This window comes from Magnolia sinica, chromosome 18, assembly GCF_029962835.1.
Source record: "Magnolia sinica isolate HGM2019 chromosome 18, MsV1, whole genome shotgun sequence".
NCBI lineage: Eukaryota > Viridiplantae > Streptophyta > Magnoliopsida > Magnoliales > Magnoliaceae > Magnolia > Magnolia sinica.
Genome location: NC_080590.1, coordinates 25,181,984 through 25,254,072, shown reverse-complemented (window position 1 = coordinate 25,254,072; position 72,089 = coordinate 25,181,984). Strand labels below are relative to the sequence as shown.

At 41.0% G+C, this 72,089-nt stretch overlaps 4 non-coding genes across 4 annotated transcripts; 2 read left to right on the top strand and 2 right to left on the bottom strand.

Moving 5' to 3' along the window:
• Positions 1-20,692: 20,692 nt before the first annotated feature.
• LOC131234162 (small nucleolar RNA R71) lies at positions 20,693-20,799 on the bottom strand. Its single transcript, XR_009165570.1, has one exon. It is a non-coding gene; the product is annotated as a small nucleolar RNA R71 (small nucleolar RNA).
• A 12,573-nt stretch (positions 20,800-33,372) lies between these two features.
• LOC131234120 (small nucleolar RNA R71) lies at positions 33,373-33,479 on the top strand. The gene has a single exon (XR_009165530.1). It is a non-coding gene; the product is annotated as a small nucleolar RNA R71 (small nucleolar RNA).
• A 1,474-nt stretch (positions 33,480-34,953) lies between these two features.
• On the top strand, positions 34,954-35,060 carry LOC131234096 (small nucleolar RNA R71). Its single transcript, XR_009165509.1, has one exon. It is a non-coding gene; the product is annotated as a small nucleolar RNA R71 (small nucleolar RNA).
• Positions 35,061-47,957: 12,897 nt separating this feature from the next.
• LOC131234131 (small nucleolar RNA R71) lies at positions 47,958-48,064 on the bottom strand. Its single transcript, XR_009165541.1, has one exon. It is a non-coding gene; the product is annotated as a small nucleolar RNA R71 (small nucleolar RNA).
• Positions 48,065-72,089: the final 24,025 nt, after the last annotated feature.

Sequence of the window (72,089 nt, the reverse complement as noted above, 5' to 3'; positions counted from 1 at the left end):
CTAGATTAAGGAAAAAAACTAAAATCAGCTTGATCTAAAACCTTTATGGGCCCCATAAAGCTTTTAATGGTTGACGTTCATTCAACATTGTTTCCTGTAATGTAGTCCACTTTAGATTGGGATATATCTCATTTTTGGGATCATATCTAAAAATGATCTATAAAAATAGCTGAACGACATGGATAAAACACATACATCATGGTGGCGCCCTCGGAGCATCCACCTAGCCAATCCGTTTCTCTCCTCATAGGAATCGGATTGCAGAGTTCAGAACACGTAACCAACGTACCGTGTATACTTGTCAAAACTCTATGGACACCACCAGGAGGTATGTGTTTTATCCACATCGTCCATACATTTTTTAAAGATCATTTTAAGAGAATGAGACATAAATTGAGGCAGATCCAAACCTCAATTCAACCCCAAACAGAAAAACATGAGGATTGAATGCCTACTATTGAAAATTTATTTATATTTAGTCCACAGAAGTTTTGGATAAGGCCGTATTTGTGTTTTCCCTTTATCCATGTCTGTGTGACCTTATGAACAGCCTCGATGGCAAATAAACATCATGGTGTGCCCTAGCAAGGTTTCAACGGTGGGCATCATTTCCCACTCTTTCCTGTGGTGTGGTCCACTTGAGCTTTGGATGTGCTTAAGTTTTTGGCATAGACCAATGGATTGCATGGATAAAACACACACATCATGGTGGGGCCCACAGAGTTTTGCCTCGTATACAAAGTTCCTACGTTGTCGCTGTGTTATGCGCTACGCAATCCGAGTTCCGTTCACATATCGACACGAAGAGAGTTTGTTTCCCGTCTGTTTCTACTCACATCACTCACATGTGGAGAGATTTACGGATGAACGGAACCGTCAATCCATCTTGAGCTTCTTTTTTCAATGAACTCTGCACCAACGATCAGAATATTATACAAGGTACAAGTTTCATCAGAACCCTCCATGCAATAGCTATTAGGACATGAATAGTCCTGATCATCCTACCATCTGGACAGGTTATTCCCCATATTATTATTGGGGTTGGAAAGACTGACAGAGCTGGCTGCTTGGTTGTGGTGGGTTGGAGAGAGATGGGAATGAAGGAAATACCAAGCGCCCGTGAGCATCCTGCTAGTTCAGCTGTTCATCACTGGAATGCTCTTATTATCTAAGATAGTCTTAAATAAAGGAGCTTTTGTCTTCTCTTTACTAACCTACAGTCTCGTAGTCGCCGCTGTTTCTCTTGCTCCTTTCGCCTACTTCTTTGAGAGGTTCTCTCTTTCATCATATCTAACTTGTATTATTCATTTATTTACTTATTATTATTATTATTATTATTATTATTATTGTAGAAACAAAGAAGGGGAGTTGGGCTGGAAACCTTTGTTTTGGATTTTCCTCAGTGGGCTACTCGGGTAAGATGCAAATGCACGTGTATCTTGAATACATGGATATGTGGAACAGCCTATCATTGATACGCACTGTTCCATCGTTCCAACCCCATGATTTGCAGTCAATGTTAAGTAAATAACATTGATTGGATGATATAACCATCCCACAAATAAGATGAAAACGGAAGGTAAAGATCAAGAAAAGATGAAAATAAAGAGAAGATCCAACCATCTAAGTTCGTCTTTTTAGATAGTGTGTGTTGGTGGTGGTAGGGGTGAACTGTTCAGTAGCCCCATTAGGGTTAAGCCACGGAGAAAAAAAAATAAATCAAGTAAATTAGAACCATCTGCTCGGACGAAATAAAAAAACTTCCAATTATCATCTTCAGCAAATCCCGCCGCTCGCTCGATGATGCTAGCCACCCTCTCTTGACTCAGGTTAACTGAGTAGTGTGGAACACAACATCGAGTTTGATACTGTGTAAAGTGGCAAAGTTTTGTGGGCCTCACCATGATATCTATCCATTCCGCCGGATCATTTTAGGGCATGTGCCAAAAAAAGGGAGGCAGATCCAAAGTTCAAGTGGACCACACCGTAGAAAACAATTAGAATTGAACCCCTGTCATTGCAAACTTCTAGGGGACTATAGAAGTTTTGGATCAAACTGATATTTGTGTTTCCTTTCATCCAGGTTAATTTGTGTGGCCTCATGAACATGCTTCTTTTTTTTTTTTTTTCAAAATTGTGTTTTCATTTATATTGGAAGGAGTTTTACAATTCTCAAAGATGGGCCTGTTAACAAAAAGGAATAGGTAGGCCCACCTGCCAAGAAAGGGAATACACAAGCAGTACAAGTCTCTCAAGTATCCTAATCCTACTTTGTCAAGAAAGAGTAAGCCTCTAATGAGAGGAGGAAGCTTGGTCATGGACCGGAAAGAAGAATGGGTTTGACCACCACTGCCCAAACGGGCAAGCCCGTCATCCACATCATTGGCTTCCCTTGGGAAATAGGAGATGGAAATTTCCATTTTTTCCATGAGGGATTTTATCCTAATCCACCAATACCATATGGCCCATGACAGGGCGGATTCCTTGGAGAGTGCATCCACCATAGATCTGGAGTTGCCGATGAGTTCCAACTTGTTGAGGCCCATAGCCATGCAATGGGATAAGGCCTCCCAGTTTACCTTGGTTTCAGCCCGGCCATTGGAGCCAGTCCTGTATCTAGAGTAAAAGGTGAAGATGAGCTCCCTTGAATGGTCCCTAGGTACTCCGCCACCCCCGGATGGGCTTGGGTTGCCCAAAGAAGAGCCATCTGCATTCATTTTAATCTAGCCCGGGTGGGGGCGAACCCAATAGACCATCCGGGTCTTTGAAAGGAGCATTTTGGACCCATCTAGCCCTAGACCGTTGAGGGCTATAGCAGTGGAGTGAGATGCAGATTTTGGGAGGGGAAGAAAGGTGTCAAGAAATCTAATCCAGTGACAGACTTTGGTGATTACTCTATCTTCACTAATCAGGGAGCCTTCCATGCGAGCCACGTTTCTAGCAGACCAGATTTCCAAGAAAATCAGCAATAGCTTGAGGTCCCTAAGGGAGCGGAAATGGTCAGCTGAAGGTGCTGACTCCCACCAGAGAGAAGCCCTGCCAAATGTTAAATAGTGGGAAGCGGAGGGAGGGTGTGGAACATCGAGCCGAGTCTTGCCCAAACCTTGGAAGCCAGGTCTCCCGATGAGAAGAAGTGCTCTAACGACTCGATTCCTGATTGAAGCGGGGAGGGGCAGCAGTCGCATTTAGACGCCATGGCAATGCCTTTTTCCTGGATTCTCTCGTCGACCGAGAGGGTGTGAAGTAAGAGCTTCTAGGTAAGGAGAGAGATCTTTGGTGGGAGGAGTGGATACCAAACCCATTTGGACCAAGGCTGTTGTGAGCCTGTAGATCTGGAGCACCCCTAAGTGGAAGCGATGCTGAATTCCCCCAGATGGGCTGTGGGTCTAAACTTGGGTATCTTCATCAAGGGAGGTGCAGAATCACTCAGCTAAGATATGGTCGATCACTACTTGGGGGAGAAGAGGTTGCACGCTAGGGAGGTGACACCATCCAAGGGGCCTAAACCAGTCACAAACACATTGGGGATGTTGAGTTTGTCGGGTTGGGGGCTGAAGCGCCCAGTTTTGCAATGGGCCTAGCCCACACCAGTCCATCTTCTAGAAGTTGCAGTCATCTCATCCAATAAGCCAGCGAGTGTGGGCTGTGATGGAAGGCAAGAGCTTGAAGATATTTTTCCACAGAGGGGAGGTCGAGACACTGACTGTGCCTATTATGCTCAAGTCTATAGAATATTTGTCCTTCATGATGGAGGCCCAGTAGCTTTCGTTTCCTCTGCACCTGATGGTTGAGGCCATTTTAAGTCTGAGAGCTTTCATGATACTGCTCAAGCTCTTAACCCCTAAACCACCTTTAGATTTAGGCCTACAAATGACCTTCCAATTGGTCCAATGGCAGCATTTGTGGTTGCCGTCCCAGCCCCAAAAGAAGTCGGAAAAAGATTTTTGTAGCACACCTAATAGGCCCGCAGGGATATTCATTGCCGCCATGGCTTGGATAGGGAGACTGGATAGCACATGGTTGATCAGAGTGAGGTGGCCCACTTGAGATAAAATTCTACTCTTCCATCTAGAGATACGATGGGTTATGTTATCTAGGATGGGTTGGAAGTAGGCCTTGCGCAGCCTCCCTTGAAGATTGAAATGCCAAGATATGTGAAAGGGGCAACTCCTTTGTTGAAGCCCAAGATGTGTTGGATAGCTCTAGATCTTGTTTTCGATTGGTTAGTTGAGAGAATGAAGAAGTTCTTGTGGACGTTGATGTTCATACCGGAAGAAGATTGGTACAGGTTGAGGAAAGACTTGATTTTTCGAAGGGGAGTCGCAGCTATCATTAGCCAGAAGGATTGTGTCATCTGTGAATAGGAGGTAGGAGATGGGGTAGCAGTTCCTGCACGTATAAAAGGGGCGGCAGAAGCCCCTAACAATTAGCTGCCTAAAGCCTCTGCTAAGAGCCTCATCCGCTATGATGAAAAGAGCCGGGGAGATGGGGTCGCCTTGGCGGAGGCCTTTAGAGGACTTGTAAAAGCCACCGGGTTCATCGTTAATGAGAATAGAGAACCATGAGTTTGACTAGCATCTCTCGACCAATGCAATCCAAGGCACGCTAAACCCAAATCTCTGCAGAACGACCTTGAGAAACCCCCGGTCAAGTCTAGCGTAGGCTTTTTCTATATCAAGCTTGATGGGTATGTTACTGCCTCTAACTTTTCGATCAATGTCTCGGAAGATTTCTTAAGCTATACTGCGCAGTTTTTCGATAGAGATCTCCCTTAGATAAAAGCTCCCTGTTCTGCAAAAATAATTTTGGGAAGAATCCTACCAAGTTTGTCGGCGAGTAATTTAGCAAAAATTTTATATACATAATTACAAAGACTGATAGGGTGGTAGTTGGAGAATTTATCTGGAGATGGCGTTTTGGGAATAAGGCAGATAAGGATTGAAGAGAATGCCTAAGGGATAGCTCCACCACTGAACAGGGAGTGTGTAATGTCTAGGAGGTCAGGGCCCACGATATCCCAACATGAGTGAAAGAATGCCCCTACAAGGCCATCCAGGCCCGGGGCACCATCAGCAGGGATTCTCTGACCGCCGCATGTAGCTCATCAAGGGATGGATCTACCAGCAAGGAGATATTGTCTTCAACTATAAGCATGGAGGGGATGACGTCCAGGAGCTACGCAGGACTGGACGTGGCTTTGGCAAGCATGAGGTTGGAGTTAAAGTCGATCACTGCTTCTTTGATCGCAGCATGGTCAGATGCAACTATCCCATCCTCTAATATGATATTAGAGATAACTGATCTCTTAGCGTGCTCCGGAGCGACACTGTGGAAGAACTTCGTGTTGCGGTTGCCTTCCTTGAGCCAAGTTTTTCTGTATTTCTGTTTTTAGAAAACCTCTTCGCAAGGTTGAAAATGAGCCAGCTTGTATTTGGCTGCATTGAGATGGTGATGGATGTCAAGGTCATCGGATTGCTGGGCCGGAGTTTCCAAGTTGTTTAAATCGTCTTTCGACTTTTTCAGATTAAGAAAAACATTCCCGAACGTGACTTTGTTTCAGGTTTTAAGGGGAGCCTTGACATTCTTGATTTTATTTTGGAGAACAAGCATCAAATCCTCCACAATATCGGAAGTCTGGGCCCTACGGACTAAATCTTGGAAATCTTCATGAAGACACCAAATACGTTGAAACCTGAATTGTTTTGGGAATGTCCTCATTTGATTTTCGAAGGAGAGGAGAAGAAGAGCATGATATGAGTGTAGTCTGGGCAAATGCTTGTCCTGGAAATAGGGGAAACAATTTGTCCAGGAGGTGTTGCAACAAATTCTATCGAGTCTAGCCCATACTCTGGCTTGGCCCCTCTAATTGTTACACCAGGTAAAACTATTACCTAAGAAGCCCGCATCCATGAGGCCTACGGTGTTTAGAGCATCAACAAATTTCATTGAAGCTTGCGCATCGAAAGAGCCTGAACCCCTCCTTTTTGATAAAGAAAGAACTGCATGGAAATCACCCGCGATCAGCCAAGGAATGGAATAGTTGCTTGCTAGTTGGTCCAGTTAAAGGATTCTAAAATAATTTCTGGTCTTCCCTGGAAACCAACCACGAAAGAAATCATCTAATTGGAGGCTGCGATTTGGTCAATAGAGATAGACGAACAGTGGAAGATCCATACTTTGCCTCCCTCAGTCGCATTGGAATGGGAGCAGTGGAATCCGAGTTTAAGGCCAGTGCACACTCATTTAAAATCAGTGAACATAGGTTCTAGGATCGCGATAATAGCCGACTTGAATTGATAGATAAGATGTTTCAGGGATCTGATGGCGGAAGCATTTCCCACCCCCCAAGTGTTCCAAATTATCCAACTATCCATGAGGAACGCTCTCAGTTATGGCGCCGCAGCTCTTCAGTTTTCTTAGTCTACCATTCCAGCTACCATCTAGGGCTAAGATGCGGGGATTCTTGTACTGAATACCCCGCCTCTACCTGGCCGTTTAACTATTTGTTTACGCTTGGTGGGCTAGTCTAGGTTTGGGCCCCCTGTATTTGCACTGGTTTCTCTGGGAGAGGCTTGGCCAAGGAGTATGGAAGGCCTGTTAGTCGATGTAGATTCTATCTTTGGGGGGCACTGTCATGGGCCCCAGCCAAATTGTTGAGCAAGGGGGAGGAGTTAGTCTCTCTGTTTGCCAGAGATGAGCGAGGGCTGAGGCTTGTTGGGTGTTGAATGTTCTTGAAGAAATGGGAGAGATCTACTAAGAGTTTCATGCCATTGATAGTCTCACTTCTGAAGGGAGTTGAAAGAGGTAATGTAACGGCTTGACCAACACTGTACGATATTGTCCGCTCTGGGTCACATTAGACCCGCACGGTTTTGTTCTTGGGGTTGCTCCCAAAAGGCCTCGTACAAGGAAGGTCCGAACCACACATGTAACCACCATTACTTCGGACAACTCTTCCGATGTGGGACAACTTACGCTACAGTCAACTGCAACAGTAGCTCGCCCAGCGCGGTAGCTCGCCCAGGCATATATCCAGGCCCGCCCACATCACACCTGCCCACAATGAAGCAGTGACCGGGGCGTCACATTATCCCCCACCGAGGGTAGGGCCGTCCTTGGCTTTGATACCATTTGTAACGGCCCGACCAACACTGTACGATATTGTCCGCTCTGGGTCCCATTGGACACGCACGGTTTTGTTCTCGGGGTTGCTCCCAAAAGGCCTCGTACAAGGAAGGTCCGAACCACACATGTAACCACCATTACTTCGGACAACTCTTCTAATGTGGGACAACTTACGCTACAGTCAACTGCAACAGTAGCTCGCCCAAGCATCTAGCCCCGCCCACATCACGCCCGCCCACATTGAAGCAGTGACTGGGGCGTCACAGGTAAGGAGTGCCACGACGCAAAATGAGGGGCACTTGCTGGTTCATCGTGAGGGTTGCTCTGACTAAGGGGGTTATTGCCTGCTGAGAGGGATCTACGGATTCTCATAGAGCCTGAATCCCTCTGAATGGAGGGAGGAGGCTGGGCTGTTCCATACAGGGGATGGAGGTGGAAATGATAGCCTCGGATATAGCCAGAGCAGGTGGTTGGGTGGAATGGTGGGTTAAGTGGGGGACCTTGATTGGGGATAAGAGGTGGTGTGAGGGGATGATGGATGGTAATTCGTTGGGCATTTCTAGCTGTTGGGTCTCAGGTAGGGCTGTAGATGAGTCGAGCTAGATCCAAAAGCTCGCTCTACTTGGCTCAAGTTAGCTCGGATTGACTCGGCTTGAATGGCCAATTCGGGTCGAGTCAAGCTAATTTTATGAAGCTCAAGTTGAGTTCGAGTCGAGTTCGAGCATGGTGCGTTTCAACTCGACTCGACTCAACTCGAAGCTCGAACTTGAGCTCGACTCAACTGGATTAATAAATTTAAAAATTTTAAAATTACACACACACATACACTTAAGTTAATTAAAGTTTTTATTTTTATTTTTTAAAAAAAAAACAAAAGAAACCCTAAAACCTACCTGCATGACCGGCTTCCCTTTCCCTTTCTTCTCTATCTCTCTACTACCCCACCCAGCCGACGCCCGCCCGGCCAGCACTCCACCACTTCCAGGCTTAGCATGCGGCTCGCACGCCCACACAACTAGCACTCCACCGGACCACCAGTGTCTATCTCTCTTTCTCTCATTCTCTCGATCTCTCTTCGAGCGAACCCGTGCCCAATCTCGACTCGGCCTGATCACTCTCTCCCAATCTCTTTGACGTAGGTGTTTAATTTATTTTTTATTTACTTAACTTGTAGATTTTTTGTAGATTTATATCAATGTAGATTTATTGTAGATTGGGGGTTGGGTTGGGTTAGCTGGGTTGGGTCGGGTTGGGGTTTGGGACGAGTTGGGGGGGCTGGGTCGGGTTGGGTTGGGAGGGGGGTGGGTGGGCGGGCGGGCTGGGTTGGGACAGGTTAGGGTTTGGGACGTACGAACAATCTTGAGCTTGACTCGAACTCGACTCGACAACTTTGGCAAACAATCCAAGCGTCAATGTTGAGCTTGAACTCGAGTATAACATGGATGATTCGAGCCGAGCTTGGCCCACCTCGACTCGACTTGGCTTGATGTATAGCCCTTGTCTCAGGGAAAAATCACAAACAGTTGGAGAGTGTGAGTTGGGAGAACAATCTGGGATAAGATGGCATGGAATTGTGGGCGAAATTGAGTGAGTGTTATCAATGGGATTGCCACAGGCAATATGGGTGGGCGGGGATGGGTCAAGGACTATAGTAGGGGGCTGCTTTGGAGCCAATGCTGGAGGGATTGCAGGGGTTTCAGACCGCGGAATCACAATTTGGAGGCTGTTTGGATGCTCCTTAAATCACAATTTGGTAAAATTTCGTTTGGTCCTAATGGTATTTGCGTTGAACATAAGATTAATGAGGACTCATCCAAACTCACTTATGAACAACTTTGTGAGGTGAATTAGTGAAGCGTTGGGACTAGGCTTAAATGATGATGATGATGAATTGAAGCATGCACCTGTGAGATCATCACCGTTCATTAGGCAGGCAAAGCATGAGCATCAAATGCACACAAATCAGGCCAATCCGGTCACCAGGTGGGACATTGTCTTAGAGAATTAGTAATGCCTTACATTCAATCTACAGGTGTGGGCATCGTGATACTGGACGAGCCTGTCTTGTGCATTTTCACTGTTAGGAGAAGCGTGGACATGCACTGTGATTCACCTTTTTAATGGGTGGCGCACACTACGATGTTTGTGAGAAATCCCCCATGTCCATGGGTTTTGCAAGATCCTTTCAGGACATGCAATAAAAAATGAGGTGATCCGAAACTCAAGTGGGCCACATAAGAGGAAACAGTGGAGATTCTGTGAGCATCATTGAAACATTCTTATGGCCATAAAAGAGATGGCATATAAACATCAATGTGGAGCCTAGGAAGGTTTCAACCGTAGGCATTTCTTTTCCCAATTATCCCTCTCGTGTGACCCACTTAAGTTTTAAATCCACTTCATTTTTTGTCACATGTACTAAAATGAGCTCGAAGAAAGGATGGACGGAGTGGATTTCTCAAAAACATTACGGTGGGCCCCACCCAGCATCCTTGTGCAAGAACTTTATGCTAAAGGCATTTCTCCGGAAGGACTGATATGATGATCAAAGGGAGGATTTGCACCGTGGTACTGTGGCCGTGTGATCGATGATTTGACACTGTCCATGCAGTTAAGTGTAGGGTGGATGAAAAGTGGTTCAAAATACACATGGATGAGATAATCCTAGTCATGGAATCAGTTGCCTTAAAACTGATGTTAGAAAATACATAAGTGCCTAATCCATTCACAGATTGACTTTTGACTGATCATTGGTCTGCATCCCAACATGGATGGACTATGCTTCTATATTTTGCTCGATTGGACGATCTTAAGAGAAATGCACGAACGGCCGATGTTCAAATGAAAAAAGGTCATATGAAATGTTCGGATCTTAAAGCTTTTGGGGCATCCTCCATCCACGATGGAATGCAATTGAACAATCGTACGGATTTCCAAACGATGGACCCCACTTATCAGAAATTGAAGTTCGTATATACCTTGCAAAATACGGACCACCTTAGTCACAAGCTTCATTTGTTAGATACGGAAGGCCGGATTGACTACAAGGCCGTGTAGGTTAAGCCTAACCAAGAATGGGGTCTGTGGGGCCCACTACTATGACGTTTAAGTGACATGCAATCCGTCCATCCTATTCTCATATAAATCCAAAAATCAGACTGATTCAAAACTCAGGTGGGCCACACCACAGGGAACATTTAGGATAGGGCCTTGCACCATTTCCAGATGTTGGGTGCGCGCGGCTTACATTATTATTATTTTTTTATTTATTTTATACATTCCATCCATACCATTCAAAAGATCACCCCTCCATGATGAATGGACACGACAAACATTGGGCCATTACAATACACATATGGGACCTTCCACGTGCTTTCAGAGGTTCAGGCATAATTTCAAATGGCTTTAATCACCTGAGTCTCATATCTGCGTGATGTCTGTGTGTCAAGGAAAACATGAGGCGACACACAGGATGGACGGACTGCATGTTACCGAAACATCATACTGGACCCCGCACACTTTGGATTATAGGTGATGCTTAACCTAAAAGGTTTTGCATGGATCAGGTAATCCCTGCCTATTGAAATCGGATTGCGTACTGAGTAACTCAGTATGCTATTATGCTACTGAGTAAATTCTATTGGGCCCTGTGAATGTATGTGGTTTATCCATGCTGTTCATCCATTTTTTCAGCTCATTTTAGGAGTTGAACCTAAAATTGAAGCATATCCAAAGCTGAATTGAACCATACCACATGAAATAGTGAGAATAATGATTTACACCATTGGAATCTTCCTAGGGCCCATAATAATGTTTATTCGTCATCCAACCTGTTCATAAGAACACAGACATGGATGAAGGAAAAACATAAATATTAGCTTGATCCAAAACTTTTATGGCCCCAAGACCATAGATGTTCAATTCACTTTGTTTCCGATCTGGTGTGCTCCACTTTAGCTTTCGATGTACTTTACTTTTCTAGGCGCAACCCCTAAAATTATCTAGTAAAATGAATAGGTCAAAGTGGACAACATAAATCACGGTGGACCCCATAGTGTTTCTGTAGGATTATGTAGGATTATATTAGATATCATTAGTTGTATATTTGCCATGTATAGCATTAATTAGCTTTATTCGCCATATCTATAATTAGGCATGTGTAGAAATACTTTAATTAAGATTGGTTCTAATTAGATTTCATTGTAAGATTTCCTGATATATATATATATATATATATAAAAGTTCTTTATTTAAACCTGATTTAGAGTGAAGAATAATATTGAAAAAGCAATTGGAATTTTTCCGATTCCAAACATTATCAATTTCTCCGATTTCATACATTATCATGGTCTTAAGGTGTAGTGCTCCAAATTTAAGGAGCTGAGTAGGAACTCGGCTCCCGAATTCTCGGGTGTCATGTGTGCACTAATGCGCTTCAGATTTCAATTACATTTAGAATATCTCAAAAGCCATAGGGTGTTTAGTGAACTATGAAGCATAAGTCATAAAACAGTAATAAGTACCGCTAAAGAAGTAGAATATCCAAAATATAATCCCAAGAAAATCTAGAATAGGAAACTAGTCCCACCTAGATAAGTATCCCAAAATGACTAGGGCCCTGGAGCATGTACCACGACAGTCCAAACATAAACTAGAAGAAGCTGCCGAAGGTTTGATAGTACGCTTGCTTCTCCTTATCGTCCATGCCGGCATCCTTTAGCGCATCCAGCTCCATCGACCCTGCATCTATGGCATGTTATGGTTGGTATTTTAAAACATCATCCCAGAGTGTGAGTGAGTAGCTAACTCAATAGTACCATTAACAATAAGTTACAGAGATTATCATACGCAGAAGCAAATTTAGTGAAAGGCATATATCCATAGAATCCTAAATACTCTAGTTAATGCAATTGCATGATTCAATGATATAATGCATGCCCTTACTACCAACACTCCCTCGAGCAACAACATCTAACGATTGCGAATGACCAACACTCCCTTATTGCGACCACTACTGCCAAATCGCCAAAGTATCCAATGCAATATAATGTAAATGTTAACCAAGTTGATTTATTATGTCCATTCATTAAGCAGGTTGGGAAAACCAACATACCCAGTCAGATCATTGCCCTAATCCGATCGCCCGGCTCTAACGGCCGTGTCCATAAGGCTCTCGCAGTCCTTAGCTCATTTGGGTTCGTCATTCCCTATAATTTGAATCATACAAAAACTTTTAAGACATTTAAAGTCTTACTAGCGGTCACTACAGGGAAGCTCGTCCCCAGCGTAGTCCGACAGCTCGGGCATAGTGTCCCATTCCACCATAAGCCGGCTCACGAGTTAGTTGCTCACTGGTCACTACTAGGAGGCTCGTCACCCCAACATAAGCCGACAACTCAGGCATATTGTCTCATTCCACCATCCCCGATTCATGAGTCTTATGGGCCGAACTTCTGGTTATCAGTGGGCGCAAATGGTATAAGGTACCTTAGGTTCCAGTAGACATATACAAACATAGTCAACGTACAAGGATGACCATCTAGTAGGCTACTTTGTCCCCATAAGACAAACCACGGTTGTATGACCTGAGAGCAACATCTCGCGTATTCCAACTACAGCCGATAACTCGCAGTTTGGCTAGTCAGGCCAAACTTGCCCATGAGCTAACCCAACAAAAGGGTTGCCTACGGGGTTTCGATTTGGTTGGTCGATCCCAAAAGGGTGCAGTATATAAATACAATAACAACAAGTAGAGGTTGTTCTACTTGTAATTGTGAGGGAGATCAAGTAAGTATAATTACAATCTGTATTCAATTCGGGGCACAAGCCAGCATTGCACATAATCCAGGGAATTCCTAATTGCACTAGTATATAGGGCTGAGTTTCCAGGGATCAATGGATAAGGATATAAGTTCCACCACCAACTATAGGGAGAATCAATTTATGTGATGGGGTGTGGGTAGCAAATGTACCCATTCCCAAGCTACAGGGAAGAGATGTGCATAAGTCCATGGCACTAACTCAGCAAATCAAAGACATTCCTAATTAAGGGTTTCACAAATTTCAGCAATTCATCAATATAATCAATTATGTATAAAATCTATGCATATCAATTACATGCAATAGAATTTAACTTAAGAAATTAGCAAGATTTTGGGATAATACACATACAACTTCACAAAATGACAAACAATACAATCAACACATGCATCAAGCATCGTATATTTGAAATTTCTTTCCCCGACTAAGGAAATCTCATGCATACATTCAATTTCAACATGCCATTGCAAAATCAGCAACATGCAAAACAAATTCCCATACATAATCACTAGCATTTACTCTAGGTATGATAATAGGCCACCTAGATGTAATGGTCCGCACTTATGGACGACCGGAAGTCCTTGCGATCATTCTAGCGGTGCCGAGTTCGCAAGTTCGGTGTGCCTAGGCCCTATGTCAAGGAATTGCATGTTAAGACGCATGCGTTCGACCCTAGCTAAGAAAAATGGAAGAGAGGTTGTATTTGTTACCTTAGATTAGCCATACCTTGTCTCTATGGCAATAAGGCTGAGGTTTTCGGCCTGTGTCTATGGTAGGAGTGCGGGAATTTTAATTCCTTAGCTCCCAGGCACTCTCTCTCTCTCTCTCTCTCTCTCTCTCTCTCTCTCTCTCAGCTGCTGAAATTTGTTATGGGAGTGAGGGAGAGAGGGCTTAATGGGTTTTATACCTTGAATTTTAATTCAGTTGGCCCCAAGTGTCATTTATTTCCCCAAATGACCCTTTAGGGTCCACTTATAGCTTTAGGGGCTGCCCTGATGGCCCCCTAACCCATCTAAATTATGGGATGGGTGTCCCATGGTCTAATGAAAGGTTGTCCAAGGTTTGACGGCAAACGGATGTGGGGATTTATCATAAGGGTCTAATTTACGATTAACGGTCACCGTTCCTCGATCAATGGTCTGATTTGGCGGGCGAGTGCAGAAAAATATCTTCAACCTATGGTACAAATTTGGGTGAAATCCGATGGTTGAAATGTCATAATTTATTGTCCTAAGTAGCGGAACTAATTGTTTTAAAAATTCAGATTTAAGATTGTTACTTGGGAGAGTTGCATTTTATAAGCGCTGGCTTGATGACATAGATCATCCGTTTGCAGGTGTCGTTTAAGTCCATTGCCCGTAATGGACCACAAACCTAGTGAGATGGACATTACTCTATAAGTTCGGAACTAGTGGCCCACTAACGAGCGGTCTAGAGCTTGTTCGGGTAATCGGGGCATTTCTAGAGTAAATTGGGTAGAAAAATTTCTTGGGCAAAGTTGTTGAGATATGGATTAACTAAGTTCACAGTATGGCCTATTCAAAATTAGCAAAAATGGTGATTTGGTCATGATCACTCTAGACCGTCGATTTTAGGCTAAAAGAGTAACTGGGTTGATTTGGTTTATTAATTAAGGTCCGGCCCATAGCTGACTTTTAAAAAAAAAAAAAAACAGCGATTTGTATATATGTTAATCAAAGAGATTACAACTTTACAAAATAGCTTCGGATTGCCCAGAACAAAAAGAAACTGGGGCAAATTATCATGTGGAAAAGAAACTGCATAACAAGATTAGTGTTTTCTCATTGACCTTAGCCCCACCTTATCCAAAAAGATGAGACATTTGATGTGAAGGGAAGATCCGCCAAGGTGCAAGAGAGAAAGGAGGACTGGGACCCGTTCCCTTGCCTGGCCATGGCGTCTACAGGAGCGTTACCTTCCCTGAGGGAGTTAGAGAAGATCACTTGGGCAGATGATGCCAATTCTCAAATTCTGACGATCCAGGAGTACCATTTCTAGCCTGGGGAAGTAGAGCCGGAAAGTAAGCTTATGACTAATTTAGAATCCGATTCCAGAATGATTCAACAATACCCTTTCAAGAGGCCCAAACGCAGACCATCATGGATGGCTCTGAGCTCCGTGTGGGTGTTGGAGGCCACCACATATCCTTCCGCAAAAGCAAAAATAAAACCACCGGAGCTGTCCCTGCAAAGTCCTCCACCACCAGCAGGTCCCGGGTTTCCAATTGAAGACCCATTGATGTTGATTTTTACTCACTCGGCATGGGGCTGATGCCAAGTTACAACTGAATTTGAAAATCAGGAATGAACAACGGAGGAAGGATGAGAAGGCCCTCGAATCAGTGTGCCACGCTGAAAGGGAGATGACAGATTACTAGAGTCGATCTTCTCCCTGAGAAACTTGATCCACCAGCTCATGCGAGCCAGTAGTGAGAGGGATTGAGGCTTGGTATCGGTGAAGACCGCTGTGTTCCGCGCCTTCCAAACTTTCCAGAGCAGGACACAGGGAGCCAATTTATGGGCAGCAGATTTGTGCCCGTCAGAAGCAAGCGCTAACCACCATTGGAGAAGCCATTGTTCAACAAACATTACACATAGAATGGTGATGCTGAAAGTTGAAGCTATGAAATCCCAACCCATTCTAGCCAGGCCACCTTCCAAGAATAGATGTGAGATGGACTTGCTATCTCTATGTGTCTCGTCAGAAGTGATTGGTGATTGGCTACTGAAATAGCAGACGCATCTGGTCGCCATTTAGATGCCTTTTGCTCGAATACTAGCTTCAACCGGAATTGCCTTTATCAAGATTTTCCACACCAAGGTAGAAATTTTTAGGGGGAGAGATGTATGCTAGATCCATTTGGCCCAATTGCTTCCGTGGCTAGCCCGATCTATAGAGATCCCAAGCTGAAGAGATGAAGAAATCCCCCGAGGGCACGAAAGGCCATATGGGAATATCAGGGCCAGAAGTAGTGCAGAAACCTGCTTGGAAGATGAGATCTGAAACCTCTTGAGGAAGTGTTCTCAGCACCGATGATGGAGGAAGAGGGCCCGATTTGCCTAAAAGTTTATTTATTTTGAGGTTGTGCAGTGAAGGAGGAATGTGGATACCGTCAATATGCTGTAGGGGGCCTAGCCCGGACCAATTTGTGGTCCAGAGATTGCTTTCTCCGGACCCTATCTGCAACTGCGAGGAAGTCTCCAACGTTGAGATTAATCGAAGGATCTGTTTCTAGATTGGTGAGGCGAACGCAGGAGTGAGTTGTTGCCTGTTCGAGTTATGGCCCTATCTGTATTTGGCTGTCATGAAATTCCTCCAGAGGCCATGGCCTGTATTGAAATGGATAGACGAGGCCATCTTGAGCCTGAAAGCTTGCATGATGTCTGCAAGCCTCCTTATACCCAGACCCCCTTCCACTTTAGGGAGAGAAACCATCTTCCAACTGCGCCAATGAAGTTTGCGTTTGCCATCGAACCAGCCCCACAGAAAATTAGCCATCCTCATTTCCAGGGCTTGTAACACCTGCTTAGGAAGGTGGGAAGCTGCAAGGGAATGTATAGGGATGCTGCTGAGGACGTTCTGAATCAAAGTCGATCTACCGGCTTCGGAAAGAAATTGGGCCTGCCAACCGAAAATTCTAGCCTCAATTTTGTGGATGAGAGGTTGAAACGCTACAACCTTGATCTTGCCAATGACTAGTGGGACCCCAAGATAGCTGAAAGTCGTTGCTAAATTGGGGATACTGTAAACACGCTCGATAGTTCTGATTCTCACTGTCGTAAGAGAGTTGCCGCAGACGAAAGAGCTCTTGTGGAAATTAATGGTTTAACCGGAGACCGCTTGGTAATCGTCAAGGAATTTCTTCATGGCCCTGATTGAGGAGAGACTGCCGCTTAGGAATAAGAGCGTGTCGTTGGCGTAGAGCAGGTGGGAAATGGTGTGGGAGCCTCTCCACAGCTTGAAAGGCAGGATAGAACCATGAGCGATTTGGGCTTTTATCCCACGGCTGAGGACCTCCGTGGATATAATGAATAGAGCCGGGGAGGGAGGATCTCCCTGCTGTAGTCCCCTAGACAATTTAAAAAAAACCAGCAGCCTCACCAATATTTATCAAGACTGAGAACCAGACATTACCCCAGTAATTTTTCACCAAGGAAATCCACCTATTGTTGAAGCCAAATCGAGCAAGGACTTTCTTGAGGAAGCCCTAGTCCACCTTGTCGTATGCTTTCTCCGTATCCACTTTCATCACAATGTTACCACCCCTGTGCTTTCTGTTGATATCTCTAAAGAGCTCCTGAGTAAGCGCAATCTGCTCGGCAATTGTTGAGGGTCAAATATTGCATATCAGACCCCAGTTATTGCCTGAATTTACGAGCATGATACCATTTAACGCCCTGCCTTAATCGTGTTTTTGATGCAAGGTGTATTTAGGAGCTTGGACTGGAAAATGGTATTAAAAGAATGGAATTAGCACTTCAGAATCACCAAGGCAAGGGACAGACCCCAAGGGACCAAGATCAATGGATTTACATGTCAGAGATCCAAGAAAATCGAGAAACTGAAGCTCAAGTGGCCCGAAATTGGTCCAGAATACAAGATCACAGGGTTCCCACAATCCGTTTGGCTCAAAACTTCACATATGGCCTGAAGACCTTAAATAAGCCATACACATCAAATTTCAGTAGTTAGATACCTGTGGAAGTGGTCCAACGGTTAGATCAGCCTATGAATTATTGATCTGAGGCCCATCTGGTATTCATATATGCTTCAAACTCGGGATTTATCCATTAGATGATATGAGAAAAGACATGGACGGAACGGATTTCTCACGACCATTATGATGGTGACCCATGAGCATCGTGTGTATAGAGAGGATACGTGCACTCAATGTGCACCGGATGGAGAAACCCGGTTAAAGTCGGTATTAATCGACTCCTTGCGCAAAACGGCAACTGCCGTTACAGCGAAGACCCGCACCAACGTCGGTTGATGTTGTGGGCCCCGTCCATTGTCCATATGGACAATCCAAACCATTCACCAGATTCGTACAGTCTTGCTCACCAAGTCAAAGGTGACGATTTTTAAGGAAACAAGGAGGATGGGATCGTAAACATCCAAAAGGAAGACGGAGGGTGGAATGAAATCATCCATGGGCCACCAAGAAGCTAATCCAAAATAGGTCATGTCCGATCGATTTTTTGAGTGGAAGCTAATGAACGGACTAGATCTCCCCACCGACGCTGTTCATGGGCCCCACTGACGCCGGAAGGATCCGTTTTGGATTCCTTATGCGTTACGCACGTCCGGAGAAACCCGGACAATCCGGGCTGTTACAGGATCTTGGAAGGGATCAGTCCATCCATCTGGACTGTCCAAATTATTCCCAAGGTGGGACCGACCATGCTCAAGGATAATGAATGGACCAGATTCTGAAAATAGGTCAGCTATTGGTGCCAAACGCGAGTCGAATGCAGGTTTGCTGCGCATGATGAGAATTGCATTATCCACCGCCTCCAGACTGTTATAAAGAGGAAAGAGAGAGAGACGGGGATCGAGACGGCTGGGGTCGGAGGTGCATAAAAGAGAAGACAGTGAAGACGGTTTCGATTCTACTTCTCCTTTTATTTCTTTCTTATTTTGCCTATAAAATTGTTTAGAGGTCTAAGGCTCATCATGTCTATTCTAGGCTAAACCTCTTAGCTAGGGCTAAGAGGTGAAGCTTGTAAAGTGATGGGAGATTGTTTGCGTGTGCCTTTTGTTTAGATTGAAGGGATTTTTTATTTAATTTTATTATGGGAATATTTATAGTTTTTAATGACCTGTTGTGACTGAAATTACAATGGGTTTGCAATAGCTTTGAGTATTTCTTTTTCCTTATTTTAATTATGACGTCAAGAAGCCCTGTTGTTCGCCATCGTCTCCTGGGCATGGTTGGATGGCGGTACCCTTCCTAACCTTCATAATCATCTGATTGGTTGGTAATTAGTTTAATTCTGTTGTTGACTTTGCCTCCTGGGCATGGTTTGGTGATGGAATCCATTCTAATTCATATACCTTTTATCTCTTTAAAATTATATCAGAGGAAGTTCAGTTTAAGTTCCATGATTTTTGAAGCAGGCATAAAGATCTCCCTGATCTCTACAAGTGGATCCTCTGAATCCCTAGTTTCTTATCTCTGATTTCTCTCAAGTTTTAGATTAATATTTCACCATTATTCCCTCAAATTCATTCGATTTAGATTTCATCTCATTCTAGTTCTAGTTCTATTTAGTTTCAGATTACGTACAGGTATCAGTCCCTTGGGATTCGACCTCGGTCTCACCGAGTTTATTACTATATCACAACCCTATACTTGGGGAGTGAACAAGTTTTTGGCGTCGTTGCCGGGGACTGACGGTTGCAATTCTCTGAAATTAATTAGGTTTAGAATTAGTTTAAAATTAGAATTTGACTAACTTTAGTCTTAGATTTTTATTTGATTTCTAGAACTAACTTGTTTTCTTGTTTTGTAGGATCCTGACATAAGTTTCTAAATTAGTAATTCCTTCCTAATTTCTCTACTTTTTCTACTTTTAAAATTAGGGTTTGAATTTTAGAAATTTTCTAATTCTAGTATTTTCCTATTTGTAGGAAATAGTGTATTTTTAGAAACTTTCCTCTTTTGTTTTTAGAAACTAGGTTAGTTATTTCCCTTTTTAGAAATTAACTTTCTATTTTTGTTTTCTAGTAACTTTCTAATTCTAACTCTTTTAGAATCTAATTTTGTTTCCTAATTTTCTACTTGTAGAATTTCTGTTTAGAAACTAACTTTCCTATTGTGTAGGCTTTTAAGATAGAAATTTCTAATTCGGTAAGCTTTCTCTCTACTTTCTATTTTTCAGTTCTCTTTTAGTAATTTACTTTCTAGTTTAGGACTTCCTAATTTATTTTAGAAATTTTCACTTTCCTTTAGGAATTTCTTCTTTTAGAAACTAGTTTACTTCTATCTTTCTTTTTAAAGATTTTTTTAATTTTAGACATTCTCTTTAGAAACTGACTTGTTTATTTTCTTTTGCAGGTTTTTAACTTAGGGACTCCAATTTGGTAACTTCTTTCCAACCATCTCTTTCTTTCTAGAGTTTCTTTTCCTTTCTTAGGATTAGGTTTCAAATTTGATTAAGGGCTGTGAGTATTTCATGCCCAAGTGGGCCCGTGACAACACTCGACGTCTCCTGACTGGAGGATTGGTTGAGGGGTTAACTATCCATTACAGGACTAAACACCACTCCAAATCCCCTGAGTTAATTGAAGTGATGGCTGAAAACCAACCTCTTCTAACCCAACCTAGGGTAGAGGACATTCAGGATGAGAATGAGGTGTATCAAGCACCCCCGCCTCGTACTTTACGTGATTGTTTACAACCAGCGGGGGTGAGTACGCCCCCATGCATGATCTTTCCTGAAAATACAGGACATATGGACATCAAGCCAGGGGTTATCCAACTCCTTCTTAAGTTCCATGGGCTTGAAATTGAAGAACCATATCTACATTTGAAAGAGTTCGATGAGATTAGAGTCACTTTATATTTCCAAAATGTGTCTGAGTCAGGCTGAGACTCTTTCCTTTTTCCTTAAAAGAGAAGGATAAAACGTGGTTACATTCACTGCGTCCTAGATCCATTGGCACATGGAATGATATGCAAAGGAAATTTATAAATAAATTTTTTCCACATCATAAAACGATTACCCTTAGAAAAGCAATCATGAACTTCACCCAAAAGGATGATGAAACATTTTACCAATGCTGGAAAAGGTTCAAGAATTTAGTCAGTTCATGCCCACAACACGGCTTTGAAACGTGGTGCATTACAAATTTTTTCTATGATGGACTGACATCTTCCATGCACCAAATGGTCGAGACAATGTGTAATGGAGAATTCATTAATAAAAATGTCGACGAGGTATGGGATTACCTCGATAGTCTTGCTAAAAAAACACAATCATGGGATTATTACCCAAAATCGAACACCACGTCTAGGCCGACTCAATCTAAGGAGAAAGGTGGATTGTATCTCTTGAAAGAAGAGGATGATCTCAAGTATAAAGTGACTACGCTCATAAGAAAAGTTGAGGCCATGGAAGGAAAGAAGGATAAGATTAATGAAAGTGTTTGCGGCATATATGATTACAACATTCATACAACTGAAAATTGTCCCACGATACTTGCCTTTCGAGAAATGTTGAATGAACAATTCAATACCGTAAATAATTATCAAAGACCTTTCAATGGACCAACCTCTAATACGTATAATCCTGGTTGGAAAAATCATCCAAACTTTAGTTGGAGAAATGGACAAACTGCTACCCCTCAAGGTTTCATCAATCAAAATCCAAATCAGGAGAAATCTCAAGAAGAATCGGTTCAAAATTTCATGCAAGAGCTGACCCATGCAATGCGAGACTTTATACAAAAGATGGATTCACGTATGACGGTTATAGAAAAGAGGATGCTTCCTGCACAACCACTCCCCAATCCTAAACCTCAATACGAGATAAGTGATCCCAGCTCTTTAAATCAAATGGGGTACGCTAAATCCATCACCACTCTTAGGAGTGGGAAGATCATTGATAAAACCCTTCCGGTTAGGCCCAAAAAGCCTCAAGAACCGGAAGAGGACAACAATGATAGATCTAGTGATGCCCCACAAAAATTAGAACCGGAACTTATAGAAAAGTCAGTTGCTCCATTACCCCAACGATTGGTCGTTCCAAAACCTCTCTCTAACTCTTAGGATATCCTAGAGGTGTTGAAACAAGTGAAAGTCAACATTCTTCTACTTGATGTCGTAAAACAGATACCTTTATATGCTAAATTTCTGAAAGACTTATGCACGACCAAACGACGGCAGAGTATTCAAAAGAAGATCTTCCTGACCGAGAAAGTGAGTGCCATCCTAAAGCAAGACGTGCCACAAAAATTCAAGGATCCCGGTAGCCCAACCATATCATGTGTAATCGGAGACCATCGAATTGATCATGCACTTCTTGACTTAGGAGTGAGCGTCAATTTGATTCCCTACTCGGTATACAAACAGTTAGGTTTGAGTGAATTAAAACCCACCCTGACCACACTACAACTTGCTGATCGCTCTGTTCGTGTACCAAGAGGGATAATTGAGGATGTGTTGGTCTAAGTTGATAGATTTTACTACCCTATATATTTTATCATCCTGGACACTGAACCCATCAATAACATGAGCACTCAGATCCCCGTCATTCTTGGTCGCCCATTCCTTGCCACTTCAAACGTAATTATCAATTGCAGGAATGGTGTCATGACTATGTCTTTTGGGAATATGACATTGGAGTCAAACATCTTTTTCAATAACGGCAGAAACTTAGAGGATGATAATGATTTCCACGATATTAACATGATTGACTCTTTAGTGGAAGATACGACACCTCTGACCTTATCCTCTGACCCTCTAGAGACGTGCCTGGCCCACTCCCATGATTTTGATGATGACATGATTAGGGAGATGTGTGCCTTGCTTGATACTGCACCGGTACTTGAAGTTAACCGGTGGAGGCCACAATTTAAAGAGTTGCCCCAAACTGATGTAATGCCTCTACCGTCTAACCTCAAGTCACCAAAGCTTGACCTAAAACCTTTGCCCTCTGATTTGAAATATGTCTATTTAGGTCAAGATGAGATATACTTGGTGATGATCTCTGCCTACCTGGAGAAAGAACAGGAGAGTATGCTCATATCTACTCTCATTGAGCATAAGGGAGCCCTTGGATGGACGATAGTGGACCTCAAGGGAATCAACCCCTCGATTTGTACTCACCGCATTTATCTTGAGGATAATGTTAAAACCACTCGGCAATCACAACGTAGACTAAATCCAAACATGAGGGAAGTGGTTAAGGCCGAGGTTCTTAAACTATTAGATGTGGGTATCATATACCCCATATCCAATAGTCAATGGGTGAGTCCAACTCAGGTAGTTCCTAAGAAGTCCGGGATCACCATCGTAGCTAATGCCAATAATGAACTCGTGCCAACTAGAGTTACTACTGGTTGGAGAATGTGCATTGACTATAGGAAGCTAAATACCGTCACGAGGAAAGACCACTTTCCTTTGCCCTTCATTGATCAAATCTTGGAAAGGCTAGCTGGTCATTCCTATTACTGTTTCCTTGACGGGTATTCGGGCTACAATCAGATTGAAATCGCCCCTGAGGATCAGGAAAAGACCACATTTACATGTCCTTACGGCACCTTTACCTACAGAAGGATGCCATTTGGATTATGTAATGCCCCTGCCACCTTTCAGCGTTGTATGATGAGTATCTTTTCTGATATGGTGGGGAAATATCTGGAGGTCTTCATGGACGATTTCTTTGTTTTCGGTTCATCTTTCAAGAAGTGTTTAGAAAGTCTTAAATGTGTGTTGAAAAGATATGAAGAGAAGAACTTGGTACTTAATTGGGAGAAGTGTCATTTCATGGTTCATAAGGAAATTGTCCTTGGACATATTATCTCGTCTAAAGGAATTAAGGTAGATAAGGCAAAAATCGATCTTATCTTTAACCTACCTCCACCCAAGAACATCAGAGATGTGCGATCCTTCTTAGGACACGCAGGGTTTTACAGACGATTCATAAAGGACTTTAGTCTCCTCTCTCGTCCCTTATATAATCTTCTGCAAAAGGATGCACCATACGAGTGGACTGAGCAATGCCAGGAAGCTTTCACCAAGCTTAAGAGCATGTTAACCACTGCACCTATCATGCAGCCACCCGATTGGAGCCTTCCTTTTAAGCTTATGTGCGACGCTTCTGATTATGCTCTTGGAGCGGTTCTAGGCCAGAGAAACGATAAGAGGCCCTCTGTCAATCCTTACGCAAGTAGAACTTTAAATTCTGCCCAAGTAAACTACTCGACTACGGAAAAGGAACTCCTAGCCATAGTGTTCGCTTTGGATAAATTTAGGTCCTACTTGATCAAATCCAAGATCATTATCTACACAGATCATGCGGGCACCAAGAGTTTGATTTGGAGATTAAAGATAAAAAGGGAGTAGAGAACGTAGTGGCCGACCACCTTTCTCACCTTAATACCTCTGATTCCTTTGAGGTGACATATAAATGACATGTTCCCTGATGAACAACTGTTTAGAGTCTCTCATTCACCTTGGTTCGCTGATATTGCTAATTATCTTGTCACAAGTTCCATACCGACACAGTGGACTGCACAAGATAAGAAGAAATTCTTTACCGAGGTGCGTAACTTTTTCTGGGACAATCCATATTTGTTTAAATATTGCCCATACCAGATCCTAAGGAGATGTGTGCTAGACGATGAGCATCAGAGTGTCATCTCCTTCTGTCACTCACAGGCCTATGGTGGTCACTTTTCTGCTAAAAAGACCACGGCCAAGATTTTATAGTATGGCTTTTACTGGCCCACTATGTTCAAGGACACTCATGAGTTTTGCAAGGCTTGTGATTTCATCAAAAGCATCACTGCGGGGCCCACCGAACATGTCAGCACAATGACGTGCGAATGGCGTGCGTCTGTGAAAACTGAAATTTTAGAGGAGTTGCATGGCCCAAATCACAATATTTTCGACGATCTGAATCGTCCATCATGTAGAGGACCCAAGAAAGTCCTAAGGGACTGCGTTTCTTTGGAATTTGAGCGAGGAAAGTGGCAATTTTTGAAGCCCCGAACTTAGGTCCGAAAAGGCTTTCGCTGCGTGTGCAATAGCTTTCCAAATCCGATTTTCACCACTCCAGCCACTCCAGCAGCTATAAAAAGAGTTCCAAAACGTGGAGGAGGGCATTCAATCTGGAGGGCAGCCAAGCTTTTTGGACGTGGAAGAGAGAGAGAGTAGAAGATTTGTTTCCTTTTCCTTTTCTTTTCCTTTTCGTTCTTCTTTTTGTTTAATAGAGATTTAGCCTAACCATGTTTAGATCAGGCTAAACCTCTTAGCTAGGGCTAAGAGTTGAAGCTTGTAGTCTGATGGGGGAATCTTTCGCTTGTGCTTTTTGTTTATACTGAACTGATGTGGATTTTAGTTTATTAATGAGAATGTTTTTAGTTTTTAATGGTCTGTTGTGACTAAAATTACAATGGGTCTACGATAGCTTTGAGCATATTCCTATCCTTTTTTATGTTTATGACGTCAGGAAGCCCTGTTGTTCACCATCGTCTCCTAGGCATGGTCGGATGACGGTACCCTTCCTAACCTTCATGCATTGTTGATTGGTTGGTAGTTAGTTTAATTCTGTTGTTTGCTTTGTCTCCTGGGCATGGTTTGGTGACGAAATCCATTCTAATTCATATACCTTTCATCTCTTAAAAATTATATCAAATAAGTTCTGTTTAATTTCCATGATTCTTAAAGCAGGCATAAGATCTCCCTGATCTCTACAAGTGAATCCTCTGAATCCCTAGTTTCTTTTTCCTGAATCTCTTAAGTTTTAGATAATTATTTCACAATTATCCCTAAATTCCATTCGATTTAGTTTACATCTTAGTCTAGTTTTAGTTAGTTTCAAATTACGTACAGGTATCAATCCCTTGGGATTTGACCTCGGTCTTATCGAGTTTATTACTACATCACAACCATGCACTTGGGGTGTGAACAAGTTTTTACTTTTTTAGAAAAATCAGTCCCCGGCAACAGCGCCATGGCCAAGGGACCACAAATTAACCATACACGTCAAACTTCAGCCCTTGGATCAGTGTGTAAGTGACTCGATGGATAAGATCAGACAATAACCATTAAGAAAGCATCTTAGACATCCTTGGGAGATCAGGACCCAAACTGAACCGATGGAAAGAGCATGAAAAATGGTGGATACCCGTCAAATTTCACTTCTTTTGGATGATACAGTAGGGAGAAACGAACGATAGACGTTTCTAAAAGGGAGAGTGGCAAATTTGTAAATATAATGAACTCCATATCATGCACGTAACTGAGAATTGGCTTGCTTCAACGATGGGTAGTGACTCATCACATGTGGATGGTGTGGCCCACCTAGTATTCAGATCTACTTCATACTTTGACTCATGGGCTAACACGTTACTAAGAAGAGGATGAATGGAGCAGATCTCCGAGAATACCATCAGAAGTGGGCCCCACCTATTTTTTGTACAAAACATCCAAATAGTGCCAAAAACGTCCAGTGACGGACGTGCTTACGATTGGGTTTTGCCAGTGGGCCCCATCCATCATCCTTTTTCATGATCCGAACCATCCAATGCACTTAGAAGATAAATTCGACTGCAACCTGAGCGATTCCAAGCTTCCATGCACACATTCAAGACTGTAGTAGTAAGAAAAACGCTACTGCGTCTATTGATGGTGTGGCCCATATGAATAACAGATTCACTCCAAATTTGAGCCCGTGATCAGGCATGAATACAGAAGCTCTAATACTGGATTTGATGCACCATAAAGTCAGTATAAGTGGACCCCACCGACCTCATCCATGGAAATGGAAGTTTCCGTTTTCCTTTCGCGGAGCTGCTGTGCGCACGGAGTGCGTCCGCAAGTTCCAGACGATCCGGGAAGTAGTGGACCACCACCGTTGTTTAGATGGCCGATCCGGACCATCCAAATGAAGGTTAGCAAGAAACGACCCTAGTCATGGAGCTAGGCTACAACGTGAAGCCGTGCACTGACCTAAAATCAGGCCAAACGCAACTGTCCATGCGTTTTCGCTGCATACGCAGTTCGATTCCGCTGTAAACTGCGGAAATAGTGTTGGTTCTACCGACTCTTGCTGTGTAACCGATTCCACTGCCCTTAACACCTATAAAACAAAGAGAGAGTGTGAGAATCATCTTTTTTTGGGCTGGACATGAAGCACAGGAGAGAAAGGGATCTCTTGGACTGTGGAGAGTGGGCAGCCGTGGAGGTAAAGTGGTCGGCCAAGATCTTCTTCTTTTAATGCTTTTATGAGACTTTAGTCTGATCATGATTATGATAGGCTTAACCTCTTAGCTAGGGCTAAGAGGTGAAGCTTGTAGTGTGATTGGGTTGTTAACTTTGCTTTGATTCATGGTTATTGAACTCTTGTGGATTTTAGTTTGATTATTAAGGAATACTTTTAATTTTTTAGAATTTCTTGTGAATTTCAAGATACGTAATGTTGGTAATTTATGACTCTTGGATTCAGTATCTTTTAGATTTTACAATTAAGTTTGAATTGTTAATCCGGAATTAAAAGTTGTAAACATTGATTGAGTCATGATTTCACAAAAACCATCTCGCTTGCACATTAAGGGTTCAGTTCGATATTGAAGGATTAATTTGGTAATCACTAACCATGAAAGGAACCAACTTGGAAAATTGAATGGATTGGGCGAACAGTCTTTACCATAGGTTTGCTCCCTATAGGTGAGGATTCGATTCCCCATGGATGATATTTGAAAAAAAGTGGGTGTGAAGTCAGTATAAGTGGGCCACACCATCCACATGTGATGAGTTACTACCCATCGTTGAAGTAAGCTAATTCACAGTTACGTGCATGATATGGAGTTCATTATATTTACAAATTTGCCATTCTCCCTTTTAGAAACGTCTATCGTTCGTTTCTCCCTACTGTATCATCCAAAAGAAGTGAAATTTGATGGGTATCCACCATTTTTCATGCTCTTTCCATCGGTTCAGTTTGGGTCCTGATCTCCCAAGGATGTCCAAGATGCTTTCTTAATGGTTATTGTCTGATCTTATCCATCGAGTCACTTACACACTGATCCAAGGGCTGAATTTTGACGTGTACGGTTAATTTATAGTCTCTTGGCCATGTATGAAGTTTCGAGCCGAACGGATGGTGGGAACCCTGTGATCTTGCATTCTGGACCAATTTCGGGCCACTTGAGCTTCAGTTTCTCGATTTTCTCAGATCTTTGACGTGTAAATCCATTGATCTTGGTCCCCTGGGGTCCGTCCCTTGCCTTGGTGATTCTGAAGTGCTAATTCCATTCTTTTAATACCATTTTCCAGTCCAAGCTCCTAAATACACCTTGCATCAAAAACACGATTAAGGCAGGGGCATTAAACGGTATCATGCTCGTAAATTCAGGCAATAACTGGGGTCTGATATGCAATATTTGACCCTCAACACAACCCCCAACCAGCATTTTGCTAGTCCCAAGCAAAGTATGCGAAAAATAAGTTGAGAATTACGAGACAATTCTTGTGAAACCGAGTGATATTTTGAAAAACGATTCAGATATGAAAAATATAAGATCCATGAATTGTTGGGCATAATTCTCCCCTAGACTCAAGCATACGATAAACTTCATAATTAAATTCAAAGTATTAGTCCATCAATTAGAACAATTCTAAACATTGAATTCCATGGATGTATAGTCTAATCTCGACTTATCAACAGTAAAATTCACTTCTCTATTTAAGGATATCATTGGTAACCAATAAGAGAATTCATGATAACCAAAACTTGCCTCACACATCATCTTTTCATTCTTTTCATTTTTCATTTTTTTCATTAAAAGTAACGCCAAGAAGGTGGGCCCCGCAGTGATGCTTTTGATGAAATCCACCCCGTTCATCAGATTCCTCTCGAAATTTTGGTCAGAATGGACTGGTTTTTTGTCAAGTTTTGATGCAATCCACTGCTGTTTTTCTTCCGCCGTTCATCCTGCGTTATCTGACAATTCACATGCGTACACGTGCATGGGACTAAAAGGCGAGCTTGGTGAGGGTTGTGGCTACCCCCTTGATGCAATGGACGGTTCAGATCATCAAACCAGATTATGAGTAGAACTCACTAGCCAAAAATGGACGGACAACATCCATCCGTTGTCCTTGCGTAAGAAGAAGACGGGTCAGCCCGTCTCTGACCGGGCTGACCGTCTGGTGCACAGCTGGTGTGTGTACACTATGTACACGCACTGTATATGTAGGGTCCACTGTGATGTTCGTGAGACATCCGCTCCGTCCATTTGATGTGTCACTCTATTTAAGGCGTTGAGAACAAAATTGAAGCATTTTTAGATACCAGGCAGGCCCCAAATCACTGATTTATGGGCTGATCTGTCCATTGGGCCGCTTCCAGAGGGATTCAATGGATGAAATTTGACGTGTACGGTTAGTTTTTGGTCCTCGAGACATGTATGAAGTTTTGATCCGAACAGATGATGAAAACCCAGTGATCTTGCATTCTGGCTGACTTTCAGGTCGCTTGAGCTTCAGTTTCTCGATTTTTGTGGATCCCTGGCGTGTAATTCTGTCGATCTTGGTCCCCTGGAGTCCGTCCCTTGCTTTTAGTGTCATCAGAGCATTAAATCCATGCTTTAAGCTTCCTTTTTAGTCCATGCTCGTAAATACACTCTGCATCACAAACATGATTAAAGCGGGCCATTAAACGGTATCATGTTCATAAATCCAAGCAATAACTGGGGTCTAATATCTAATATTTAACCCTCAACACAACCCCCAACCAGCATTTTGCTAGTCCCGAGCAAAATATGCGAAAATTAAGTTGAAAATAATAGGAGAATTTCTCGAGTGATTTTTAAAAAACTATCCAAAATCTAGAATTCTAAGGCTCGTGAATGTTAGGCATAACTTTCTCCTAGATTCAAGCACACGGTAAACGTCATAATCAAGTTCAAAGTATTAATCCATCAATTAGAATAATTATAAACATTTAGTTTCATGGGTGTATAGTATAATCTCGGCTTATCAACATGAAACTCACTTCTCTATTTCAGGATATCATTGGTAGCCAACAAGAGAATTCATGACAACCAAAATTTGCCTCACAGATCGTCCTTTCATTCCTTCAGCTTTTAATTTTTTCAGTAAAAGTAATGCCAAGAAGGGGAATCAAATCCTCACCTACAGGGAGCAAACCTATGGTGAAGATTGTACACCCAACCCTTTTCGCATATCATCTATAGGGAATTAAATCCGCACCTATAGGGAGCAAACCTATGGTGAAGATTATTCGCCCAACCCTTTCCAAAGGTATCTGTTTTTTTTTTTAAAAAAAAAAACTGGGTATTTTCTTTTTCTACAATTAATCATGATGAGCAAATTTTCCAAGCTGGTTCCTTACATGCTTAGTGATTACCAAGTTAACCCTTCAATATCAAACTGAAACCTTAATGTGAAAGCGAGATGTGACATGTGAAATCATGACTCAATCAATGTTTACAACTTCTAATTCTGGATTAACAATTCAAACTTAACTATGAAATCTAATAGATACTGAATCCAAGAGTCATAAATTACCAACATCACATATCTTGAAAATTTTAATACGAGATTATCATCAAAATCACTTCAAATTCACAAGAAATTCCAGAAAAATTTATAAATTTTCACAATTTTTGCTCAAGACCAAGAAAATACTGATTAGGTAACCTAGTCTCCCACCCCCAACATAAAATTTACATTGTCCTCAATGTAAAAGAATAAGCATGCAATACACATGGGACAATGAAAGTAAATGAGAAGTGATGGGAAGATAATACCTGAACGAAAGAATTAAGAGGTTTTCCATAGATATCTACGTAAGAGCAGGTTAGCACAAGAGAGAAATAAAAAAAAAAAAAAAATCTTACCTATACCACTTTCGCAGGTGCTCTCGATTGCATTTAGCATATGCAACAAGCCTTTAAACCCCTACATTGCCCCTAGTGGACGAGTTATAGTCTCGTGAGGGTTTGAAACAATGTTACCCACAAACATTGAACTAAGAAAATAAAATGGAATAAAAAGCTAGGTTGCCTGCCAGGAGTGCTAAGTTTACCATCTATCCTAAAGCAGTATAAAACAAACTATCCTAGTCTTATGAAAGCAAGGAAAAATTACTCGATCATGCCGCAAGATTCCTCTTCCGGCCAATATCTTGATAAGTTTCTCAGTAAGTTCCTCAATAGAATCATCTAAAAGCCCTTTTGCAATAGGCTTGGGCGCCCTGGAGCATGACTTTCCAGAGAGACTTATGTACCTCATAAGAAATTTTTCATTGAATTACTTGAGGTATCCAGAGTATATACGATTCACCTATAATATAAGAAATTTCAATGTTAGTACACCATGATGAATCAGAGACTACAAGTAGGTGAAATTTAGAAAAATTTGTAATAGGTGGTGTAGTCTCAACACACACCAAAGTTTCACTCTTTAGTTCAATTTTCAATTCCTCCTCCTTTAATGGTAAACATTCAGGATCTGGGGGAGGAGGTACTTCAGAATAAAGGTTCTCTCGGTCCGTGACAACTACCGAGGTATTGTCTTGCGAGGCATCAACTATTTCGTATATTATGGGATCGTTTGAATCTACAAAGTGTGTCAAACAATCATCCAAAGAGTTGAAACATTCAGTTGAAAGGAGTTCATTCATCCTATCGAGATCTGTGATGATATGTCCAATAACTCTTTTATCTTCTTCAAAAGTAGAAATGAGCATACCCTCTTGTTTGTTCTCAAGGTGGGATGAAATCAACACTGGGTATGTCTCTTCTTGACCTAAATAGGCATATTGTAAATTAGAGGGTAAAGGTTTTAGGTCAAGCTTCGGTGCTTTGAAGTTAGACGGTAGAGCCACTACATCGGTTTGGGGCAACTCTTCAAATTGTGGCCTACACCGGTTAACTTCAAATACCGGTACATTATCAAGCATGACACCCATCTCCCTAATCATGTCATTATTAAAATCATGGGAGTGGGCTAGGCACATCTCTACAGGGTTAGAGGATAAGGTCAAAAGTGTCCTATCTTCTACGAAAGAGTCGATCATGTTAATGTCGTGAAAATCGTCATCATCTTCTAACCGTCTGCCATTATTGAAAAAGATGTTTGACTCCAATGTCATATTCCCAAAAGACATAGTCATAACACCATTCCTACAATTGATAATTGCGTTTGAAGTGGTAAGGAATGGGCGACCAAGAATGACGGAAATTTGAGTGCTCATGTTATTGATGTGTTCAGTATCCAGGATGATAAAATCTATAGGGTAGTAAAATCTATCGACCTGGACCAACACATTCTCGATTATCCCTCTCGGTACACGAACAGAGTGATCAGCAAGTTGTAGTGTGGTTAGAGTGGGTTTTAATTCACCTAAACCTAACTGTTTGTATACCGAGTAGGGAATCAGATTGACGCTCGCTCCTAAGTCAAGAAGTGCGTGATCAATTCGATAGTCTCCGATTACACATGATATGGTTGGGCTACCGAGATCTTTGAATTTCTGCGGCACGTCTTGCTTCAGGATGGTACTCACTTTCTCAGTCAAGAAGATTTTCTTTTGAATACTCTGCCGTCTTTTAATCGTGCATAGGTTTTTCAGGAATTTGGCATATAAAGGTATTTGTTTTATGGCATCAAGTAGAGGAATGTTGACTTTCACTTGTTTTAACACCTCTAAAATATCTTGAGACTTAGAGAGAGGTTTTGGTGCAATCAACCGTTGGGGGAATGGAACAATCGGTTTCCCTTGAGGTTTCGGTTCTAATTCATGTGGAGCAATACTAAGTCCACCATCTTTGTCCTCTTCTGGATCATTAGGCTTTTCAGCCTTAACCGGAATGGTTTTGTCAATGATCTTCCCACTCCTAAGAGTGGTGATGGATTTAGTTTGTTCCATCTGATTTGAAGAGCTAGGGTCACTTATTTCATATTGTGGTTTAGGATTGGGGAGAGGTTGAGCAGGAAGCATCCCCTTTCCCACAATTGCTAATTGTGACTCCATTCTTTGGACATACGACACAAGCGTTCCAATTGCTGATCTGATTTCCTGGATTGCTTGTGTCATATTCTGATTAAGTAGCTCTTGGTCTTGAATGTGTTTTAGAATTGGATCCTCTTGAGGGTTCACTTGATTTGGGATTTGATTAAAGAAACCTTGAGGAGTAGTAGTTTGTTCATTCCTCTAACTGAAGTTTATATGATTTCTCCAGCTAGGATTGTATGTGTTAGAGGTGGGTCCATTGAAAGATCTTTGGTAATTATTTACAGCATTGGATTGCTCAATCAGTACTTCTTGAAAGGCAGATATGGTTAGACAATTTTCAGTTGTGTGACTGTTATAACCACAAATACTGCAAACAACTTCCTTACCCTTGTCCTTCTTTGATTCTATGGCCTCGAATTTCTTTATGAGATTAGCTACTTTAGAATTGAGATCATCATCCTCTTTTAGAAGATATACTTCGCCCATTTCCTTTGATTGAGTGGGCTTAGAAGTGGTATTTGATTTTGGGTATGTGTCCCATACTTGTGTGTTTTCAGCAAGCCTATCTAAGTAATCCCACACATCATCGACATTTTTATTCATAAATTCTCCATTGCATATTGTCTCGACCAATTGGCGCATGAAAGATGTCAATCCATCATAGAAAAAGTGTGTAATGTGCCACATTTCAAATCCATGTTGTGGGCATGAGCTGACAAGATCCTTGAACCACTCCCAACATTGGAAGAATGTTTCATCCTCTTTTTGGGCGAAGTTTATGATTGATTTTCTAAAGGTGTTCGTTTTATGATATGGAAAAAATTTCTTTATAAACTCCCTTTGCATGTCATTCCATATGCCAATAGATCTAGGACGTAGTGAATGTAACCACGTCTTAGCTTTCTCTTTCAAAGAAAAGAGAAAGAGTTTCAACCTGACTGTGTCCTCAGACACGTTTGGAAAATATAAAATGGTTATAATCTCATCAAACTCTTTCAAGTGCAGATACGGTTCTTCAGATTCAAGCCCATGAAATTTAGGGAGGAGTTGGATCACCCCTGGCTTGATATTCATGTTTCCTGTATTTTCTGAAAAAACCATGCATGAGGGTGTGCTCACCCCCGCCGATTGTAAATAATCTCATAAAGTACGAGGCGGGGGTGCTTGATGCACCTCATTCTCATCGTGGACTTCCTCAATCCCAGGTGGAGGTAGTGTTTGAGGTTGATTTGCAGCCATAACCTTAATTCAGATTCTAAACTTAGACCCGAAAGAGAGAAATGAAAAAAATCTAGAAAAAAAGAGAGGATTTGGAAAGAAGTTACCAGATCGGAGTCCCTAAGTTAAAAAACTTGCAAAACAAAGCAAAACAAGTTAGTTTCTAAAAATAGAAAATCTGAAAATAGAAAATCTGAAAAACCAGCCGAACGGATGATGCGGAATTTTTTTTTTCTTTTTTTATCTTTTTTTCCTTCTTTTTTTATCTTTTATCTTTTTTTTTTCTTTTTTTTATTTTCATTTTCTTTTTTATAACTTTTTTATCTTTTTTTTTTTTTTTCACTTTCTATTTTAGAAACTAATCTTTTTTTTTTTTTCTTTTATAGGATCTTAACATAGGAACTTCTCATTTGGTACATTCTTTCTAATTTCTCCTCCTCTTAATTTTCATATTGTTGTAGGATCTTTTCTTTTGTTTTTCTTAGTATTAGATTCAGAGTTCGGGTTTCACCATGTATATATGCATGAGTGGGAATGTCAGTATGCTGAGAAGAATAACATATATTGGGATGATGATTATGATAGAAAATGACCTATGCATCAAAACTTTTTTGAAACTATCATCGAGAACCAATCAGAATATAAAGATCCACCAATTAAGAAGTCCTTACGTGATCATATGCAAGAGAACAATTACACCCCATGGATTAACAAAACAGTACGTGAGTGTTGGGGTTATCATAACTATGGGAGTGAGAATTATTATCACCCATCCGATAAAAAGAAAATAATATGTGATTATATTATGAGTGATAATATGTATTACCAACCATCAGATTCTTCCACCTGTGATCTGTATGACTATAATCAGTGGAAACATCAAAATTGGGAAAATAAACCAACAACATGTTATAATGATTATTCTCTTGGATCCCCTACCTTTGAGATCCAACCATCCCTACCTCTGAATTCTCCATTACACATTGTCTCGACCATTTGGTGCATGGAAGATGTCAGTCCATCGTAGAAAAAATTTGTAATGCACCACGTTTCAAAGCCGTGTTGTGGGCATGAACTGATCAAATCCTTGAACCTTTCCCAGCATTGGTAAAATGTTTCATCCTCCTTTTGGGTGAAGTTCACGATTGCTTTTCTAAGGGTAATCGTTTTATGATATGGAAAAATTTTCTTTATAAATTCCCTTTGCATATCATTCCATGTGCCAATGGATCTAGGACGCAGTGAATGTAACCACGTTTTAGCCTTCTCTTTTAAGGAAAAAGGAAAGAGTGTCAGCCTGACTATGTCCTCAGACACATTTTGAAAATATAAAGTGGCTCTAATCTCATCGAACTCTTTCAAATGTAGATATGGTTCTTCAGATTTAAGCCCATGGAACTTAGGAAGGAGTTGGACAACCCCTGGCTTGATATCCATATGTCCTGTATTTTCAGGAAAGATCATGCATGGGGGCGTACTCACCCCCGCTGGTTGTAAATAATTACGTAAAGTACGAGGCGGGGGTGCTTGATACACCTCATTCTCATCCTGAATGTCCTCTACCCTAGGTTGGGGTAGAAGAGGTTGGTTTTCAGCCATCACTTCAATTAACTCAGGGAATTTGGAGTGGTGTCTAGTCCCGCGATGGATAGTCAACCCCTCAACCAATCCTCCTTCAGTCAGGAGACGTCGAGTGTTGTCACGGGCCCACTTGGGCATGAAACACTCACAGCCCTTAATCAAATTGGAAACCTAATCCTAAGAAAGGAAAAGAAACTCTAGAAAGAAAGAGAGGGTTGGAAAGAAGTTACCAAATTGGAGTCCCTAAGTTAAAAACCTGCAAAAGAAAACAAACAAGTCAGTTTCTGAAGAGAAGGTCTAAAATTAAAAAAATCTTTAAAAAGAAAGATAGAAGTAAACTAGTTTCTAAAAGAAGAAATTCCTAAAGGAAAGTGGAAATTTCTAAAATAAATTAGGAAAGTCCTAAACTAGAAAGTAAATTGCTAAAAGAGAACTGAAAAATAGAAAGTAGAGAGAAAGCTTACCGAATTAGAAATTTCTATCTTAAAAGCCTACACAATAGGAAAGTTAGTTTCTAAACAGAAATTCTACAAGTAGAAAATTAGGAAACAAAATTAGATTCTAAAAGAGTTAGAATTAGAAAGTTACTAGAAAACAAAAATAGAAAGTTAATTTCTAAAAAGGGAAATAACTAACCTAGTTTCTAAAAACAAAAGAGGAAAGTATCTAAAAATAAACTATTTCCTACAAGGTCCCTCTTAGCCATTTCCCCGGCAATGGCGCCAAAAACTTGTTCACTCCCCAAGTATAGGGTTGTGATGTAGTAATAAACTCGGTGAGACCGAGGTCGAATCCCAAGGGACTGAAACTTGTACGTTATCTGAAACTAGGTAGAAATAGAACTAGCCTAAGATGAAATCTAAATCAAATATAAATTGATGAATAATGGTGAAATACTAACTTAAAACTTAAGGAATTCAGAGGAAGGAAACTAGGGATTCAGAGGATCCACTTGTAGAGATTAGGGAGATCGTATGTCTGCATCAAGAATCATGGAAATCAAACTGAGCTTACTTGATCTAGTCTTCACGAGATGAAAGGTGTATGAATTAGAATGGATTCCATCATCAAACCATGCCCAGGAGACAAAGTAAACAACAGAATTAAACTAATTACCAACCAATCAACAATGCATGAAAGTTAGAAAGGATACCGTCATCCAACCATGCCCATGAGACGATGGTGAACAACAGGGCTTCCCGATGTCATAAACATCAAAAGGAGGAAGAAATACTCAAAGCCATTGCAGATCTATTGTAATTTCAGTCACAACAAAACATTAAAAACTAAAAGTATTCCCTTAATTGAACCGTAATCAAGATAGTTCACTATATAAATCAAAGCCAAAAAATCTTTCCCATCACACTACAAGCTTCACCTCTTAGCCCTAGCTAAGGGGTTTAGCTAGCTATGAAAGGGCTAGAACCTGAACAAAAATCAAGCAATAAGAAGACAAAACCTCTCCTCTACTCTCTCTCTTCCTTTTGATGCACGTCCGACCGAGCGCTCCCCTTTCTTTTCTCCTCCTCCTTTTCATTTGTTTCTTTCTTTTATAACCTAAGATTGGACGTTGGCTTCCGGATTTACGGAGCAATAGATTGGAAGGAAATCGTGCATAAGGCGTACGCACGTTACGCAGTGAAAGTGCAAACCGCGCTTACGTTTGGACTGAGTTTTGGGGCCAAAGATCGTCCCAAACTCTGATTTTGCTTCCATGGTTGGGGTCAAGCCCCCTTTTCTAACGTTTGAATGGTCCGGATCACGCATCAAAATGTGATCTTGATCACATTACGACCGGAGAAACCGAGCAGCGTCCGGACGCTCGTGATTATGCACGCCAGGCTGCGCTGAAGCTTGGTGGGCCCACTTTGGGTAACGTTTTGAGATATCCACACCGTCCATTAGTTTCTTCTCCAAAAACCATTACAATATGAGTCGTTTTGGAGCGCTGATAAAGTGGCCCACTTGATTGATCTTGCAGCAATGATTCTGTCGTTGGAATGGTTGGGACGTCGTTTTTGTTATCATCTTCAAGTTTAGATACCTAGGCCCTAGCAACATGGACCCTGGGATTCTAACTGACGGTTCAGATTGGACTTCCGAACCATGATGATGGCCCACAAATGAGGACCGCAAGTCCCTATTTTAAAACAGAGAACGGCACTGCCGTTTTTCAACTGGTCACGGGACCAGCCCGTTTTGGAAGGAGGTGCAGCTATCTTGCACCTCTGGAGTACTTGTGCACCGTGCACACCCTGCTCATGTGGGGTCCACAGTGATGCTTCTGGGAGATCCACTCCATCCATACGTCTTACCCTATAATTTAAAGAGTTGAAACCATAATTGAAGTATATCCAGATATCAGGTGGGCCCCAAATTGCTGTTCCATGCGCTGATCTAACTGTTGGGCCACTTCCATAGTGATCTGAGGGCTGAAATTTGATATGTACAATTAATTTATGGCCCTCAGGCCATGTATGAAGTTTTGAGCCAATCAGATGGCGGGAACTATGTGATCTTGCATTCTTCACCAATTTCGGGCCTCTTTAACGTGAATGACTTGATTTTCTCGGATCTCTAGCTTGTAAATTCTTCAAGCTTGGTCCTCTGGAGTCCGTCCCTTGCCTTTAGTGTCATCAAAGCGTTAAATCCATGCTTTAAGCTCCCTTTTCAGTCCATGCTCGTAAATACACTCTGCATGACAAACATGATTAAAGCGGCCATTAAACAGTATCATGTTCGTAAATCCAGGCAATAATTGGGGTCTAATATGTAATATTTGACCCTCAACACAACCCCCAACCAGCATTTTGCTAGTCCCAAGCAAAATATGCGAAAATTACTTTCAGAACTAAAAGACAATTCCTGTAAACCCGAGTGACTTATGAACAAATAGTCGAGATGTGAAAATTCTAAGATTCATGAATGTTGGGCATAATTCTCTCCTAGACTCAAGCACCCGGTAACTTCATAATTAAGTTCAAAATATTAGTCTGTCAATTAGAACAATTTTAAATATTGAATTCCATGGATGTATAGTCTAATCTCGACTTATCAACATTAAGATTCACCTCTCTATTTAAGGATATTGTTCACACCCCAAGTGCAGGGTTGTGATGTAGTAATAAACTCGGTAAGACCGAGGTCGAATCCACAGGGACTGATATCTGTACATTATCTGAAACCAAGTAGAACTAGAACTAGACTAAGATGCGATCTAACCAAATAGAATTTTAAGGAATAATTGTGGAATAATTATCTAAAACTTTAAGGAAATTCAAAGGAAGGAAACTAGGGATTCAGAGGATCCACTTGTAGGGATCAGGGAGATCTTATGCCTGCATCAAGAATTATTGAATTCAAACTGAACTTACTTGATCTGATTTTCAAGAGATGAAAGGTATATGAATTAGAATAGATTCTATCATCTAACCATGCCCAGGAGACAAAGCAAACGACAGGATTAAACTAATTACCAAGCAATCAACAATGTATGAAGATCAGGAAGGGTACTGTCATCCTACCATGCCCATGGAACAATGATGAACAACAGGGCTTCCTGACTTCATAAATATAAAAGGGGAAAGAAATATTCAAAGCATTGCGAACCCATTGTAATTTCAGTCACAACAGGCCATTAAAGACTACAAATATTCTCATAAAATTAAATCAAAATCCAATTCAGTCTAAATAAAAGGCATAATAACAGTCTCCCATCACGCTACAGGCTTCACCTCTTAGCCCTAGCTAAGAGGTTCAGCCAGACATGAATGGCTTGAACTCAAGGCAAATAAAAAGAAAAAGAAGACGAAAAAATAAAAGAAAATAAGAAAAACTGATTATCTTTTCCCTCTCATCTTTCGTTTTCAGCCCCTTGTTCCAGCCACGTCCAGCCTTGTCCTTCAAAAGAGTCTCCACGCTGCTCCCTATCTTCAGCCACGTCCAGCAGAGCGCCCCAAAACCGAGCACTCACGGCTGCCTCTGCCCACGTGCTCCACGACTCCCTCCTTCCTATTCAAAACTCCTCTCTTATAGATGGTGGTCTTGTGCATGGAGAAGTGCTGGAGCCTCATACCGCAACCTGCGGTCCTGCACTCCGTTTACAACACTGACTTCCTTTCGAGATCAGCGAGAAACCTGCGCAGAGGACCCGTGCTCAACCGTGTTTAACACCATAACCGATCCGTTTCGAACATCTAATCCATTCGCTCTTCTTGGTGATGGTCACTTGCCTCAGGGGAAGGATTTGGGCGGCTAGGATCGTCCGTCCGATCCTCACCCAGATTGCAGAACAGCCCGGAACTATCGGTTGCGCGCAACAGAGCCTGCGCACTCCTTGCGCTGTGCTGTCGGTGGAGCCCATGAACACTATCATAAAGTAAATCCACTCCGTTCATTCGACTCGTGGTGAAAAAACAGTAAGAAACGTGCACTTTTTTCTTGATTTTAGTGTGGCCCACCGTATCTTCTACTCCGCCGTTCATCATGCATTTAACGGTTAGGATTCTGCAGAATCTTCCATGATCTCAAGAGGCCACCTAGGTGAGGTAAATACCCCACCTATGCACACAATGGACGGTACCGATCGGTTATTTGGAAGAGGAATGGGCCCCACTAAGAGGAACCGACGGACGCTGGAGCATCCGCTGTTTAGCTGATTTGCGTTTTGAGAAGATGAGTCGGTCAGCGCACGCTGACCGACTTAAGGTGTACTGGCGTAAGTTCGGTGCACCTTAGTACATGCACACACACTGTACATGTAGGTCCAATGGAGGTGTTTGTGACAAATCTGCTCCATCCATCCTCTTTAGAACCTCATTTACGGGGTTGAGACTAAAATTGAGACATATCCAAAGATCTGGTGGGCCCCAAATCATGGTTTTAGTGGCTGATCTGTCCGTTGGGACACTTGCACAGGGATTGAATGGATGAAATTTGACGTGTACGGTTCATTTATGGTCCTCAGGCCACGTATGGAGTTTCGAACTAATCAGATAGTGGGAACCCTATGATTTTGCATTCTAGACACTTTTCGGGCCACTTGAGCTCCAATTTCTTGATTTTCTTGAATCCCTGGCACGTACATCCGTCGATCTTGGTCTCCTGGGGTCCGTCGCTTGCCTTGGTGATTTCAGGCCGTTAAATCCATGCTTTTAGTACCTTTTCCTAGTCCAGGCTCGTAAACATGCCCTACAACACAAACATGATTAAATCAGCCATTAAACGGAATTCTGCTTGTAGATCCAAGTAATAACTGGGGTCTAATATGCAATATTTGGCCCTCAACAGATATCATTGGTAACCAATAAGGAAATTTACGATAACCAAAACTTGCCTCACACATTATCTTTTTATTCTTTTAATTTTTGATTTTTTCATTAAAAGTAACGCCAAGAAGGGGAATCAAATCCTCACCTATAGGGAGCAAACCTAAGGTAAGGACTGTACACCCAACTCTTTTTCAAATATCATCCATGGGGAATCGAATCCTCACCTATAGGGAGCAAACCTATGGTAAAGACTGTTCGCCCAATCCATTCAATTTCCCAAGTTGGTTCCTTTCATGTTTAGTGATTACCAAGTTAATCCTTCAATATCGAACTGAACCCTTAATGTGCAAGCGAGATGTGTTTTGTGAAATCATGACTCAATCAATGTTTATAACTTTTAATTCCGGATTAACAATTCAAACTTAATTGTGAAATCTAAAAGATACTGAATCTGAGAGTCATAAATTTGAGGTAGTGGGTGGGAGATTAGGTTACCTAATTAGTAGTTTCTTGGTCTTGAGCAAAAATTGTAAATTTTTTTAATTTTTTTGGAATTTCTTGTGAATTCGAAGTGATTTTGACAGCCATCTAGGGCACGTAGAATTTCAAGATACGTGATGTTGGTAATTTATGACTCTTGGATTCAGTTATCTATTAGATTTCATAGTTAAGTTTGAATTGTAAACATTGATTGAGTCATGATTTCACATGTCACATCTCGCTTACACATTAAGATTTCAGTTTGATACTAAAGGGTTAATTTGGTGATTAGTAAGCATGGAAGGAACCAACTTGGAAAATTTGTCCATCATGATCAATTGAAAAAAAAGAAGAAGATACCTTTGAAAAAGGTTAGGCGAATGGCCTTCACCATAGGTTCGCTCTCTATAGGTGAAGGTTCGATTCCCCATAGTTAACATTCGAAAAATATTGGGCGACTGATCTTCACCATAGGTTTGCTCCCTATAGTTGCAGATTTGATACCTTTCATTGACGTTACTTTTAATGGAAAAAATCAAAAGTTGGAAGAATGAAAAGACGAACTATGAGGTAGGTTTTGGTTTTGGTTGTCATGAATTCTCTTGTTGGTTACCAATGATATCCTGAAATAGAGAAGTGAATTGTAATAATATTAAGCCGAGATTACACTATACACTCATGGAACTCAATGTTTAGAATTGTTCTAATTGATGGATTAATATTTGAACTTGATTATGAAGTTTACCATGAGCTTGATTCCAGGAGAAAGTAATGCCCAACATTCATGAATCTTAGAATTCTGGTATCTCGATTATTCTTCATTAATCACTTGTGTTTACAGGAATTGTCTTGTATTTTTGAAATTATTTTTCGCATACTTTGCTCGGGACTAGCAAAATGCTGGTTAGGGGTTGTGTTGAGGGTCAAATATTGCATATCAGACCCCGTTTATTGCCTGGATTTACGAATATGGTACTGTTTAATGACCCAATTTAATTTTGTTTATGCTGCAAGGTGTGTTTAGGAGCTCGGACGGAAACAGGATGCTAAAAGCATAGAATTAATGCTCAGAATTCACCAAGGCAAGGGACGGACTCCATGGGATCAAAATTAACAAATTTACATACCAGGGATCCAAGAAGATCAAGCCGTTCATGTTAAAGAGGCCTGAAATTGGTCCAAAATGCAAGATCACAGGGTTCCTGCCATCAGATTGACATGAAACTTAATAAATGGCATGGGGACCATAAATTAATCGTACATGTAAAATTTCAGCCATGGGATATCTCTGGAAATCGGCCAACGAATGGATCAGCCCCGCAATTCATTGAGTGGGGCCCACATGTTATCTAAATATGCCTCAACTTCGGATTCAGCGCATTATATGAGGAGACAAGATGGATGGATGGAGCTGATTTCCCAGAACCATCATAGTGGAACCCACCTGAGTTGGGTGTGCATAGTGCACAAGTGCACTAGCCGTGTACGGCAACGAGCCTCCTTCCTAAAAACGGAAACTCCGTTTTTGTTCCAGCGTGCGTAACAGGGACTTACGCTGTGATCTTTGTGGGTCAACACCCTGCATCAAAGGTCCGATCTGGACCATCCATGAGACTCACAAGGTCCCTCTCAGCCACTTCTTAGTGACAGAATTGAATAAGACAATGAAGATTGGTTTTTCAACCGTTCAAAAGTAGAATGGACGGCAGAGCAGAAAATCAGGTGGACCGCATCAAAAGCAATCCAAAAACAGTCACTTTTTACTGAAATTTCGAGTAGATTCTAATGGACGGCATGGATTTCCCATTAGAATTTGATCATGGGGCCCTCTGACATCACCGACTCAAAATGAAAATTTTCGTTTCTTCTAGCGTGAAACAGAGCACCGTTTGATCTATAGTGGGCCTCCATTATGGTCCAAATACTCAATCCGAGCCGTCCATCATGTAGAGTGGCTCGATTTAATCGAACCCATGTTGACCTTGTGCACTCATGCACGCACACGTGCTGGTTTCAACAGTTACAAACGGACAGCCCTGCACAGATTGCAGCTTGATTACTACCTTCGACCGCTTCAATAATATTCTAAAACCACCCATATCTTGCTAAAATTTTGTGTACAATCCAATGAATGGATTGGATCTTGTGAGAAATTCCAAGAAATGGGTCCCACTAACGTCCAGCGTCAGTCAGCAGGCCCTGCTGCGCACGTTGCTGCGTATGCTTACGCACGTCACCGACTGACCTCCATCGACACATCTTTGGGCTGGACATGAAGCACAGGAGAGAGAGGCATCTCTTAGACTGTGGAGAGTGGGCAGCCATGGAGGCAAAGTGGTCGGTTAAGATCTTCTTTCTTCCCTTTTAGTTTTTCTTCTTCTTTTAATGCTTTTATGAGACTTTAGTCTAATCATGATTATGATAGGCTAAACCTCTTAGCTAGGGTTAAGAGGTGAAGCTTGTAGTGTGATTGGGTTGTTAGCTTTGCTTTAATTCATAGTTATTGAACTCTTGTGGATTTTAGTTTGATTATTAAGGAATACTTTTAATTTTTAATAGTTTATTGTGACTTAAATTACAGTAGATCTGCAATAGCTTTGAGTATGTTCTTTTCATTATGAGATTGTGAACTTAGGAGGATCTGTTGTTCACCATTGTCTCCTTGGCATGGTTGGGTGACGGAACCCCTTCCTAACTTTCACAATTCTCTTGTGATTAGCTGTGGTATTGGTAAATTGATGTTGTTTGCCATAGTCTCCTGAGCATGGTTAGGTGATGGAATCACTTCCAAATCTACACGAATCGTATCTGTTGATAATTAGATCTATGAGACATTCAGAGATCTGACAAATCTCTTCTTACCAACTGGATAGGATGGGACTCTGATTCCAGTTGTGTCCTTGAATCAATACAAGATAACTTCCCAATTGCTATAAGTGGGTCCTTGGCACCCTAGTTCCCACCTTTATTTTTATTAGTTTTTAATTAATCTATTCACAATTATTCCCTCATATTCACTTGATTTAAATTACATCTTAGTCTAGTTCTAGTTCTATTTAGTTTTAGATTACGTACAGGTATCAATCCCTTGGGATTCGACCTCGGTCTCACCGAGTTTATTACTACATCGCAACCCTATACTTGGGGAGTGAACAAGTTTTTGACGCCGTTGCTGGGGATTGACGGTTACGTTTTCTGAAATTAACTAGTTTTAAGATTAGTTTAAGATTATGATTTTTCTAACTTTAGGTTTAGGTTTTTCTGATTTATAGAAACTAACCTGTTTTCCTGTTTTGTAAGATCCTGACATAAACTTCTAAATTGGTAATCACTTTCTAATTTCTCTACTTTTTTATTTTTAGAACTAGGGTTTGTGTTTTAGAAATTTTCTAATTCTAGGCTTTTTTTTTTTTTTTTTTAAATTTTAGAAAATTTTCATTTTCTAATTTTAGAAATTTTTTCCCTTTTAGAAACTAACATTACTTTCTATTTTAGGATTATGTTTTTTTTTTTTTTTAGAATTTTCTAACTTTATGTTTAAAACTTTCCTACTTATTTTTAGAAACTCTCTAATTTTAGGTTTTATTTTCTCCTTTTAGAAATTTTCTAATTCTAGTATTTTTCTATTTTTAGGAACTAGTTTATTTTTAGAAACTTTCCTCTTTTGTTTTTAGAAACTAGGTTAGTTATTTTCCTTTTTAGAAATTCTTTCTAATTTTAGAAACTAACTCATCTTTCTTTTATTTTATTTTTAGAAACTTTTTGTTTTTAAGAATTAGTTTATTTTTAAAAACTTTTTAATTTTAGGTTTAGATTTTCTATTTTAGAAACTTTCTAATTCTAGGTCTTCTTTTTAGAAACTAACTTAGCTTCTAGGTTTAGAAAATTTTCCTTTTTAGAAACTAACTTTCTATTTCAATTGTAGGAACTTTCTAACTTTAGACTTTCTATTTTAGAAACTAATCTCTTTTGTTTTCTTTTGCAAGATCTTAACATAGGAACTTCTCATTTGGTACCTTCTTTCTAACTTTTCCTCCTCTTAATTTCCATATTGCTGTAAGATCTTTTCTTTTGTTTTTGTTAGGATTAGATTCAGAGTTCGGGTTTCACCATGTATATGCATGAGTGAGAACGTCGATATGCTGGGATGATGATTACGATAGAAAACAACCTATGTCTCAAAACTTTTCTGAAACTATCATCGAGAACCAATCGAAATATAAAGATCCACCGGTTAAGAAGTCCTTACGTGATCATATGCAAGAGAACAATTATACCTCACGGATTAACAAAACAGTACGTGAGTGTTGGGGTTATCATAACTATGAGAGTGAGAATTATTATCATCCATCCAATAAAAAGAAAATAATGCATGATTATATTATGAGTGATAATATGTATTACTAACCATCAGATTCTCCCACCTATGATCCATATGACTGTAATCAGTGGAAACATCAAAATTGGGGAAATGAACCAACAACATGTTATAATAATTATTCTCTTGGATCCCCTACCTTTGAGATCCAACCAGAAAGGATCCAAGAGGATTCAATTCAGCGTAACATGACCTGTCTTGTGAAAATTAGAAAAGCAATGGAAGCACTCAATTCGCGCCTCCATAGGATAGAGGAAGCTTGGTCATCCCAAACACAACCCAATCCAGAAATACAATGCGAGGAAAGTGATCCTCACTCACTTTTGAAGAATTCTGAAATTTGGAATGAAGAGTTGGATTGTGTTAATGAGCATATGATTCAATTCCCTAATGAGTCGATCTCGATGAAGGTCCAAAGGAATGGTCAAGAGACGTGGGTATCTTTCAAATACAGTGATGATGACACACCTCCCTCACATGACACATAGGATTTTAATGATGAGGTAGAGGTTAGTTTATTCGAACCTCAACCCAATCTAGGAATAGAATGTGAGGAAAGCAATCCCAACCCAAGTGTGAACTGTACTGAATTGGAAGCTGATAAGTATTGGGATAAGATTCATGAGAGCACAGCCCAAATTTCACTAGAATCAACTTCAATTATGGTCCAGGAAGGTGATCACAAGGCACAGGAAGTTCTACTCCACCTATCTGACATAGATAATTTAAATGTGGAGGATGAACCACTTTCACCTAAACCTTCCAACCTTTGTGAGGCATGTTTAGATCACTCCCCTGAATTGGATGATGATATAATTTGGGAGATGAACGAGCCACCTGATATGACTTTGGAAGTTGAAACCACCTAGTTGAGGTCACCATTTCCATGCATCTTCTGAGTAATATCAATGAACAGAGTCCTCACATCGATACTTCGTCTCTTGACCCTCAAATTGTCTATGCAGGGCTGGAGCAAGAGAGCATACCTCCATCTCCTTTTAAGGGCAATGGAATCCTTAAGCATCTCATTACAGACTTCAATGAGGAAAACGAGTCACTCTCAGCTGAAATTTCTGACTCTTTTGATGATTGCTTGACACACTTTATAGATTCTAACGACCCCATGATACAAGAAATAATTGATGCCTCGCAAGACAACATCTCGGTAGTCATCACTGACCGAGAGAACCCTTATTCTGAAGCCCCTCCCTCATATCCTCACTGTCTACAATTAAAGGAGGAGCTGACAATGGAATTGAAGTCTGATACTTCAGAATGTGTTGAGACTACATCATTTCTTAAGAAGTTTTCTGCACTTTATCTACTTGTAGTCTTTAATTCACCATGGGATACTAACGTTGAAACTTCTTCTGTCACAGGTGACTCATATATACTCTGGATATCTCAAGCTATTCAACGGAAAATTTCTTATGAGGTACATAAGTTTCTCTGGAAAGTCATGCTCCAGGGCGTCCAAGCCTATTGCAAAAAGGGCTTTTGGATGATCCTGTTGAGGAACTTACTGAGAAACTTATCAAGATATTGGCCGAAAGAGGAACCTCTCGGCATGATCAAGTAGCTTTTCCCCTGGTTTCATAGGACTAGGATAGTTCGCTTGATGCCGTTCTAGGATAGTTGACTTTATGCCGTTAGGTTAGTTTGCTTCTTGCATTGTTTTAGGACAGTTTGCTTTTGTTGGTTTCTCTCTTGTGCTGACCCACTCTTACGTTGATATCTTTGGAAAAAGCTTCTGATTCTTTCGTCCAAGTATTCTCTTTCCATCACTTTTCCCTTATTTTCGTTGACTTATGTGTATTGCATGCATACATCTTTTACATTGAGGACAATGTAGATTTTAGGTTGGGGGTGGGAGATTAGGTTACCTAATCAGTAGTTTCTTGGTCTTGAGCAAAAATTGTAAATTTTTTTTAAACCAACCTCTTCTACCCCAACCTAGGGTAGAGGACATTCAAGATGAGAATGAGGTGTATCAAGCACTCCCGCCTCGTACTTTACGTGATTATTTACAACCAGCGGGGGTGAGTACACCCTCATGCATGATCTTTCTTGAAAATACAGGACATGGACATCAAGCCAGGGTTATCCAACTCCTTCCTAAGTTCCATGGGCTTGAATCTGAAGAACCATATCTACATTTGAAAGAGTTTGATGAGATTAGAGCCACTTTATATTTTCAAAATGTGTCTGAGGACATAGTCAGACTGAGACTCTTTCCTTTTTCCTTAAAAGAGAAGGATAAAACGTGGTTACATTCACTGCGTCCTAGATCCATTGGCACATGGAATGATATGTAAAGGGAATTTATAAAGAAATTTTTTCCACACGATTACCCTTCGAAAAGTAATCATGAACTTCACCCAAAAGGAGGATGAAACATTTTATCAATGCTGGGAAAGGTTCAAAGATTTGGTCAGTTCATGCCCACAACACAGCTTTGAAACGTGATGCATTATAAATTTTTTCTATGATGAACTGACATCTTCCATGTGCCAAATGGTCGAGACAATGTGTAATGGAGAATTCATTAATAAAAATGTCGACGAGGTATGGGATTACCTCGATAGTCTTGCTGAAAAAACACAATCATGGGATTATTACCCAAAATCGAATACCACATTTAGGCCGACTCAATCTAAGGAGAAAGGTGGATTATATCTCTTGAAAGAAGAGGATGATCTCAAGTATAAAGTGACTACGCTCATAAGAAAAGTTGAGGCCATGGAAGGAAAGAAGGATAAGGTTAATAAAAGTGTTTGCGACATATGTGATTGCAACATTCATACAACTGAAAATTGTCCTACGATACCCGCCTTTCGAGAAGTGTTGAATGAACAATCCAATGCCGTAAATAATTATCAAAGACTTTTCAATGGACCAACCTCTAATACGTACAATCCTGGTTGGAAAAATCATCCAAACTTTAGTTGGAGAAATAGACAAACTGCTACCCCTCAAGGTTTCTTCAATCAAAATCCAAATCAGGGGAAACCTCAAGAAGAACCGGTTCAAAATTCCATGCAAGAGCTGACCCATGCAATGCGAGACTTTATGCAAAAGATGGATTCACGTATGACGGTTATAGAAAAGGGGATGCTTCCTGCACAACCGCTCCCCAATCCTAAACCGCAATACGAGATAAGTGATCTCAGCTCTTCAAATTAAATGGGGCACGCTAAATCCATCACCACTCTTAGGAGTGGGAAGATCATTGATAAAACCCTTCCGGTTAGGCCCGAAAAGCCTCAACAACCGGAAGAGGGCAACAATGATGGATCTAGTGATGCCCCACAAAAATTAGAACCGGAACTTATAGAAAAGCCAGTTGCTCCATTTTCTCAACGGTTGGTCGCTCCAAAACCTCTCTCTAACTCTCAGGATATCCTAGAAGTGTTGAAACAAGTGAAAGTCAACATTCCTCTACTTGATGTCGTAAAACAGATACCTTCATATGCTAAATTTCTGAAAGACTTATGCACGACCAAACGACGGCAGAGTATTCAAAAGAAGATCTTCTTGATCGAGAAAGTGAGTGTCATCCTAAATCAAGATATGCCACAGAAATTCAAGGATCCCGGTAGCCCAACCATATCATGTGTAATCGGGGACCATCGAATTGATCATGCACTTCTTGACTTAGGAGCGAGCGTCAATTTGATTCCCTACTCGGTATACAAACAGTTAGGTTTGGGTGAATTAAAACCCACCCTAACCACACTACAACTTGCTGATCGCTCTGTTCGTGTACCAAGAGGTATAATTGAGGATGTGTTGGTATAAGTTGATAGATTTTACTACCCTATAGATTTTATCATCTTGGACACTGAACCCATCAATAACATGAGCACTCAGATCCCTGTCATTCTTGGTCGCCCATTCCTTGCCACTTCAAACGCAATTATCAATTGCAGGAATGGTGTCATAACTATGTCTTTTGGGAATATAACATTGGAGTCAAACATCTTTTTCAATAACGGCAGAAATTTAGAGGATGATAACGATTTTCACGACATTAACATGATTGACTCTTTAGTGGAAGATACGACACCTCTGACCTTATCCTCTGACCCTCTAGAGACGTGCATGGCCCACTCCTATGATTTTGATGATGATATGATTAGGGAGACGTGTGCCTTGCTTGATACTGCACCGGTACTTGAAGTTAACCGGTGAAGGCCACAATTTGAAGAGTTACCCCAAACTGATGTAATGCCTTTACCGTCTAACCTCAAGCCACCAAAGCTTGACCTAAAACCTTTGCCCTCTGATTTAAAATATGTTTATTTAGGTCAAGATGAGATATACCTGGTGATGATCTCTGCCCACCTGGAGAAAGAACAGGAGAGTATGCTCATATCTACTCTCATTGAGCATAAGGGAGCCCTTGGATGGATGATAGCGGACCTCAAGGGAATTAACCCCTCGATTTGTACTCACCGCATTTATCTTGAGGATAATGCTAAGACCGCTCGGCAATCACAATGTAGACTAAATCCAAACATGAGGAAAGTGGTTAAGGCCGAGGTTCTTAAACTATTGGATGTGGGTATCATATACCCCATATCCGATAATCAATGGGTGAGTCCAACTCAGGTAGTTCCTAAGAAGTTCGGGATCATCATCGTAGCCAATGCCAATAATGAACTCGTGCCAACTAGAGTTACTACTGGTTGGAGAATGTGCATTGACTATAGGAAGCTGAATACCGTTATGAGGAAAGACCACTTTCCTTTGCCCATCATTGATCAAATCTTGGAAAGGCTAGATGGTCATTCCTATTACTGTTTTCTTGACGGGTATTCGGGCTATAATCAGATTGAAATCGCCCCTGAGGATCAGGAAAAGACCACATTTACATGTCCTTACGGCACCTTTACCTATAGAAGGATGCCATTTGGATTATGTAATGCCCCTGCCACCTTTCAGCGTTGTATGATGAGTATCTTTTCTGATATGGTGGAGAAATATCTAGAGGTCTTCATGGACGATTTCTCTGTTTTCGGTTCATCTTTCAGCAAATGTTTAGAAAGTCTTAAATGTGTGCTGAAAAGATATGAAGAGAAGAACTTGGTACTTAATTGGGAGAAGTGTCATTTCATAGTTCATAAGGGAATTGTCCTTGGACATATTATCTCGTCCAAAGGAATTGAGGTAGATAAGGCAAAAATCGATCTTATCTCTAACCTACCTCCACCCAAGAACATCAGAGATGTGCGATCCTTCTTAGGACACGCAGGGTTTTACAGATGATTCATAAAGGACTTTAGTCTCCTCTCTCGTCCCTTATGTAATCTTCTACAAAAGAATGCACCATACGAGTGGACTGAGCAATGCCAGGAAGCTTTCACCAAGCTTAAGGGCATGTTAACCACTGCACCTATCATGCAGCCACCCGATTAGAGCCTTCCTTTTAAGCTTATGTGCGACGATTCTGATTATGCTCTTGGAGCGGTTCTAGGCCAGAAAAAAGATAAGAGGCCCTACGTCATTCATTAAGCAAGTAGAATTTTAAATTCTGCCCAAGTGAACTACTCGACTATGGAAAAGGAACTCCTAGCCGTAGTGTTCGCTTTGGATAAATTAGGTCCTACTTGATCGGATCCAAGATCATTATCTATACAGATCACGCGGCACTTAAGTATCTTCTTTCTAAGAATGATTCCAAGCTCCGCCTGATACGATGGATCCTTCTACTCCAAGAGTTTGATTTGAAGATAAAAAGGGAGTAGAGAACGTAATGGCCGACCACCTTTCTCGCCTTAATACCTCTGATTCCCTTGAGGTGACCCATATCAATGACATGTTCCCTGATGAACAACTGTTTAGAGTCTCTCATTCACCTTGGTTCACTGATATTGCTAATTATCTTGCCACAGGTTCCATACCAACACAGTGGACTGCACAAGATAAGAAGAAATTCTTTACCGAGGTGCGCAACTTTTTCTGGGATGATCCATATTTATTTAAATATTGCCCAGACTAGATCCTAAGGAGATGTGTGTCTGACTATGAGCATCAGAGTGTCATCTCCTTCTGTCACTCACAGGCATGTGGTGGTCACTTTTCTGCTAAAAAGACCATGGCCAAGATTTTACAGTGTGGCTTTTACTGGCCCACTATATTTAGGGATACTCATGAGTTTTGCAAGGCTTGTGAGCGTTGTCAAAAATTGGGAGCATTGTCCCATCGAAATATGATGCTTTTGAATCTCATCCTTATCATAGAAGCATTTGACTGTTGGGGCATCGATTTCATGGGACCATTCCCCCAATCATTTGGAAATTTATATATTTTGCTCACCATAGATTATGTCACTAAATGGGTCGAAGCATTTTCGTGCCGAAATAATGACCATCGCATGGTCATTAAATTCTTAAAAGAGAACATCCTTTCGCGGTTTGGGACGCCTCGAGCCATCATTAGTGATGGGGGCTCACACTTTTGTAATAGACCATTCGAGAGCTTAATGAAGAAATACGGTATCTCTCATAAGGTGAGCACCCCATACCATCCACAGACAAGTGGACAAGCTGAGATTTCCAATAGGGAGATCAAACATATCCTAGAGAAAATGGTTAACCCTGATCGTAAGGATTGGTCAATCCGATTGACCGATGCCTTATGGGCATACCGTACTGCTTTTAAAACCCCTATTGGAACGCCTCCTTTTAGACTTGTCTATGGGAAAGTTTGTCACTTGCATGTGAAGTTGGAACATAAAGCGTACTAGGCGATCAAAAATCTGAATTTCAATCTGGACAACGCTGGCTCGTTACGTAAACTTCAATTAAATGAATTTGAAGAAATCTGGAACGATGCATACGAGAACTCGAGAATTTACAAAGAAAGAATGAAGGCGTTTCATGACCAACGTATTCTACGAAAATCATTCACACCTAGTCAGAAAGTCTTTTTGTATAATTCTCGATTACATGTCTTTCCAGGTAAGCTTCGATCTCGTTAGACTGGCCCTTACATTGTGGTCACTGTGTATCCTCATGGGGCCATTGAGATAAGAGATCCTGACAATGGCAAGGAGTTTAAAGTAAATGGAAATCGCTTAAAGCCATTTGTCGAGAAATTTGAATTAGAGGACATGTCCATACCTCTGACTGATCCTGTTTACCAGAATTGATCTCCTAGTCTGATGGAGGTATAGGTAGGTTTCCTGTTTTCATAAGCCTAGGATAGTTTTCTTTATGCTATTTTAGGATAGACGGTAAACTTAGCACTCCTGGGAGCCAACCCAGCTTTTCATTTTGTTTCATTTTCCTAGTTAGTTAGTTCAATGTTTGTGGGTAACATTGCTGCAAACCCTCACGAGACTACAACTCGTCCACTAGGGGCAACCTAGGGGTTTAAAGGCTTGTTGCATACGCTAAATGTAATTGAGAGAACTTGCAAAAGTGGTGTAAGTAGGATTTTATTTTTTTTATTTTTATTTTACTTCTGTTGGTTTCTCTCTTGTGTTGACCCGCTCTTACGTAGATATCTATGGAAAGCCTCTTGATTCTTTCGTCCAGGTACTATCTTTTCATTACTTTTCTTATATTTTCATTGTCCCATTGCATTGCATGCTTATTTCTTTTACATTGAGGACAATGTAGATTTTAAGTTGGGGGTGGGAGATTAGGTTTCCTAATCGGTGTTTTCTTCGTCTTGAGCAAAAATTGTGAAAATTTTTAATTTTTTTAGAATTTCTTGTGAATTTTAAGATACGTAATGTTGGTAATTTATAACTCTTGGATTCAGTATCTTTTAGATTTCACAATTAAGTTTGAATCATTAATCCGGAATTAAAAGTTGTAAACATTGAATGGGTCATGATTTCACAAAAACCATCTCGCTTGCACATTAAGGGTTCAGTTCGATATTGAAGGATTAACTTGGTAATCACTAAACATGAAAGGAACCAACTTGAGAAATTGAATGGATTGGGCGAACAGTCTTTACCATAAGTTTGCTCCCTATAGGTGAGGATTCAATTCCCCATGGATGATATTTGAAAAAAAGTGGGTGTGAAGTCTTTACCATAGGTTTGCTCCCTATAAGTGAGGATTTGATTCCCCTTTTTGGCGTTACTTTTAATGAAAAAAATAAAAAATTAAAAGAATAAAAAGATGATATGTGAGGCAAGTTTTGGTTATCATGAATTCTCTTATTGGTTACCAATGATATCCTTAAATAGAGAAGTGAATTTTAATGTTCATAAGTCGAGATTAGACTATACATCCATGGAATTCAATGTTTAGAATTGTTCTAATTGATGGACTAATACTTTGAACTTAATTATGAAGTTTACCGTGTGCTTGAGTCTAGGAGAGAATTATGCCCAACAATTCATGGATCTTAGATTTTTCGTATCTGAATCGTTTTTCAAAATATTACTCGGGTTTACAGGAATTGTCTTTTAGTTCTGAAAGTAATTTTTGCATATTTTTCTTGGGACTAGCAAAATGCTGGTTGGGGGTTGTGTTGAGGGTCAAATATTGCATATCAGATCCCAGTTATTGCCTGAATTTATGAGCATGATACCGTTTAACGCCGTGCCTTAATCGTGTTTTTGATGCAAGGTGTATTTAGGAGCTTGGACTAGAAAATGGTATTAAAAGAATGGAATTAGCACTTCAGAATCACTAAGGTAAGGGACGGACCCCAGGGGACCAAGATCAATGGATTTACACGTCAGATATCCGAGAAAATCTTGAAACTGAAGCTCAAGTGGCCTGAAATTGGTCCAGAATGCAAGATCACAGGGTTCCTACCATCCGTTTGGCTCGAAACTTCACATATGGCTTGAAGACCTTAAATAAGCCGTACACGTCAAATTTCAGTAGTTGGATACCTGTGGAAGTGGTCCAAAAGTCAGATCATCCTATGAATTACTGATCTGAGGCCCACCTGGTATTCAGATATGCTTCAAACTCGGGATTTATCCATTAGATGATATGAGAAAAGACATGGACGGAACGGATTTCTCACGACCATTATGATGGTGGCCCATGAGCATCGTGTGTGTAGAGAGTATACGTGCACTCAATGTGCACCAGATGGAGAAACCCGGTCAAAGTCGGTATTGACCGACTCCTTGCGCAAAAACGGCAATTGCCATTACAGCGAAGACCCGCACCAACGTCGGTTGATGTTGTGGGCCCCGTCCATTGTCCATATGGACAATCCAAACCATTCACCAGATTCGTATAGTCCTGCTCACCAAGTCATAGGTGACAATTTTTGAGGAAACAATGAGGATGGGATCACAAACATCCAAAAGGAAGATGGACGGTGGAATGAAATCATCCATGGGCCACCAAGAAGCTGATCCAAAATAGGTCATGTCCGACCGATTTTTCGAGAGGAAGCTAATGAACGGACTAGATCTCCCCACCGACGCTGTTCATGGGCCCCACTGACGCCGGAAGGATCCGTTTCGGATTCCTTACGCGTTACGCACGTTCGGAGAAACCCGGACGATCCGGGCTGTTACAAGATCTTGGAAGGGATTGGTCCGTCCATCTGGACTTTCCAAATTATTCCCAAGGTGGGACCGACCATGCTCAAGGATAATGAACGGACCAGATCCCAAAAACAGGTCGGCTATTAGTGCCAAACGCGAGTCGAACGCAGGTTTGCTACGCATGATGAGAATTACATTATCCACCGCCTCCAGACTGTTATAAAGAGGAAAGAGAGAGAGACGGGGATTGAGGCGGCTGGGGTCAGAGGTGCATAAAAGAGAAGACGGTGAAGACGGTTTCGATTCTACTTCTCCTTTTATTTCTTTCTTATTTTGCCTATGAAATTGTTTAGAGGTATAAGCCTCATCATGTCTATTCTAGGCTAAACCTCTTAGCTAGGGCTAAGAGGTGAAGCTTGTAGAGTGATGGGAGATTGTATGCGTGTGCCTTTTGTTTAGATTGAAGGGATTTTTGATTTAATTTTATTATGGGAATATTTGTAGTTTTTAATGGCCTGTTGTGACTGAAATTACAATGGGTTTGCAATGGCTTTGAGTATTTCTTTTTCCTTATTTTAATTACGACGTCAGGAAGCCATGTTGTTCGCCATCGTCTCCTGGGCATGGTTGGATGGCGATACCTTTTCTAACCTTCATAATCATCTGATTGGTTGGTAATTAGTTTAATTCTGTTGTTGACTTTGTCTCCTAGGCATGGTTTGGTAATGGAATCCATTCTAATTCATATACCTTTCATCTCTTTAAAATTATATCAGAGGAAGTTCAGTTTAAGTTCCATGATTTTTGAAGCAGGCATAAAGATCTCCTTGATCTCTATAAGTGGATCCTCTGAATCCCTAGTTTCTTATCTCTGATTTCTCTCAAGTTTTAGATTAATATTTCACCATTATTCCCTCAAATTCATTCGATTTAGATTTCATCTCATTCTAGTTCTAGTTTTATTTAGTTTCAGATTACGTACAGGTATCAGTCCCTTGGGATTCGACCTCAGTCTCACCGAGTTTATTACTACATCACAACCCTATACTTAGGGAGTGAACACAATGGGGTGGCCTTGAATGAAAGACCTTGCTCAGAGAAAATCAGGGAGGGGAGGATGTTGCTTAACCTGGTGGCAATGATTTTTGTGATAATTTTATACAAACAATTGCACAGGCTTATCAGTATGAAATCTGCAAAACTGGTTAGGGAGTTGGACTTAAGAATGAGACAATTGAGGGTGGCATTTATAGCGCACGGAATTGCCTCACCCTGGAAAATATATTTGGTGGCTTGGTGAATATTCTGGGCGATGGTGTTCCAGCAGCCAGCGAAGAATGCGCCAGAGAAACCGCCCGGACCTGCTGCACCATTAGCAGGGATGGACAACGCGGCTTGATCCACCTCGTGCAAGGATGGGATGGACAGAAGATCCACGTTTTGCTGTTGGGTAACCAACTGAGGGATCGCACCAGCAGGGCAGGGTGATCAGTGCAGGGGGGTTGCAGTAAACTGGGCATTGAAGTGATCTACTGCCATTCGAGTTATGGTGTGAGGGTCGAAAATGATTTCAACAAATTGCAGCCTAATAGTTCTGATCTCAACTTTTCTCTATTTTTTCGAAGCAACTGCATGAAAATAGCGGGTGTTTCTGTCTCCCACGTCCAGCCAGCTGACTTTTGACTTCTGCTTCCAATACATTTCTTCCATGACTTCCAGTTGGAGCTTTGTGTGGTATTCTTTAAACTTCAATTGGAGATCGATCTGCAATGGGTTGTCATTATGTTGACCTTGCATAAGGCTTTCCAATTTCGAAAGTTCCTATTCAGCCAGGGCAACTTGTGCGGATATGTTACCGAAAACTTCTTTATTCCATTTCTTGAGAGCCTCTTTGACACCCTTGAATTTGAGGAGAACGTTATGTATTGGGTGAGAATCACTCCCCAGGTTCCAGGTAGTCCGCACAACATGCTTGAAGGAATCGTGGAGAAGCCACATGCGCTGGAAGCGGAAAGGCTTCGGGCAGCTAGGAAGCCTGGGCGGGAAGGCTAGAAGAAGGGGCACATAGTCAAAGTTTACACGAGGAAGATGACAGCCTTGGAAGTTTGGGAAAGTAGTGGACCATTCGACGTTAAATAGAACCTTGTCAAGGTGAGCCCAAACCCGAGCTTGACCACTCTGGTTATTGGACCAAGTAAAACGGTTTGCTGAATATCCAACATCAATCAGGCCCGCAACATCTATGGCATCAGCGAACTCCCTCATACTGGTGGTGTCCCCTGCCCTACGGCTGCACCTTTCCTCCATAGAGACTGTTGCATTGAAGTCACCACATGCCGTCTAAGGACCTTGAACAGTGGCAGCAATGGAGGCCAAGGCATTCTATAGAGATCTCCACTGGATTCTGTCACAGTTAGCATAAATAACTGTGAAGTAAATAATGTTTTGGAAGTTTGTAATGTTCACTGCAAAAAAGATAAACTAGTTAGTGGAGAAATAAATGGAGAGGGAAATCGGGTTCTTATGGAAGACCCAGATTTTCCCTCCAGCGTCAGCATTGGAGATGGAGTTGTGAGGGCGAGGCCAGTTCCAACCCTTCTGTCATCACTGATCATGGGTTCAAGAATGGCCACAATGTGAGGTTTGTGAATATTGGTGAGTCTCCTCAAGGTACAGATAGTGCGAGTATTGATTATCCCTCTAGCATTCCACACAATCATTTTCTCCATCAGTCACACATCCGGTGTTAACAGCCCTTCTTTTCAATCTTCTTAACCTGGATTCCCATGAATCTTTAGCGTAAATAATCTTGAGCCTTCATCTCCTTATAAGATCGGGTGCCTTGGAATCTAGGGAATGAGTCGGGGAGGTAAAGTGTTCCTCATCTGGCAATCCACAATCTTACCCTGTTCTGTGATCAGTTGCCATCGCTGTAAGAGGTTTTAATCCACGGAACTAGGCTTTCAAGTGGTGGTAGGTTTATCAGCTGGGGAAAAGTAAGGTGAGAGGTCAACTTCTAGCCTTCGCTGGCCTAGATCGGAGCCTGGGGAAAGAGAGACAATTGAATCAAGGGTGAATGGGGGGCTTTTATCAGGTCTAGGGAGGAGGGAAGAATGAGATCTGGGAAGGGCCTCGTGGGAGGATAGGATAGCTGTAAATTGATATGGGACAGATTGTGGAGGGTCAGGTTAATGATACTTGGGGCGTGGGTGGTTAAGAATGGGAGAATTTCCATCAGACAAGGTTGTCGAGTGCTTAGAAAAATGGGTTGGTGGAGTGGGATTCAGAGGGCAAAGTTGAAGGTGGTCAAGCTCTGAGTGTTGGGAAGTGCCCTCATTGATAGGTGGATCAAGAGGAATAACATGAGCATTCCTTTGAACAGATTTGGGATGGTAGGAATTCTGAGAGAGTCTGATGGGGTGAGGCTGGTTGGGGTTTCTTTCTTGGAGGTTTGAGTCAGCAGGGAGTATGCTTAGGCTGATAAGTTGGTGTTTGGAGCATGGAGGCCATGTAGCGGGGGAGCAACTAGGATTTGCCAGAATGGGGATGGGAGGTAGGGATGTCTGAGGAAAGGGTTCGTGGTCGATGACAGTTGGTGGGATGGATTTAGGCAGAGGTTGGTTGGGTGAGAAATCGGGTAGGTAGGGAGCAAGGTTGGTAAGGTGAGAAGTTGCAATGGCTGGGGGTTGGGGTAATGCTAGAATTTGGCTCTGAGCAGTAATTCCCGTATCATGACCACTGTGGTTAGGGCCATCAGCAATAGGGAGGTTAGGTTGCATGGAACTGGGTGTGTAGCATGTTGCCCTACTCTGCACGGCATTTGGGCGAACATATTGGGAGCAAGAGACGTCACTTGGATATTCAGTCACAAATGTACTGATCACCCAATCTCGGATGTGTTCGCCCATCTTCTCCTGGTTTGCTTGAGGTTTGAGCGGCGGTTAGGGAAGGGGTTTCACTTTGATTTGTTCTAGAACTGTAGTAATTGGGTAAATTTCATCGCCAACGATAAGTTTCAGGATTGTATTGAGATTTACTCCTGGCTTTGGGCGGATTTTGATCCTAGCGAACATCTAAAATAGGCTGAATCTGCTATTTTGGATCGATCATGGTGACCTGACCGAAGTAACTAGCAAGATCCAGCAACACTAATTCGATCCAAGCATAAGTAGGGATCATGAAGAGTCGTACCCTCCGGGCAACCAGGGGGTAATGTCGCTTAATCCCATCTGGTCTTGGATCCACGGGTCAAACATGAAGAGACTCAGCTCTTCCTCGGATTTGAAGGATATGAGAAAATGACATGAGGAAATTCTTACAATATCCACTGCTGAAGTGCAGAGTTGGGTTTGCCAAAGAAGCTCCGTAAGACGGTGTACTGATGTAGATGTGTTCGCTGCTCTAGCAGTGATGGCCAGCTTGAGTTGTAATAGTCGAGTTTTGACCGCGTTCTTGTCTGCTATGGAAGAAGGATCCTCTGTTACGAGGGTTGTGTTGTAAGGTGATGGACCTGTGGGTTCCTGAAGGAAGGTTGCTGGAGAATCCCAGTAAAAGAGTTGGGGGATGGTTTGAGGAAAGGGTCTTAGGTGTTGGGAACGGGGTTTATGGTGGGATCTTGGGCTCCGTAGCTGTGTCCAAGTTGTGGGGTGCAGTTTTCCTCGGGTTTGCAATCTTTACCTGGACCTTGTGGCCATCAATGCGGTGTCCATCAAGAACGCCCATGGTCGCACGACCTTCATCCTCGTATTGGAAGCGAACGAAGGCAAAGCCGCGAGGTTGAGAGGAGTTGGGGAAGCAGGGGATGTAGACATCTATGACCTTGCCGTATCGTTGGAAGATATGGTAGGTGTCTTCGTAGGAGCAGTCAAAAGGTAGGTTTGCCACAAATCGGGTGAAGCCTTTAGAGACGGGAGTGTAGAAATTTCCATTAGACGTTCAATGTATCCCTTTTTAGTCCTGGTGGATCATGGTCTTCTGCTCGATCAAAGTAGTGAGTCCATTGGTAGTCACCTAGTATTAAGAATTGGGTCAAGCCGTGAATGCTTTGCAGGTGTATAGTTTCGTAATTTTGTAATCCGATCAATCTAAATGTTTAGGGAATACTCATTATTAAAAAGTTCAAATCTCCTATATATTTATAAGGTTGTCCTTTAGGTCTTGGTATAAGAGAGTTCTCGTTTTAATTTATGTCCAAATTAGGGGTTAATAAATCTCTCAATATGCCTATGGTCAAAGATCATCATAAAAGGATTTCTAATGGCATAAAATTTTATATGTATATTGCTATTTCGATCTTGTGGCTAGTGGGTTATGAGCAATTGTACTTCAGTTTCATTAACTTCGAGAGGGAAGGAAAAATCGAGAGTTCTAAAATCTTCTGAAGGTTTGGAATGCTAATAATGCTAATAAGGACGCAGAAAAGGAAAGATAAAGAATATCGTCTTATTGATGTTGTTTAAACCTTGAGTCCATAAGAGAATAAGAAAACTTAAAATATTTTATTGTAGTCCGCCTCTAATATGAGCTTACAGAGTATTGAACTATGAAACTCAATCCTACTCAAGGGTCTTAACTTAATTGCACTAAAAGGGATGATTCTTAGTACGATTATAAATAATTCTTAAATAGACACCAAACACTAAACTTTAATATGAAAAGACATGACTAGTTTATTGGCAACTCGAAGTTGAAGAAATTTTAGTTTCAACCATTCTATTATTTGTAACATATTTGTAACCTTTAGTTACTATATTATTTTTATAATTTTATAGTAATCCATCATTAAGATTACTTTTATTTCATAAATTTTTGTTTGATTTTAATTTCCATAAAAATTATAAAAAATCAAGAAGTACTAATTGTCCAAAACTAACGATTTTCTGTTTGTTTCTAAAATACCTCTACTACTTGTAATGTTTTTCATACTTAAAGTAATTAAATTATTTTATAAATTTTTATAGTGAGTTATCAGTAAGTTTACTCTCATATTATAAAATTTCATCTCGTTTTGATTGTAGAAAAATTATTAAAATTCTGAAAGCGACAGTTGTCTGAAACTAAAGATTTTTTTATATGATTGTGAAATGTCTCTATTTCTTGTAATATTTTTTATACTTTCAGTATTTGAATTATTTTTAAATTTTTTATTATTATTTATCATTAAGTTTAAGTCCATCCCACAAAATTTCATCTTATTTGAAATTGTTGATAAATTATTAAAATTCTATAAGTAACAACTGTTTGAAACTAATGATTTTGGATAGTTGTCAAATCATCCTAAATTTAACTATATTATAATTTTTATTTTCTTTTTTATTTATTTTATATGCTACTAGAATTATCAAGCTTCATTCTGGCTTTTGAATCACCCCAATCGGAGTTATATTGAGGGAGATATGACTTTTTGAAGTTAATCCAAAAAGACAGAAATAGCAGAAAATTCCGGCAGTGGCCTCGCCGCCCGCTGTGGTGTCTGGCGGTGGCTCTGCCACTCTTTTTTAGCAAAAGGGGCATCTTGTAAACCGGAATGATTTATTCAACGTGCTATATATGATTTTGGGGTAGGAGGAGCCACTTCATCCAAAAAAAAAAACTAGGTTATTTGTGAGATTCCATAAGGTTAATGGTCAAAAATACATTTTATTTACATTTTCACTATTTATAATAAATTTTAGTTTAATTATAGCTCTCCATCTTTTAAGCTTTAGGAGTTGTGTCTAATATGAAAAGTACTTAGAAAAATTAGAAGAATAAAGTGATGCAAGGAGAGATTTTTTAAGGAGATGGGTTGAAAGGGGAGATCCTAAAGGTTAATGGATATGGGAGGGAATGAGATTTGAAAAACTACCTTGGAGAGGGAACTTCTCATGAAAAAAATGGATTTGGAAGAGAGGGTTGACTTCACGTTGACGGCGGCCCTTTTTGGATTCAATGGGCCATTCATTTGGTGGTCCAAGTAGACCAGAAGTCTCTCAAGCTCAAGGTGGAGATGACTTGGCCTGCCAAAATCGAAACGGGAGTATGTCCTACCTCGAATCGGATTATCGGACGTGCAGTGTATGTGTCCAGGGCACGCGTGCTACTTTAGCTGCTTGACTCCTCGACATTAGCTCGTATTGTATCCAATCTTCAAATTTTCAACTGCAAGTGATTTAGATCACTTCTTATGGCCTAAGTCCCTTTCTACACTTGAACCGTAAGCTAAGACTTCAGTGTTCAAATTGGCCAAATGGCTTGGTCGTAGGGTCTTATAAGTATCGCTAAGTTCGATCGCTCCCTCCTAAGTCGATAAGGTGTTATGATAGACCCACTACCTAAGGCCCAGGTTAACCCCAAACCATGCTCTGATACCACCTGTAACGCCCCAAATTTCAGAGGCCGAGTAGGAACTTGCTCCCGAATTTTCGGGTGTCACGTGTGCACTAATGGGCTTCAGATTTCAATTACATTTGGATTATCTCATAAGCCATGGGGTGTTTAGTGAACTATGAAGCATCAGTAAGTCATGAAATAATGATAAGTGTCACTAAATAAGTAGAACATCCAAAATACAATCTCAAGAAAATTCAGGACAGGGAACTAGTCCCTCGCAGATAAGTATCCCAAAATGACTAGGGCCCTGGCCTATGTCCCGCAACAGTCCAAACATAAACTAGAAGAAGCCGCCGAAGGTCTGATAGTACGCTTGCCCCTCTTCATCGTCCATGTTGGCATCCTCCAATGCATTCAGCTCCATCAATCCTGCATCTATGACAGGTTCTAGTTAATGTTTTAAAACACCATCCCAGAGTGGGAGTAAGTAACTAACTCAATTGTACCATTAACAATAAGTTATACAGATTATCATATGCATGAGCAGATTTAGTGAAAGGCATAGATCCACAGAATCCTGAATACTCTAGTTAATGGAAATGTATGATTCAATGATATGATGCATGCCCTTACTACCAACACTTCATGGAGCGACAACATTTACTGTTTGCGAATAACTAACACTCCCTCGTTGTAACCACGACTGTTAAATCGCTGAAGTATCTAATGAATGTGATGTAAATGTTAGCCAAGTTGATTTATTATGTCCATTCATCCAGCAGGTTGGGGAAACTAAGATACCATGTTAGATCATTGCCGTAATCCGATCGCGCGGCTCTGGTGGCCGTAGCCATATGGCTCTCGCGGTCCTTGGCCAGTTTAGGTTCATCATTCCCATAATTTGAATCATACGAAAGCTTTTAAGACATTTAAAGTCTTACTTGCGATCACTATGGGGAGGGTAGTCACCCCAGTTTAGGCCGACAACTTGGGCATATTGTCCTATTCCATCATCCCCGACTCACGAGTTAGTTGCTCACTGGTCACTATGAGGAGGCTCGTCACCCCAGCATAGCCGACAACTCGGCATAGTGTCCCATTTCACCATCCTCGGCTCATGAGTCTTGTGGGTCGAACTTCTGATTATCCATGGGTGCAAACGAGTGTAAGGTACCTCAGGTCCCAGTAGGCATGTACAAACATGCTCAACGTACAAAGATGACCAACCAGTAGGCTAATTTGTCCCCACGAGACAAACCACAGCTGTATGGCTTGAGAGCAATGTCTCGTGTAGTCCAACTACAGCTGACACTCACGGTTTGGCTAGTCGGGCCAAACTTGCATGTGAGCTGACCTAACAAAAGGGGTGCCCAAGGGGTTTCGATTTGGTCAGTCGATCCCAAAAGGATGCAGTGTATAAATACAATAACAACGAGTAGAGGTCGATCTACTTGTAGTTGTGAGGGAGATCAGGTAAGTAAAATTACAATTCGTATTCAATTCGGGGCACAAGCGAGTGTTACGCATAATTTAGGGAATTCCTAATTGTACTAGTATATAGGGCTGAGTTTCCAGGGATCAATAGATAAGGATATAAGTTCCACCGCCAACTACAGGAAGAATCAACCTATGTGGTAGGGTGTGGGTGGCGAATGTACCCATTCCCAAGCTACAGGGAAGACATGTGCACAAGTCCATGGCACTAACTCAACAAATCAAGGACATTCCTAATTAAGGGTTCCACAAATTTTAGCAATTCATCAATATAATCAATTATGTACAAAATCTACGCATATTAATTACATGCGACAGAATTTAACTTAGGAAATTAGCAAGATTTGGGGATAATACACATACAACTTCACAAACTGACAAACAATACAATCAACACATGCATCAAGGGTAGTATATTCGAAATTTCTTTCCCCAACTAGGGAAATCTCATGCATCGATCAATTTCAACATGCTATTGCAAAATCAACATTATGCAAAATAAATTCCCAAACATAATCACTAGCGTTTACTCTAGGTATGATAATAGGCCACCTAGAGGTAATGGTCTGCACATATGATCGACCGGAAGTCTTTGTGGTCGTTCTAGCAGTGCTAGGTTTGCAAGTTCGGCATGCCTAGGCCATGTGCCAAGGAATTGCATGTTAAGACACATGCGTTCGACCCTAACTAAGAAAAATGGAGGAGAGGTTGTATTTGTTACCTTAGATCAACCACACCTCATCTCTAAGGTGGTAGGGCTGAGGTTTTCGGCGTGCATATATGGTAAGAGTGTGGGAATTTCAATTTCCTATCTCCTAGGCACTCTCACTCTCCCCCCCCCCCCCCCTCTCTCTCAACTGCTAGAATTTGCTGTGGGAGTGAGGGAGAGAGGGCTTAATGGGTTTTATAACTTGGATTTTAATTCAGTTGGCCCCAAGTGTCATTTATTTCCCCAAATGACCCTTTGGGGCCCACTTATGGCTTTCGGGGCTGCCTTGATGGCCCCCTGGCCCATCTAAATTATGGGATGGGTGCCCCATGGTCCAATGAAGGGCTATTCAATGTTTGACGACAAACAGATGTGAAAATTTATCACAAGGGTCCGATTTGCGATTAACAGTTATTGTTCCTCAATCAAGGGTCATATTTGGCGGATGAGTGCAGGAAAACATCTTCAGCCTATGGTGCAAATTTGGGTGAAATTCAATAGCTGAAATGTCATAATTTATTATCCTAAGTGGCGGGGCTAATTGTTTTAAAAATTCAGATTTAAGGTTATTACTTGAGAGAGTTGCGTTTTACAAGCGCCAGCTGGATGGCGCAAATCGTCCGTTTCTAGGCATCATTTGAGTCCATTGCCCGCGATGGACTACAAGCTCAGTGAGATGGACATTACTATATAATTTCCGAACTAGTAGCCCACTAACGAGTGGTCTAGAACTTGTTTGGGTAATCGGGGCATTTCTAGAGTAAATTGGGTATAAAAATTTCATGGCCACAGTTGTTGAGGTATGGTTTAACTAAGTTCACAGTATGGCCTATTCGAAATTAGCAAAAATGGTGATTCGGTCATGCTTGTTCTAAACTGACGGTTTTAGGATAAAAGAGTAACTGAGTTGATTTGGTTTATTAATTAAGGTCCGGCCTATAGCTGACTCAGGTTTGGGTAGATCTTTAATTTATTTACGATTGCCTTGATTACTCAGCGATGAGTTGGTTAGATTTAGGCCCTATGTGAATAAATTATGAGGCTAAACTCAATGTTTAAGTGATCGGTTGGATTCATTGATTTTCTACGGTTGATCAATCTTATTTGTGCGGTTCTTTATCAGTACCAGCCCCGTATAAGCTCACCTCGAGCATCAATAGTTAGTATGTGACGACGTGGCTACTTATATATATATATATATATATATATAAAAGAATTTTTGGAAATCGAAAATAGCGAAAATCTGGGGTGTTACACAAGGCTATTGATCTGAAATCTTCAGACAGTTCAAATTTCTCTTGGTGCATTGCTACACAGTAGTCCATTCCTCTTTTACACAACCAACAGAACCAGTAGATGACAGTGTTCCTTTACCATTCCCGTCTTGTTACAATTAAGGTTGTCCTTTTTTTCTCTTCACGGATTGGGGCCACTTTGCCCGATTCACATAGCAGTATATTGTTTACCTTTCATATCTATAGTTATTTTTCTATGGAATCAATGAATTCCTTAGATAAGATTGAGATAATTCATGTTAAGATGGATGGGAAGAATCTTTTTCCTATGACAATTTCATTTCAAGCATTTTCTAGCAGGAAAGAGCCTTTATAGCTATGTGGATGGTTTTGTGGGAAAACTAACTGATGAAAAAGAACTCATAACTTGGACCACTAATAATTTAAAGGTGGTCACATGGATCCTTAACAGTGTTGAGAACAACATTGCAATTAATCTCACATCTTTCGAGACAACTTCAGAAATATGGGCTTACTTGAAAATGTGTTATCAACAATCAAATCATGCTCGTAGATATCAAGTAGAGTACGAGCTATCAAAACTGGAACAAGGATCTTTAAGTGTCTAGGACTTTTATTTTAAGCTTACATCCCTTTCACATGAGATTCAACTTATAGATCTAGTGATCCCTGCCACAGCAGCAGAGACAATGAAGACACTTCAAGAAACAAATAAATTGATGTAATTCTATATAAACTTTGTCCAAAGTTTGACCCAATTCGGGCCGCACTGAAGAACCGACCTCAACTTCGATCTCTTAAGGCAGCCTATCAGATTTGATGGCAAAAGAGACACATTTGAAAACCCTTACTTCCATGAGAGAAACTATTCCTGATACTACCCTCATTACTCGCAATGTTATGGGAAGGTCACGTGACATGTCAAAAGTTAAGTGTTATGCTTGTGATGAATTTAGTCATGTCGCTACTCGTTGTACTAACAAGAAAAGGTCTCTAAAATCATCTGATACAAGTATTCTATTTTATTAATACTCCAAATAAGAAGGACATGACATGGCAAACTGCCCGATTCGACCTCCTTTACCCCCTCAGTACCACCAACGTAGACGTACATTTGTGGCATCTCCTTATGAGAAAACTAATTCTTCCTCTTTCGTCTCACCCTCATCTGTGCAACCAAATCTGCTTTCTCCATAACAAATTCAACAGATTCTCCAGGCTATGGGTTCCTCAAGTTCTATAGGTAATATTAACTCTGTCAAAACCTGGTATATTAATTCAGTGGCTTTCAATAACATGTCTGGTAACATTTCTTGTTTAACTAACTGTATTCCATATAGAGGCGTGGATTCCATCTCTACTGCAAATAGCAACCAGTTACCTATATCACATATTGGTTCCTTAAAAATTTCACCTCCTAATTTCTTCCTTTGTATTTTACGTTCCTAAGTTGTCAGCTAACTTAGTTTCTATTGCCCAACTCGTTGAGAATAAATGTTTGGTCTGATTTTCTCGATTTGTTTGTTTCATATAGGATCTAGAAACTGAGAGGCTAATTGGGAAGGGCCATAAGAGAGAGTGGTTGTTCATCTTGGAGTTTGATCCTGCTGGTCTCCAATCCAAATATATATATATATATATATATATATATATATATATATATATATATATATATTTTACCATCTTTTAGTGACATTTATTTTGCTAATAAGTGTCGGAAATTGTAACATACTCATTTAGGCCATCCTAATTCCAAGAATTTATTATCCTTGTTTAAGTCTGTTCTGTTAAATGATAATATAAATATTAGTCATAATTCTATTAATATGACTTGTGTTAGTTGTAAACTGTGTAAATCTACTGCATTACCATTTCCATTAAGCAACTCTCGAGCTACCACCCTATTTGATCTTGTCCATACTGATGTCTGGGTCCATCTCCTATTATGGCTCTTGGTGGTTCTGTGTATTATATTATCTTTGTGGATAACTTTTCGAGGTACACGTGAATATATTTCATGAAACACAAGTCAAAAGCCTTTTCTTGCTACAGAAAATTTTCAATATATGTAGAGACCCAATTTTCAAAGAAAATTAAGATTCTACGATCAGATTCTAGTGGCAAGTATATTTCTTAAGAATTTCAGAACTTTCTTAGTTCAAATGGTACTATACATCAATGGTCTTGCTCCATGGGGATCTTAAAGAGGAGGTCTACGTAAAACAACTACCTAGCTATAAATCAAAGGATCCTAAACTGGTTAGCAAATTATCTAAAGCTTTGTATTGGCTCAAACAAGCACCACGGGCATGGCTTGAAAAGTTTCATAGAGTGTTAACCCAGGTTGGCTATTCCTAAAGTCAATATGACTCATCATTGTTTATTCTTAAGGCTGGTTCAGGTTTTGTTATTTTATTGGTCCATGTTGATGATATTTTCATAACCGACAGTGACGTGAAAGTCATTACCAATCTTAAATCATTACTACACACTTCATTTTATATGAAGGATTTGGGGCCATTAACATATTTTTTGGGACTTGAAATATCTCATACATCTTGAGGATATCTCTTTAGTCAATGGAAGTATACTAATGATTTGATCAAACAAGCAAACTTTACAGATTTCAAGTCCTATGAAACTCCTCTAGAATTAAATGTCGAGTATGGAAAAAATAATAGAGATTATCTCTCAGATGTTACAACTTATAGGCAGTTGGTGGGAAGCTTGGTCTATCTCACTATGACTCATCCCGACATCGCACATGCAGTTCATGTTGTTTGCCAGTTTGTTGCAACACCTTGTACATTGCATATGAAAGCAGTTCATCGCATTATTTGATATCTTCAAGGTATCCTTGATAAGGTGCTTCTCTTTCTATCCTCAAATGATCTGTAGTTATCTTCTTATTCTGATGTTGACTGGGCAGAATGTCCCACTTCACGACGATCTACTACTGGACATTGTGTTTTCTTAGGATATCATTGGTTAGCTGGAAATGTAAGAAGCAAACCATGGTGTCTCGATCTAGCACAAAAGCTAAATACCGTGCAATGACAGAAGCTTGTAGTGAAATTACTTAGTTCAGGGGATTGTTAACAAATCTTGGGATTCATTTATCTTCGTCAACTTCATTATATGCTAACAACCTGATTGCTATTCAATTGGCTTCCAATCCAGTATTTCAGGAGCGCACTAAGCACATTGAAGTTGACTGCCACTTTACGCGAGAAAAATACACGGCTGGAATCATTTTTCTCCCTCATGCGACATCAGAACTACAACTTGTTAATTTATTTACAAAATCAATGACATCATCCTAACATAAGTTTCTCAGTAGCAAACTAATGTTAGTTTGTTCTCGCACATCAGTTTGAGGTGGGGTGTAGGATTATGTGAGATTATATTAGATATCATTACTTGTACATTTGTCACATATAGCATTAGTATTTTTATTCATCATATCTATAATTAGCCATGTATAGAAATACTTTAATTAGGATTAGTTCTAATTAGATTTCCTTGTATATACATGTAAGTTCTTTTTTTAAACCCGGGTGAAGAATAATACAGAAAAAGCAATTGAAATTTCTCTGATTTAAGACATTATCAGTTTCCTCAATAACCTTTGCGACTAAGTTACTCATTAAGCAGTCCACTTCCATACTCTACTCAAGTTGCAGAAACACACTATATAAGGCCAATGAAAAAGTATCACATGGTCATATCATTCAGTCTCCCCTGTTAAAAAGAAAGGAAATTTGATTAATAAAAATTATATTTTGGTTCCTTTTCAAAATGGTTTACAATAAACTATATCGTCAATTTAAGTAACTATCTAAAGTTGGGGGTCGGGACTTGGGTGGCCCAACCATGATGTTTATGTGAAATCCACTCCTACTACTGAGCACTTTACCTTGAGTTAGTTTGAGTCCGAGGCCAAACTGCACCCGTGATTCAAGTGTATCATGTCATTGAATAATGCTTATCTTCAAAATTATTTCCCTTAGTGTGGCTACTAAATTACAAATGGTTTTAATCTTTGGTTCCCAGGCCTCTGGCACTTTTTCGGACCTAGGTCTAGTAAGAGAATCTTTGGTCCCCATGCCTACAGCGCTTTTTAATGCCTGGGTGTAGCACGAGATTGTCCCCCTTGAGTTTTTAGCGGGCCACACAGTGATGTGTATGTGAGATACACTTCAACCATTATACATATGTGTGTATGTGTGTTATCCAATGTTAGGCCAAGGGCCAAACAATTAGCCTGAGATGTGATTCATTTGGGTTATGCCAAAGGAAACGATTGGGAGAGAGATGTCTGCACTTGATTTTTTATGGCCCACTATGATAATTCCATGAAATCCACTCCAATAGTTAAGATATTGCACCGAAATCTACACCTAGTACTCAAAAATTAATCTTATTCATTATTTAGATGGGTTATACAAGTGGAACAATCGGGAGGGTGAGCGTTGCTCTGTACGCTGTTTCCAACCATATACTCCTTTTGAATCATTAATAGAGCTTTTGTTTTTTTTTTTTCCTCCAACCTAGCAATGGGTGACACACCTAGTATAGGGTGGATTTCAGTGAACATCAATGTAGGAAACTTTATAAATTTTCAAAAAATAAAAATAAAATCCTTGAAAAGGAACAATGAAATGGATTGAGTTAATTGTAAACTGCTGTAATTGCCTCCATCCGGCTATACGTATCATCACAGCCATCCATCCGGACATGTGGATTCTAATGGGAAGTGGATTGGCCTGCATCCCGATTGCTCTCAAACATTCTCCGCTGGATCAGCTTAATCGCCCCCTTTTTACCGCTGCCCAACGCTAACTCTCAGCGCCTTGGGGATCGAGAAGCCAGCGCCCATCAAGGCCAGATTTCAAGTCGTCGAGTGGGTAAAGCCCCAACATCGATGGACCAAAATAAACGTAGATGGATCAATGTTGGACAATCCGAGCCCATCGGGAGGTGGTGTTGGAAGGAATTCTTCCGGTGACTTTCTCTTTGCTTTCTCATCTGCATACGGGTTCGGATCCAAAATGAGGGCAGAGATAAAAGCAATTCTTGATGGCCTTAATGAGTGTGTGAGGCTCGAATTCACGAAGGTGGAGGTGGCAAGCAAGTTATAATCAGTGGTCTCAGCCCTCTAAAATCATGATCTGCGCTCGTGGCCCATGTGGTGGCAAGCAAGTTGTAATCAGTGGTCTCAGCCCTCTCATGCGCAATATGGATGTTCGCATCGCCCACACCCATAGGGAGGCTAACTTGGTTGCAGATGCCTTGGCCCTGCTGGGGTGTGATGGGCAAGTGAACCGGCTCTTCCAATCTACAAGAGTTCCCCCTTTCCATTCGAGGTCCAGTGTTCCTAGATAGAGTGGGCCTAGGCAACCCGGGGAAAGCCTAACCTTTCCCGTCGTTTCCGCTTTCTTTAGCGGTCTTACGGTAGGTAGGCCCGCATCATTTTGTCATTGGGCCTGCCTGAAATTAGCTGGTGTAAAGTGTTCTGTTCTTCTTCTTTAAAAAATAAAAAATAAAAAAAAAAGGGTGAGGGTCCAAAACGCCCACCATTGAAACATTCATGTGGCCACATAAGTTCTGGATCACGTTATAATAATTATTATTTTTTTCAGTTCATACCCGTGGGAGTAACCTTTTTAACGGTTTAGATGACATATTAACATACGGTGAGGGTTTCAACGTTTGGCATTTCCCTAACCACCTTTTCCAGTCGTGGGGGCCACTTGAGTTTTGTATATGCCTCTTTTGGGTTCTTACTCAAATCTGAGCTGAAAAAACGGATGGAGGGAGTGGATTCCTCACAAACATCAGTGGGCCTCACCTGGCTTTCGACCACGGAGGAAGGGGTGGCAGGTAAGCCGTATCCCGCATGGGGCAACAGACCACTCCCGCTCCTGTCATCTTATCTCCCCACAACAGCTAAAGAAAGAGACTTGATCGATGTGGAAACCTTTGTTTTGGATTTTCCTCAGCCATGCGGCTAAGATGTAAATGCACGTGCATTCTTGAATACATGAACGTGTGGGACAGCCTATCTTTGACCAGTACTGTCTAATCATTCCACAACACTACTTGCAAGATCCATTTTACAAAAATCACATGATTGAATGATCCTAACCATCTCACAAGCGACGGCAAAATCAAGAAGAAATGAAAAATGAAAAAAAGGTATGGTCTAAGGTCCCAGCGTGGATTGCTTACGATTA